Source organism: Hydra vulgaris, chromosome 13, assembly GCF_038396675.1.
Source record: "Hydra vulgaris chromosome 13, alternate assembly HydraT2T_AEP".
Lineage (NCBI taxonomy): Eukaryota > Metazoa > Cnidaria > Hydrozoa > Anthoathecata > Hydridae > Hydra > Hydra vulgaris.
Window position 1 is genome coordinate 46,435,001 of NC_088932.1, and position 67,500 is coordinate 46,502,500.

Genomic DNA, 67,500 nt, shown 5'->3' on the forward strand with positions numbered 1-67,500 from the left:
ATATATATATATGTATATATATATATATATATATATATATATATATATATATATATATATATATATATATATATATATATATATATATATATATATATATATATATATATATATATATATATATATATGTATATATATATATATATATATATATATATATATATATATATATATATATATAATCTTTGAAAGTCATTTTCTTGTTATGCGATAATGTAATATAATACGACTGCGTATAAACTTTTTTGTATAAAAAATGTATTTATTTTTATTTTATTATATATTGTTCGATATATATTAAAATGAAAAATGTTAACACGCAATATAATAATATTAAATATAATTTTATATATATATAAAAGTATATATATATATATATATATATATATATATATATATATATATATATATATATATATATATATATATATATATATATATATATATATATATATATATATATATATATATATATATATATATAGACATGCACACACACAGAGCTGTACCCACAGTTTTTGGCATTAAGTTGTTTCAAGCTGGAGTGGATAGTTTATAAAAAATGAATAAACTCAAAAATAAAAAAATCTAAAGTTAAATTTTATCTTATTTAAAAAATGAGTTTGAAAAATCAACATAAATAAACAGCTTTAAAGACGCCACTTTTTATAGAATTATAAAGAAATGCGTCATAAAAAATAAGTTAAATGTAAACAAAACTAAAGCTTTCCAGCGGAAGTTAATTATTTATTCTGCATTAAGTTAAAGCTTTCAAGCTAAAAAGATAAGTTTGAAATGTTTTATTCATATAAGTTCAGCTCATTATTAACTTTTATATAAAACGATCCTTTTTTACAAAACCCAAAAAATTAAAAAAATTAATTGTTTATGTTTCATTATATAGAGAAAAATTAGGTATTATTGGGGAATCACTTATTGGGGAATTTCACTTATGGGGTAATTTTGCCACCAATTGATGTATCTTTCATAGCTATAACTTTAACTCAAGAATAAGATTTTTTTATGATTTAAATTTCTATTTGAAGAAAAAGAAATTTCAATCTATATCAAAAAATACTTTTTGAAGACTTAATATGAAAATTGACAAAAAAAATTTTTCGGAAGTTTAAAATTCTCCTTAAAATCTAATTATTTCCGTCAAAAAAAATTTTTAAATTTTCTAGGTGTTGTTTTTTCTAATTTTGATCGGTTTCGAAGTTATACCGGAATTACTAAATGGGGTAATTTCGCCATCTATTTGAATTAAATAGAGATGCGCTTTTATTAGATAACTGGTATTATTTCCCCTATCCTCTTGTTTTTGTAATTGATTGTTCAAGTCTTGTTGTTGGTCTTATAATTAATTAAAATTAGTTAAATCGATTATTTATCAAAAACAATGCCTCGAAACTACAAGAAAAAATTGGTACGAAAAATAGCTATGTGAGTCTTATGTATTATAATTTGTATTTAATATTGCTAGATTAAAAAAAAAATTATGTTGTGAATAATTAACGTGGCAAAATTACCTTTTAGATTTTATTGGGGTAATTTCGCCACACTGAGTTTTTCTGTTCCCATTAATATATATATTTTTTTTTAATTTGCATATTTTAAAAGATATTAATAACTAAAAAAAAAATTCTATTTGTATTTTTGGTTTTCAAGTTATTTAAATTTAAAGAATTGGTGGCGAAACTACCCGTGGTTTATACTCTATGAAAATATAATAATTGAAAATGCTTTACATCGAAACTTGCTTTACACTGAAACTTGCTTTACATCGAAACTTGCTTTACATCGAAACTTGCTTTACATCGAAACTTGCTTTACACTGAAACTCGTATTTCAAATTCATTTATTGTAGCTCACTCTAGTTTATGTTTCATAATGAATTATATGTAAATAATTTAAATTAAAATAAGATAGAATCGTGAAGACTTCCAACTTTCAAATTTTCCACAGTTTCCATAGTTTAATGGCCTAATTAAGATTGATGTAATTGATATATATATATATATATATATATATATATATATATATATATATATATTATATATATATATATATATATAGTTAATCAATTTTTTTAACAAAGTCATCATTAGGTATAAAAAATATTATAGTTTGTAGTTATAGTCAACAAAAATTTAAATGATTTTGATTATTTAGAGTTTCACTTCCGGCGTTTTGTCGTACAGTATTGAAAACGGACCGCAATTTAATAGTCTCGATCTGCTTATTGGTTCGTATCATTCTGGTTCCGTAGAAGGTGTTGATTTTGTTCTTAAAAAACCATGTCCGTCTTAGTAATATAAATTCTATTAATAAAATTATATTTATTAATTAAACGCAAAAATCTTCGGACTTATACATATACCTGAATAATATAATAACCGTTGACAATAGATTTTAAAGATTTCTCCGATTAAAAACTGCTATTATTTTTTATATAGTTTAAATATTTATATAAATATATATAAATGTACATATTTTATTTACGTTTTTTTTTATCTTATTAACTATATAATATTTGTGTGAATAAAAGCGATAAGTAACAACGATATTTTGCTAAATTTAAATTTATTGCTTTCTTTACATTCGTATACGCAAACTATTCTAAAATGCCAAATATTTTTTTGTCTCCCTGTAAATCTATATTCTCAAATGTTTTCAAATAGAACATTTGTCAAAATCCAAAAATCTTGTGTGAAAATCTTTGAAAAAATATTTCTGAATAACAAAATATATTTGGTTAGGCTTTTTTTCTTTCATTTTCAGTTGATGAGTGGGTATGTGGTCATTTGTTTTTGAAAAACAAAAGAGCTATGAGGGAGGGCGCATTGATTGTAGTAAAAGCGTATTGTAAATGGAGAACAACCCAATATAGTTATAACAACTTATTAATTACAAAATTAAAGTAGAACAATCAATTTAAAATTAAACATAATCAACATAATATGCTTCAACTTTACAACAAATTAAGCAAAAAACGTACCGTTGCGGTGATTGGGTGGTGATGCGTAGTGAGTGGCGATTACCAGAAAATAATTATTCAAGGTTCAAACAGGTTTTCGTAATTCTCGTATTTAAATGACATGTTTTGATCAATCTTTTATTACATGTTGACAAGTTTTGATAAATATTTTGTTTTTTGATTTACGTTAGAATTGTATTTGATGCACACAAATCAAATATGTGCGTTTAGCTGAAAATTTGATTACTTCAAAAAAATTCATTACATGATATTACTGACTTAAAAAAAGTAATCTATGAAGAGAACGAACTGTTTGGTCTACATCCTAACGAGAAAGTCGATTTTCTGAGAAACGGGCCAAATTTGAACTACTCTACTGAATTTTTTTTAGTATTTTTGGGGAATACTATAACATAATAATTTTTCAAAAAATAGTTTGATGTTTACATATTAACATATAAAGTAAATCCAACAAAGTGCTTTACATACACATAATCTATTATAAAAATAATATATTGCAATAAAAAAAAATTCATATCAACTTATGGAGCTTTTGCAAATTTTGAGATTTTTTAATTATTAGGGGGGGGGGTCTAATGTTCTATAATTTTTGTTTAAACAGTTATTTATAATTTTTTTATAAAAGTTCGAAAACAATTTAATTTTTGCTATTTTTTGTGGTTGACTTTCTTTCATTTTTAACATTTTAAAAATATTAAAAAACTATAAACCTTAGCGGAGTGTTCTTTGCGTTTAAAGTTAGGGTTCCATAAATTACGTCACGCAATTTTCGACCGGTTTTGACCTCTCTCTCCCCTTCCCCTCGTCACAAAATCGTAACACTTAAGAAGCAATTTTTTTATGAGTTGTCAAAAAGGGGCGACTGAATAAGTGCGAATTTCATAACTGCGAATCTGCATAATTGCGACTGGCATAAGTGCGAACTGGCATAAGTGCGAACTGGCACAAGCGCGAACTGGCATAAGTGCGAATCACTTGCAAAAACTGGCATAAGTGCGAACTAGCACAAGCGCGAACTGGCATAAGTGCGCCGAAAGAATTTGAAAACATTGGCATAAAAGCGAACTGGCATAAGTGCGAAACAATTGCAAAAACTGGCATAAGTGCGAACTGGCACAAGCGCGAATTAGCATAAGTGCGCCGAAAGAATTTGCAAACATTGGCATAAGTGCAAATTGGCATAAGTGGCGAATTGGCAAGTTCGCACTTATGCCAATTCGCACTTATGTCAGTTCGCACTTATGCCAATTCGCACTTATGCCAATGTTTGCAAATTCTTTCGGCGCACTTATGCCAGTTCGCGCTTGTGCTAGTTCGCACTTATGCCAGTTTTTGCAAGTGATTCGCACTTATGCCAATTCGCGCTTGTGCCAGTTCGCACTTATGCCAATGTTTTCAAATTCTTTCGGCGCACTTATGCCAGTTCGCGCTTGTGCCAGTTCGCTCTTATGCCAGTTTTTGCAATTGTTTCGCACTTATGCCAGTTCGCACTTATGCCAGTTCGCTTTTATGCCAATGTTTGCAAATTCTTTCGGCGCACTTATGCCAGTTCGCGCTTGTGCCAGTTCGCACTTATGCCAGTCTTTGCAACTGCTTCGCACTTATGCAGATTCGCAGTTATGAAATTCTCACTTATTCAGCCTCCTCGTCAAAAAACCACCAACCCCCCTCCCCTCCCTAATAACGTGACGTAATTTATGGACGATACCTTACGCAACTTTATATCAATTTTGATTGGATAACCTTGAATTGAATAAAAGTTGCGTTTAAAACAAAAATAAGTCTTACTCCATGGTAATTTGCTTTCTCTAGAAAATACTTTGTTATTAATTTTGCAAACTAAATTTAAATACTGATTAAATAAAAAATATTGCAGCAAGAAGTAATAAACTAGTAAATTAATAAATCAAAATTAATGAACTTCTTTAGAAATCTCCCAGCAGTTGACAAATTTTATCATACAAAGTTGTCTTTACTCAGCATTGTTTTTGTACTTGTTTTTAATAAAGTCGACAATAAATTATCTTTTGGAAATTTTCGTTAAATAAGATTGACTGATCAGTAGTCGAAAAATCAGTTCGTATAAACGCATCAAAAAACTTGGATGATTGTATCATTCTTGCAAATATAATTTTCCAAAATTAGCTATGGAAAGCTCATTATTTAGCTATCCTTTAGAAATTATTATGGATTAGGAAAAAGATCATCGATGGAATAGCTGATGTATTACGTTTTTAATTAAATTTACGCAGTTGATAAAATAATTACAAATAACATTGAGCTTAAGAGTTAGCGTGGCACTCATTGCAATCAGCTTCGGAAATTCCAATAATCCCTGTGGTATCCAAACCTTTGTGAAATCAAGATTCAGGTCATTTATAAATGTTTCGGAAATTATGTCTTATTGTTCAAAATATTAAATACAGCTAAAACTTACAGAGTGCGGTAGTGGTGTAGTGGTAAAGCGCTCGCTTAATAAGCGAGAGGTTCCGAGTTCGATCCTCACCACGTCCCTGGTAGTACCGCGCTCAACTTGTTTCTCCGCACAGCGGCCTTGTTCGTCAAGGTTCGTGTTTCGGAGTTATAGAGATGAGAGAGGGTTATAACCACTATTAAGTAGCCTCCTCATCTGTAGTGGCCTTCTCGGCCTTGAGGAGGTGAATAACAAAGAAAAAAGAAAAAAAAACAAGTGACAGGAACAACTGAGACAAAGCGGGTTATCAAAAAGAGAATTGCAAACTTTGCATTAGGCGTCCGAGGGAATCTTAGCTTGTTTAAAACTACAAGGCAGCCCATTTACTTGTGAATTAGATGTTAAAGAATGTATTAAAAAAGAGAAAGATCTGTTAAATGTCGAAAACGAAGAATGGGATGTTTTATTTTAGGGATACAGTAGATTCACTTTGCAAACACAAAAAATGCCGTATTATGCTTACAGAAGAATAAATTACAAATTTAGGTTAACCTAATAAGTTTCTACTTGGAAAGTTCTCACAACAATCCACAATCACCTACATAACTTTTTTTAGTTGTGAAGGTGCTCCAAAAAGAACAAAAGGATCGTGAAAGAGCAATTTATTTAGGAACTTCGCACCTCTCTTCTTACCAACATGGCTTACCTGGTCAGAGTCTACATCGAACCTCAGACCTCTTGTTTTTGAGAAAGAACTCCAATCACTGCACCACGGCTGCTATACTTCATAGCAGTCGTGGTGCAGTGATTGTAGTGTTTTGCATTTTCACTAGTAATAGTAACAAGTTAATGATATGGAGTAATTTCATGAATAATAACTAATTTTTTATTGTATTTATAACTACACATAATGGTTATGTATTGATAAAACAAAGAAAAACTTTTTACCACGGATTCTAATATGGTAATAATAATGATTTCATTTAATTTAACAATTGATTGTTTTGTCAAATTAGCCACTTTTATTGAAAATGAAGTAGAAGGCCAAACATTTATAATGAAATAAAAGTATTTAGCAATTCGAAACCATTAATTAATTAAGAAAAAGTGGTTAAACTACACAAAATTTTAAAAAAGTTTCTTTTGGACTCCCTCATTAAATTAGTAATTTATATGGAAAATCTTCAACAGTGTTATTAACAGAGGTCGAACGTTCCATTTAAGGATCTTATAACCCCTACCAAGGATAAGGTTGAACTATTTGCAAAGAACTTTTCTTCTAACTCGAATCTTGAATCTAATAGCCATGCTCTTCTTGCCATTTCAGTTAAACAGGTTAACTCATTGCTAGACATCAAAATTACTATGGCTTCCGTTGCTAAAGTCATTTTTAATCAAACTCGTTTACGGATTGTGATCCAGACATTATTCCTGTCATAGTCTTTCAAAAGTGTTTTTGAGATATCTCTTCAATTCTCTCTGAACTATTTAATAAGTGCTTGAATGAATCTTGTTTTCCTGCTTGCGGGAAAATCTGTAGTACCAGTTTTGAAAAACTCTGAAGAACATTTTGATCCCTCCAACTATCGCCAGATTAGTCTTTTCTCTATTATTAGCAAGGACTTTGAGTTTTTTTTCGATAATTTTTTACATCACATCTTGAGTTTAATAACTTACTCTCAGGCAATAGATATGACTTTTGATCTTCTCATTCTACGGCTGACTTGCTAACTGCTGAGACTAACAGGTTCTATCATGCATTAAGTAGAGGCGGTGAGACAAGGGCTATTGCTCTTGATATATCTAGAGCTTTCAATAAAGTTTGACATCAGAAGTGGCTCTATTTGCGACGACTCAACTTTATACTCCTGTCATTGCAATAAGTCTTCTCTTTTCGATAGCTTAGAACCGGCTGCTAATTTTGTGATCTTACTTTTGATAAAACTTCTGAATTGGCTGTTGAATTTTAACTCCAATAAAACTCAGTTATTTACTGCAAACAGTTGTCTCAACACTGTTAAAATTCCTATTTTAAAGAATGACAATCCCCTCACTGGGTCCTCTTCTTTACGTCTTCTTCAATTTTCGTTCAATACTGATATTTTATGAAAACGATAAATACAATCGATTGCAAAGTTATCATCTGCTAAGGTTGCTTCTATTTATTGTGCTTGCCATTTTCTTACTCCTGATTCCATTTTCTACCTTTAAAAATCTCTTATTTGTCCCTGTATGGAAAAATGTTGTCATATTTGAGTTGATTCTTCTAATGATTCTCTTTCTCTTTTAGAAAAGGTCCAAAACGCATTTTAAACGTAGTGAGACTTGGTTTTATCTGCCAAGCTTGAGCCACTCTCCCATTGTCGTAAAGTTGCATCTCTTTTTCATTTCTACAAATACTAGCATGGTCACTGCTCAAAGGAGCTATCATCTCTAGTTTCATCAACTAAAAACTAATTCTTGTTTAATTCGTATTAAGCAAAGTTGCATCCTTTTACAGTATCTGTCTCCGTATGCTCTAAAGTTTTTTATTCGTTCAACTTTTTTACCCGCACTTCAATCCTTTAAAACTCTCCCCCACCTTAATGCTCTTCTAACTCAAACAACTTTGCAATAGTAGCTTTATAAACTTCATTAACTTTTATCCCATAGCACTTATTAGCAAGTAAAGGTTGTTGTTAAAGTTTACATTATGTATTAATTTTATGTTGTATTGTTACAATGCTATTTTTCATATTATATTATTTATATTTATTTAAACTTTATTAAAAAATTAGACTTAATGAACATTAAAATATTGTTACTAAATCATGCATTCTATTAAATGAGGAAATAAGGAATTTATTTTTGTACCTACACTTCGAGATTATTTCACTCCTCGTGTTAAATAGGTTTTCTCCTTTATACAGCAAAATTTGAAACATCATAGTCCCAAGTACACTTTTTCTTTGCATTCCGGATTGTTTGAATAAATGGCGCTCTGATAATCAATGTAATTTGAAAGGCAATGGTTGTTTATTGGATATTTGGAATTGTCAATGTCTTTTCATTAATTTTTGCCTCCTTATGTAACGTTTTTTTATTGTGAGAGTTGATATATATATATATATATATATATATATATATATATATATATATATATATATATATATATATATATATATATATATATATTTATTTATTTATATATATATATATATATATATATATATATATATATATATATATATATATATTTATATATATGTATATATATATTTATATATATGTATATATATATTTATATATATATTTATATATATATATATATATATATATATATATATATATATATATATATATATATATATATATATGTATATATATATATATATATATATATATATATATATATATATATATATATATATATATATATATATATATATATATATATATATATATATATATATATATATATATATATATATATATATATATATATATATACACACAGTGTCTCAAAAAATTATCCGACCAAACAATTTTTCTCAAAAAATAAATGTTTACCCTCTAAATTATACTAAAAACAATGTAGTAATACTAATGGTAATTACTTTGTCTGCCATTTTAATTCTTTTGAGAATAGGATGTTTTAAGCGTGCATATTTTTTGAATCATGCTTAATTTGGTTTATTATTTGTCCTAAAAAAACTTAGTATTGAATAGGTTTTTAAAAAATTATCGGACCAAGCGATATTTAAGAAAGTTTAATTAATTTTACGTGAAATTGATTGAAACTTTTTAATACAATAAATGAAATTGCATAACAAAATGCTCAAACCATATTTTTTTCTTAGTAAAATAGCTGAAGGTAAACATATCTGGACTGTTGCTCAGAGAAATTTAGCTGTCGATCCAGTCAGTCACGGTAAAACTTATCACCAGGTGCAGCAAAAGACTAGAATTCCTCATTACACAGTATCCAACGTAATGAAGACGTATAATTTGATCAAAACAACAGTCTGCGGGTTTCAAAAAGAAGACTAAGAGTCTTGATAGAAACTTTCTGCTCGAAAACTGGTTGAGCAAGCTGAATAGGATTATGGAAGCAAAAAATCCCATCAGACAATCAAAAATCGTATACGAGACCAAGGATTTTAAGGAAAACTTGTGCATAATAAATCATATTTGAGTCAGAAACACATGAAAAGGAGATTGGAGTTTGCTAAGAAGTTCGAAAACATGCCTTAAATTTCTGAATTAGATCCTGTGGAGCGACGAATTGAAATTTAACTTATAATTATTTGATGGAGCCCAAAAAGTTTAAAGAAAAGCCGGCGAAGCCTACAAATTAAGCTGCGTGAGAGGTTACCATTACGCTATCGCTACCACGCGTGACAAACTGTCAAGCGTGGTGGCGTTAACGTAATGGTATCTGTTTCAACAGCTTAAAAGGATGTTGAAAATCTCAAATTTATTGATACTACAATGGATCAGATGCAATACATAAACATATTAAAGCATAACTTGAAGTCATCTGCTCAAAAAAGTTGACTAGGATCTGATTTTACATTTCAGTAAGACAATAATCCCAATCATACTGCCACTAAAACTAAGGAGTGGTTTGCTGAAAATAATGTTGCATTCTTGGAATAGCCGCCACAACAACCGGACCTTAATCCCATTGAATATTTGTGGGAAATTTCGGAACGAAAAATTGGAGATCAGGCATCCAAAAAAAAGAACCGTAAAGTAGCAATGGAAGAAGCCTGGGAAAAGATTCAACCAGAAAAAACAAAATATTTAGTCGAATCAATACCTAGACGTCTAGAAGCTGTAATCCAAGCAAAAGGGAGTATAAGTTATATTCATACTTTATTATAATAAAGTATGAAAATAATTGTTTTGTTATTTAATAATTTGTTATGAAACAAAAAATGTATTTGTTCGAATATTTTTTTGACAATAATAAAACGACTTAAAGTTCTTTTATTTTAAGACTGAAAACTTTTTGATATTTTACGCCAAAATAAATAAGATCTATTTAAAAACATATTCTTTTATTATATATATATATATATATATATATATATATATATATATATATATATATATATATATATATATATATATATATATATATATATATCTCAACAACTCTTGTTCTCAGCAAAACAAACAAACAAACAATTGACCTCTAATAGAATGCTGATAATAATTCCAAAAAAATGTTGATAATAACATTATTCGATTTGACAATCGAATTGTGATGTGTAATAACCTCACGTGTATTACAATAAATACTTCATTTTTTGCAATAAAATGCAGTATTGAGAAAATGTAAGGTTTTCGCAAATTTTAACTTTATCTCAAGAAAATAAATGCTATAAAAATAAAGTCATTTTATATATTTTACAATAGGTTTCCTAAAATATTTAAAAAAAAATTATTGAGGGGGAAGGGGGGCCTGGCCATCCCCTCCCCCCCCCTTCCCCGGTGGAAACGGCTCTGCATATCTCTCTCTCTCTCTCTCTCTCTCTCTCTCTCTCTCTCTCTCTCTCTCTCTCTCTCTCTTTCTATATATATATATATATATATATATATATATATAATATATATATATATATATATATATATATATATATATATATATATATATATATATATATATATATATATATATATATATATGATAATTATTTTACAAAAAGATGACCCTAAAAAGATAAATTCTTAAGTAAAATTTATTAAATTTTACACACTAAAAAATTATGCTGTTATATTTAACAAAAATATAACAGCATTGGGACACGATATAACAGCATAAATGGCGTTAGCTTTTATCGTTATGGTGTTATTATGCTGTTATTTTTTTCACTTATACTGTTATGTTTTTATAAATAACAGCAAAAATAACAGCAGAATGCAGTTATTTAAATATAAATAACAGCAACTTGCTGTTATATTGTTATCCAATAGTGTTATATTTGGTGTTATATTCAAAAACCAAGCTAACAGCATAATATGCCGTTATATATTTTTTTACATGTTTTGTTTTTATCCAAGAAAGATCTAAACTAATCATTAATACATTATTTATAAATATATAATTAATAGCAGTTTTTTTTATTTATTCACACTTTGCCGATAAAAAAAATTTACAGTCGTAACTTATAAAAAAATAATTACATGACCGGGGCTAGAAGAAGACAAATTTAGTCTTATCATTAAGCCCCAAAAAATGCGTCATTACTAGACAAAATATAGTTTGACAATAAAATATAGTTTCAATGTATATATCTCTGATATATATTATAAAAGAAAATTTAAATATATTGCATATCGTTTAAAATTTATAGTTTTTCAAAAAATAAGATATAACAATTGCTTTGTAAAATAAAAGAAACAAAATTTATTAAAATATTAAATGACAAAAATAACATTTAAGAATTGGTTTGAAAAATAAGAAGATATGATTTTATATAAAAACATTTTATTGGTAGAGCATTTTATAGTTTAACTTATTTAATTATATTTATAATACTTTTCATTGCCAATTAAGTAAAAGCAAATAAACAGAATAAAATAAAAGTAAAAGATTAATAAATAACGCAAAAATAAAAAATAAATTTCTCAAAAAGAAGATTATCATTTAAAATGATAAAAATATATGTACAATTATTGATTAATTATGTATTAATAATCTAAAGTAATTAATTAATTAACTATTAATTATTGATTTCTAATATAAAGAAGTTTTATTAGAAAAAATTTAATTCATTTTCAGTTAACAAAAGTAATTGCTTAAGTTTTGTTTTGAATTGGTTTAGAGAATAATTAGTTTTCATTTCATTATTTAATATTATGTTCCACAACTTTGGTCCTCGGTTTACAATAGAGAATTTAGTAGCGGAATAATAAGTTTTGGATTGAATGTAGTTGTATTTTGAAAATCTAGTAGGGTATATGTGATTTATTTTTTCAAAAATTGAATAAAACAAGATTGGTAATATATTTTTATCAAGTTTGAACATGAAAATAAGAACTTGATAGAGGTTTAGTTTATATACATTTAGGATATTGAGTTCATTAAATAGTGTTTGTGTGTGTGAGAAGCGATCTACGTTTGAAATTATCCTTATAGCCTGTTTTTGTTTGCTAAGCAATTTTTTTATTTTCGTCGCGTTAGTGCTACACCAAGCAATGTTCGCATAACTTAAGTAGCAATGAATAAAAGAAAAGTAAATGTTTTTTAAACAAGATTGATGCAATAACTGCTTTGCTTTGTACATTATACCTAAATTTTTTGATATTTTATCTTCAACTACACCTATATGTTCCCTCCAGGTTACATTTTCGTCTAGAAACACGCCTAAAAACTTTATTGATTGCTCTCTCTTTATTAATTGATTGTCAATAAAAAGGTCCGGAAGTTCTAAGGGAATATCGGATTTTTTATGTAGGCGATGGAATAAAGTGTATTTTGTTTTAGTAATATTTAAAGATAACTTGTTTGATTTAAACCATTGGGTTAGTTTGTCTAGTTCTTTGTTTAATGTTTGGAATAATATATTGATATCTTTATTGGAATAAAACAAGCTGGTATCATCTGCAAATAAAATTGTATTTAAAATGTTAGAAAATTTATTTAAATCGTTTATATAAACAAGAAATAGAAGTGGCCCTAAAATTGATCCTTGAGGAACACCACATGTAATTGTCTCATAATTAGTTTTTCCTTCATCATAAACTATATACTGCTTCCTATTAGTCAAATAACTCTCGAACCAGGACAAGTTAGTATTTTTTATACCATAACTTTTGAGTTTCGATAGAAGGATTTGATGATTGACTGTATCGAAAGCTTTACTTAAATCGATAAAAAGACCAAGGGTATACTTGCCTTCATCAAACGATTTAAATATGTCCTGAACAAGGTGAATGATTGCATGATCGGTGGAATGGCCAGATTTGAATCCAAATTGTTTATGGTAAAGAATAATATTTACATTTAAAAAAGAATAAAGCCTATTATACATAACTCGCTCTAATATTTTAGAAAAAAAATTAAGAATTGAGATTGGACGATAATTTGCAACTTCAGAAGGATCGCCTGATTTTAAAATTGGAATGATTTTTGCAATTTTTAGGTTTTCTGGAAAAACACCATGTTTTAAAGATAAATTAAAAATATGTAATAATGGAATTGTGATGTATTTTATCGATTTAATAACGACATTACTACTTATAGAATCGAAACCTACACTTTTTTTGGGCTTTAACAAAGAGACTGCGTCTAATAATTCATTTTCCGTAAGTTTAGGATTAGACATAACACTAATGTTGTTTGAGGTTACGTAAGACTTAACGTGTATTTTAGAAGTTGCTATATTTGATGATAAAATAGGACCTATATTTACAAAAAACTGATTAAGTGTTTCGGTCACTAAGGATTTATTTACAATACAATTGTTATTAACTTTAAGATTTTTCGGAAGTAAATTACCGTATAAACGTTTTTTACCGATTACCTCCTTTATAATTTGCCATGTTTTTTTCGAATCATTTTTGTGTTTAAATAATTGTTCCGAATAGTAATGTTTCTTTGAGCGTTTTAAAACTGATTCATATAGCCGTTTATAGGTTTTGTAACTAGTTTCATTTTTAAGAGTTTTTTTTTTAAGAAACTTGTTATATAAACGTTGTTTTTTTTTTGAGGATTTAAGAATGCCTCTCGTGATCCAGGGGTTTAAAAGTGTTTTTGTTTTGATAACTTTAGTAACTTCCGGGAATGCTTTATTATAAAGATTAAGAAATTCAGTTAAAAAGATATCATATGCTTTATCGGCATTTAGATTTAGTTATTTTATCTATTTAACATTATTTAACATTAGTTAACAGTTATTTTATCTATTTAACATTATGAGTTCTTTCAATGCAATTATTACTAGTAAGGCATAAAATATATCTTATAAAATATTTTTAATATATCCAATGACATTTTAATATAATTGTAAAATAAACATTATAAATATACCTTGTAAAAATAATTTTAGATCAATGGTCTACTAATAAATCTGGTTATTTTATGTAACCGCTTAAACCAAGGATTAGGTGTCATATTTTTAATGACGTGTCAATTATCAAAAATTTATGAAATCAGTTTATTATTCTAGTAATTTCAAAAAAAGCTTTATATCCCTTAATTTTTAAGCATAAAAAAAAAAGAAATATAAAATGAAATATTTTATAAAAAAATTTAAGGAATTGAATAATTAAAAAAATTAAGTTAATTGTTTATACATGTAATATAAAAGTAAGTCTTCTTTGATTTTTTTTCGAAACACTCATTTAGTAACATCTCGTGGAAAAGGCCTATCAGTTGTGAAAAAGAAGACGGATAAGAGAGGTCTAACAAGTAGTAAATGTAAACAATAACGCATAAAACCTTTTTAATCGCCCGTATATCTGTGTTGATCATTTCGCATCCTGATCAACTATGAACGCCATATTGTGTTGAGTTATAAAGCACTTGCGGACCATACTTTGCAGGTATATTCAACTCATCGAGCAGATTATCAGACTTAATGAAAGAATTCAAATTTTAATTATAAAAATTTCTACAAATATAATTTAATAGGTATTTTTCAAATAGTTTAAAAGATTTCGTTGTAACAAAATAAAATTTATAAAATCTATTCTTATAAAAACAGATTTCCTTTTAATTTTTTCAGCTACTATTTCATGAATTTTATTCTTTCAGCTTTTAATCTATTTTTGCATTTTAATTAAAGTATTGTATAATTATTATAATTTCTTTTATAATAAGTTTATACTGAAATAAAATAAATATTTATGCAAATATTATTCCCAAATAAATATTTGTAATAAAAAAATAAATTATACATTAAGTAGAATATAAAATACAAAAATAATATAGACATTTTCATAAATTCATTAAATGAAATCATTAAACAGAATTTATAAAATATTTAATTTTACTTACTTCAGATTTCTTAAAAAAGACATCCTTTGCTTTTTTTGAACCTATTTTACATTGTAAATTCAAGATTCAAAGATCCTGCAAATGCTTTATTTACAAAAATTGTACATGCTTCTTAAAACTATATGAGGGTAAAGGCGCTTAAACTCAGCAATTATTAAACATGGAGCCAGTGATAATCGAAGTGGGAGTTTTTCATATATTTTCGTTTGAAAAAGATTTCTATTCAAAATTGCAATAACATTGATAGATGGTTTTGATTTTGTTATTTCATTCTAAAAAATATAAAAATGAAAATACTGTAAATTCGAAAAAAAGCAATGGTGCACATAACCACTTAACCAACCAAAAATTGTTTATCGTAAAATCGTATAAAATAACATGACGCATGGTGCTAATGTGTGTATAACACACTTTATAAAATTACTTGATATATTATACATTAAACAATTTTTTAAAGTATTTTTGATCGTAAAAAAGTATTAAGTAGTAAAAAAAAACTATATAATAATTACTAATTATATAATAGTTACTAATTATATAATAGTTACTAATTATATAATAGTTACTAATTTACTTAAATATTTCAAGTATTGATAATCATATTGCTGTTCAAATTAAGTTAGCATAATATATAAATTAAAAATATAACCTTAACTTCAAGAAGAAACTGATCTTGTGAAAGTACTGGTTCAGCTTTTGATATTGAATCCATAATATATGTAGACTTTTTAGGTTTTGAAACCTGTTGAAATAGTCTAATTCCTTTTCCATTTGAAGTTGGATGACTTTTAGTCCAACAATGTTGCCTAATTATGTTTGATACCTGGATTAGAAGTGAATCCTAAGAAAATTTATTTTTCAAAACTATATTATTCAAGGGTGCATAAATAAATACCTATTCCATACAACAACAACAAAACATGCATGTATCATAAACACACTTAAAAAAATATAGCAGTGCCATGAGATTGTAAATAATTTTTAAAACAATTCTTACCCAGTGTTCCAAGCAGTTTGGAAAATTAAAAGGAAGTGTTGTTTTAAGTTTTGAAAAAAACTCTCTCCGAACCCATGCATCATTGTCTAAAGGAAGAGCAACATGACAATACTGAAGAATGCTATTTTTTAACTCCTTTTTCAAAATTTAATTTGTCGAGACATTGTTTAAAAAGTTTAAAGATGATGTACTAAAAAAAATCCTCAGGTGAGCAACTTCATCTGAATCAAAAGGAACTGTCGAAATCTGAAGAAACATTAACACAGTAAAATGTCTGATATAATAAATATAATAGTAAAATGTGTGATATGTTAGGTAAATTAGTGGGGCGATTGCTTAAATGGTTTTTGAGACTTAGAATTTAAGGTGTTTTATGATGGCATATTAAAAATCAGACCTTACTATAAGCAACATACATTAAATAACATTACATTGTTTACAATAAGGTTTAGATAAATTTTATAATATAAATTTTATATGATTTGTAATCAAATGTCACAAGTATTTATATAGTGTTATGTATGAAAGAACCATGTTAGACAATGTTCGTATCTTTTTAAGAACATTATTAGTGATTTTTATTGCAACACATATTTATTGGTTGTTGTGTCACCTCAAAATTGGTTGGTATTGGTTGTTGTGTCATCTCAAAATTGGTTGGTATTGGTTGTTGTGTCATCTCAAAATGCCAACATTTATGAAAGTATAATAGCCAAAAAATAAAATGCCAGAGTTATACAATAGATTTTGGTATTTTTAACCAAATTTTCTGTACATACGAAAGAGTAAAATATAAATATTAAAATCTGAATTTGCTTTGAATTTTTATTTAAACAATTTTTTCATATTTTAAATGTGTTTCTGCTGAAAAAATTAAAAATATAATAAAATTAACAAATTATTATAATGTACTTTAAAATGTAAACTTATATACATATATTAAAAAAACATTTTGGCACTGCTAAGGGGAAAATATTGATTCTGCCATTCGCAGAACTTGAAGAATTAGAATATTGTATGACGCACCAAGGAAATATCAAAGTATCTGGATAAATAAGAACTTGTTCAGAAGATTCAAAAAATATGCTGAGTGCGCTTGTACTATAAGTTTAGAGCATTTAAAAGCACATTTGTCATTTTCTGATGATATTGAAAGGATTTTGTAGAATATCAACTTTTCTTCATGTAGGCATGAAATAATATCATTAATCTTGTAAATTATGCCATTTACTTTAGCAGATATAATAGAGCCTTTTTTAAACTTCAACTCATCCACTTGTCCATATACATCACCACGTCTTTCCCCAGCTGCATTAAAAAAATTGCTTGTGGTATTAATAACCTTCATTTTACATGCTGAAAAGGGAATGTTCTTGAAACTTAAGTGTCGAAAATTCTTCACAACCTGATGTTTTCTTTCATAAGCCATACACATATGTTCCCGTTGAGCCCCAAACCGTTCAGCTTGAGCAGGGTAGTGAATAAGGAAGTGTAACTTTGGAATGAATTTATCAGGATACAAATATAAAAATAAGCAATGATGATCTTGAATTAATGTTTTTAAATCAGATAAAAAAAGGCGAGTAACAAGAGGAAACAAGCACAGTTGAAGCACCTGAATAATTTTTAACAAACAAATGAAATAGACATCTGTTTGGCCCATGCGCTCTCAGACAAAAAATGATATAACACAAGAAAGAGTCAGCGTTTGGCCACTGCCAAAACTACCATGAATTTTTATTGAGGAATGAATCATATTAGGCTTTTCAATACCATTAGCATAACTAAACCCCTGCAGCCAATCATTTATTTCTCGCAAAAAAAAAAATTGTTCTGAATGGCGAACAACAAAAATAACTCTAACTGAAGTGGAATGAGACCTTCCAACAAATCATGCATAGGATCAAATAAAAGCTGTTTTGTCATATCAAATCCTGGAATGTTTGATAGTATACTTTTTGAAACAATGCCATAGTATTTAGACCATTTTAATTAATTAGCTTTGCTTAAACCAGAGTTTAGTTCATTTAAACGTGTCAATTGTTCAGGAGCATAATGAATACTGCATTCTTCATGGTTAAAAAAATCTTTCATTTGTTGTCTGGTTGAGTTACAACTTCTGCAACAGCGCAATGTCTTTTCACTAAAACCTTCTTTAAAACCTCTAATTGCATTTGCAGAAAGAGAGTCTCCTGAGAAGTATACTACTTCAACTGTAGTTTTTTTGGAAACACCCTTAACTTTAATTACCATTCCATTTTCCAGCTGGCTTATCAAAGAAATAAAATCACTGAAAAGAATACTGTAAAAAATTTTTTCTTTTACCCATTTAGTTAAAGTAAAAATTAATGGAAAGATAGTAGACATTCTACCGTGATACAATGAAGGGATGTTTAAAATTTGAAAGTAAAATACAAAAATTTTTTGCTTTTTACACGCCTTTCCTAAAAGATTTGTTATTCCAAAGTCATCACAATATATTCCAATTTTAATGTGGTTTGTGTCCCCATTCACTGCTGTAAAGTTATTAATTTCTTGAGATTATAATAGGAAAGACAATATTTCAATAAAAGGAATAATGCAACCTTGGTTATTCAGACCAATCACTTTTGCGGTTAGAGTCTGTAAATAATTCTTGTAATACTTTTCCCGTAAATATTGTGTTGAAAGTTTATCACAAGTTGCTTTTAAAGCCTTTATTTCAACATTCAATACAGAAAGCATCTCCTTTAAATTACTGAAAATTATGTTTAAAACATTTTGAACAGATCTGTGCTTTCCTTTTAAATGTAATGCCAAAGCTCCTAAATAATCTTCGTTAATTTTTGTAGTACCAATTTGAACCACAAACTCGTTTTCTACTTCATTTTCAATAGTACAGGTATTGATCTGGTTAATGGAACATTTTTTGGAATGTTTCAGGAAACCTGAAAGACTTTTAAATTTTTCAGATCTGATGAAGATAGTTGTCTCACCGGAGGCTGAACAACATTTACAGTACATTCTTCAGCCATATATTGGTTTTCAGAAATCAGATTTATATTCTTTGATGGTACCACAAAATCTACGTAATCATTTAAAATGGATGAAAATTGGCATAATGGTGATGATTGAGCTGTGTCAGCTTTATTTAAATTAGATAAAAAACTAACTTGTTGAGAGTTAGAAATATTAACAAGTTGTGGAGCTTGAATTGTAAGCTTTAAATTTTGTTCGTTGAGAAGAGCAGCAAAACTACTAGCAGTTACTTTACAGCCGTTCCACTTGATTTCTTCAATCATGGGCAAATTAAAGGTTTCACGAACTAAAACATAAAATAGTGTAAATATAGCTTGATATCATTGAAAATCGTCGTTTACATCTCTACTAATTCAAATTATCATACTAAAAAAAGAGTAACAAATTTTTTGGTGCTATAATTTTATTTTAACAGTTTAAAAAAAGTTAAAAGTATTTTAGATTTTGATTTGAGATGATACTACGACTAGGACATTTGACTTTATAATAACATGTTAACATGTTATTATAAAAGCTAAGTGTCGTAGTGCTACTATAAAATTATTTCGAATCAAAATTTAACATAACATATAAAATAAAATTAGCATGTTATTTAGTTATAATAAGATGCATGAGCATTTTCTAATGATAATTTTCAATTTAAATTAAAAATCGTTAATGATACAATGAATTAAAATGATAAAATTTTCACATAATCTAAATAAAATAAAATATACCTACCAGATGCACAAAATTCTAAAAAATTACTGGTGATGGCAATAACTATCTCAGCATTTTCTTTAAAATTAACTTTAATTGCTTTCATTTTTATTTACTTTTTACTTTTATCAGCTCGTGCTAACGCTTTAGAAACTAATTTGGCAGTTTCAAAACTTCTTATTTAAATATGCCAAAATGTGGCAGCATTGCAGTGATATTTTGCGATATATTTGCTGTCACGTGTGTGACATCAAATATAACAGCAAGTATAAATGCAAAACTATCAGTAAAAATAACAGCAAATATAACAGCAAACATCTTTAAATATAACACCATAACAGCATAATATAACAGCAAATATAACACCATTATAACGTCAAAATTGTATGGATTCCAATTATATAATTGTATCCGTGAATATAACAGCATAAATAACGGCATTAAAGAATCTGCGTACATAAATGCTGTTATAATGCCGTTAGTTTTTTTAGTGTGTACTTAAAAGAAACAATTTTGATATTTCGAATTTATTTTTTTGCCTACCCAATCCATGCTTTTGAATTACATAATCGTACTGGACTGTTGCTACAAAACATGGATTGGGTGAGCAATTTTTTTAATTTTATGTAGGTGCCCCCAGAAATCTTACGGTCTTACCGCAGAGTACTGCGGACGAATTAAGCTTTGTATATGGTCTAAAAAAAGCCCTTTGGAAGTAACATGAAACTTTCTCTGTTAAAACCATACCAAGCATAACTAGAAAAATTTAGCCGAAAATTTTTACAAAAATAGTCATGTTTTTGTGTGTAGCACTTTATATTAAATACTATTTAAGAGTTATTTTTAGATGTTTTTTAAAATATTGTTGATTTTTTTGTGGTTTTTAAAGAATATTAAAATACTATAATTACAAAGTTGAACAACATTTTTTTAATTCTTTCTACTGAAGGTTAATTTTAACCTGAGAAAAGTTCGTTTTAGAAATTTAAGAAGTTTAGAAGTTTGTTTGAACTTTTCCTAAAGTAGAATAATTTTTGAACAACTAGTTGTCAATTTCTTAAATAGAAAGGACACTGCACAAGGTACACCGTGACATTACTCATTTTGGAGTTAATATATAGTTTAAACACTTAGAGAATAAAACCTCCATTTTGGTGGGATAAAAAAAATGAGTCACATTTCAAAATTGAATTGTGTCACAATAAAATTCCTCAGTTTAAATATTTTAATCCGTGTAAAAAAATTAATGAAAATAAAGTTATGAGAAACTGTGTAACCCATATAGTGTGGAGGCATAAATACAAAATAAAAAGAAAGTTAAACTAAGTACAAATTAGATACAAATTCAAAGAGTTTTTTTAATTAAATTTTAAAAATGACGCAGTAATCATTATTTAAAAAATCACCAGCTGCGATGCGATTTAGAGTTTTTTTAACGGTCACTCAAATTCTCCGTTAGTTTAACGGAAAGAAGTGAAACGGCTGCACACCTATTTCTAAATTATAACAGTTTTCTAAAACAAATTAAACATTAAATAGTCACGCTTTTATATCATTTAATAATCCGTAACAGCAGCTTACTTTAGCTTATTTTGCCGTTTAAGAATATTTACAATGTAGAGTGTGCACTAGGGTGTGTCATACCATGGACGTATAAGAGATTATTATACGTATAAGAGATTATCTCTTATACGTCCATGGTCATACTATGGACAAAATTTAAAAATTCATACTTATCAGTGGCGTTTTTAAGAAAAGGGTGAGGTTTAACATATTAAATTCAGAAATAACAAAAAATTAGAATCTAAATGATTTTAAGCTACCAGGGAACTGCCTTGAAAATTGCCAAAAAATGTGAATTTTTTATATTTTCATATTTTCAGGGTTAATTTCAATATTTTAGAGTTATATCTGCTTTACAACAACCTTATCAAAAGAAATTATAGCAGGATAAGCAAAATTCGTTTAATAGTTATATTGTTTCAGAAATTTTGGTTTACAAATTCCTTAAAAATTAGTATTTTTGCAAAGTTTTGTATGTAATTTAACTTACACATTTTATTTGATGAATGGCTACAAACAAAACTTTATTCAAAAGTATTTTGCTTTAATATTTGTTATGCAAGTTATATATATATATATATATATATATATATATATATATATATATATATATATATATATATATATATATATATATATATATATATTTATAATATATATTTATATCTTTCTAATTTTAAAAATTACTAGATAAAAAATAATATTAAAATTAAAAAGGCTACTGGAACAAGATGGAAAAATGGTTCTTGTCTACGTCAATATTTGGGATCTGGAAAAGAGTTGCCAACAGCTGAACTGCCAACAATGAGAGATGTCCTAAGATATGGTATTTTTTAAAGAGAAACAAGCAAACTAAACAGAAGAAACTATAGTAATTCTGAGTTGATTCAAGATATTTATAATAAACTTTCAGAAAAATGGCAAATGGCCAATGTTTTATTTGTGCCTCCCGTAATTTGTTTAAAACATAATTTGGTAACAAGACTTAAAGACGCATGGAACAAAGCTAGTCTAATTTCTCAAAACAAAGCAAGTAAAGTTATAAAACAAAAGTTTAATTTCGTTATTGACAAACTATTTGACTTGGTGTAGTGTAACTGTAAAATAGTTCTTTGTTCTGAGCAATGCTGTCCTCCTGACTGTAAATTTGGTGCCCACATTACCTGCATCTGTCCTAGGGAGAGAAAAATACCAATTATTGAACTGGTTTATATAAAAGGTATGAGTGAATATACAACAATCATTATAAAAGTGTTAGTAAAGCTGAAAATCAAATTTAATAATATTTTACTAATCTCTTTGATTATTTTAAAAAGAAAATTTTATTTTAATTTATCTAGTTGTAAGCAAAATGTTGCTACCTTTTTTTTAGCCCAACGAGAAAAGATTGGATCTTTTACTTCATATCAACTTGGACCTGCTGATTTGATGGAGTCCAAAAAATTCAGAAAAGTACAAAGTTGCAAACAAAGAAGAGAAGAAGGAAAACAAACAAGAGAAAAAAAACACACAACACAAGAAGAAAATAATACTCAAAATGAACAAGATAACGAACATGATAATTATAAAGAGTTTGAATCTGATGAAAATGAGATTTTTTCTATTCAAAAGTCTTGTACAAAATATTTTAAAAAATCTAGAAATTATGAAGATATCTCTAATATTGCATTGGCCAGTATTCGATATGGTGTTTGTTTAAGAGCAACTGCAGTCATAGCTACTGCAGCATGGGTAGATGGTGGACTTGTATCCCAAAGTGACACTAGATTAATAATAGATCACAGTAAAGTTCGGAGAGCAAGGGCTAAAGTAATGAATGAAGTTGCTATTCAGTTTGATGATTATTGCAATAAAGAGATTATTGACTGCATATTTTTTGATGGACGAAAAGATCTTACTAAAGTATTTTTAACTGTAGATGGATCAGACAGACAGTATCCGGCTAAAGTTAAAGAAGAACATTACACTATTTGTTCTGGTGATGGTAAGTATTTATTTCATTTCACTCCAGCTAAAGAAGCAAAAAAAAACCACGCTGAAATTATAATAGATAAGATTATTGAGTATACTGCAATGAGGAACATTAACGTACACTTAAAAGCAATTGGTGGAAGCTCTACCAATGTAAACACTGGTTGTGAAGGAGGAGTAATGCACTTTATGGAGCTGAAATTAGGACGAAAGTTAAATTGGATTGTATGTGCTCTACACACCAATGAATTACCACTCAAACGTCTAATTAAATTGTTAGATGGAGAATCTAAAAACGGTAAAAAATGGAGTGGACCCATTGGAAGCTTACTTGATGAAGCAACCAATCTTGAAATTAACCCTTTTTTTAGTAAAGTTGAAACTTGTGAGCCTCTAATTAACTTAAGTAATGATGTGGTTAAAGACCTTTCTACAGATCAGTATTACGGCTATCAAATAGTTAACGCTATACGCAGTGGTCATGTTCCTCAGCAACTTGGACTTTTTGAAATTGGCCCTGTTAACATGGCCAGATGGCTAACAACAGCCAATAGAATATGTAGAATTTGGGTATCTCATCATGGTCTTCAAGGCGATGCAGCCCAAAAACTTCTTAAACTAGTCGAGTTCATTGTAGGAGTGTACTTTCCTGTCTGGTTAAACATAGTTGGACAGAAGAACCAAAACATGTTCTTTACCAGCTTAAGTTGCTTCAACACCAGTCACTCGATATTCAGAATATTGTCATTCCAACTATTAGGCGATCTGCTTGGTATGCGTTCTCTGAATCTATTCTTCAAACTATGCTTTGTTCTGAAAATAAAGAGGAGAGAAGTTTCAGTGTACTCAAAATTCTAGAAATAAGAGGAGAAGGTGATGAAAATGAACAGCTAGGAGATCTATCTGTTAGGCCAAGAAGGACACCAGATATCAATACTAAGGCAATTTGTCTCAAGGATCTTATTGATTGGAATGAAGCTTTTGAACCACCTTTGACTTGTTGCTTGACAACTAAAGACATCAAAGAGTATTTATTTAAACCAATGATTGTACCAAACTGGTGTTGCCACACTCAAGCTGTCGAAAGATGTGTAAAAAAAGTTACCCAGGCATGCGAAAATGTTTTTACAGAAGAAAGAAGAGATGGTTGGATTAAAGGACTAGAGTTGTCACAGAAGTTGATGTCACGTAATCTATCTAAACAAAACCTTATTGGCTTGACAATGTTTAAGAATTAATCTTTATTGTACTTTATTTTAATAAATGCCAGTAAATGTTGTGTGGATCTATATAAAAGTTTTATTTTTAGTTCCAAAACAACCTAATTTTACAGTTTCAGTGGTAGGCAGTGGGAGGGGGCAAACCCCTCTATTTGTTTTTACAAAAATATATTTTTTTTCCAAAAAGAGATGACGTTTTTTTAGGTTTTGTAAATTTTTTTTTTTTAATACTTCCATTTTTTAAGTTTTTACCTCCCCCCGGGCTTTTAGTGAAATGATCTCACTGACAATAAAAAAAAAAAAAAGTTTTAGCTTGGTAGCTAAAACTTTTTTTTTTTTTAACGGTTCTGAACTTTTAATATTATACCTCACCCTTTTTTAAACTATGCAAAGTAAAATTCAAAAAAAAAAAAGTATGACACACCCTAGTGTGCACACTACAAGTATATAAAAAAAATTACAATATGCAGAAAAGCAAAAAGCATTAATAAGCCTTATCATCAAGACAAATTTGAAATGTAATGTTCAAATACGTAGTATATAAGAAATATACAAAAATGCCAATTGCAGCAAGTTTAAAAATTTAATAGGAATCGAGAATTTTTATATTCTTGATTCCTATTAAATTTGAGAATACAAAATTTTTATATTCTCAAGTTTTAAAGAACTTCATCATTATTTTATTTATTTATTTTTTATTTATGATCATGTAGATTTTATTTTTTAAATAAAATATACATGACCGGGGCTAAAAGAAGACAATATTTGCCTTATCACTAAGTCCTGACGTAACGCCAAGTTTTTAAGAACTGCATCGTAACACCTAATTTTTAAGAACTACATCGTAGCACCTACTTTTCTCAGAAAAAGAATCTAAGTTATTTATATATTTAAGTTAGTGATATATATTTGAAAAATATATACTTTAGCATATGACATTGAGCGAGCGAATACATATGACATTGATCGAGCGAATGACGTGATGTCCTTCGCTCGCTCAATGTCATATATATTGGTGCTCGTAATGCAAGAAAGAAGCCTGAAACTATTTTTATATAATTATTTGTAGTTCAGTCGAAGTTTTGGTTTTTTTAATACTTGATAACTCATTATTTTCTTTGTATTAAAAAAAAAAAAAATCAGTTGTAATATTATAAATTAATTAAACCATAATTATTAATCAATTAAACCACAATCATAATTTTTACTATTTTTTTCCTAAGCGCATTAAAAAAAAACTGGTTAGATTTTTTAGCTTTTATTGCCTTATAATTTATTATTCTACCATGAACTTAATTTTATTTGGCTAAATACTTTTTTCATTAACTTGATATTTTTCTAACAGCTTTGAATATTTAAGGTTTTTTGAATGTTTTTTAAGTATATTTTTGTTATTGGATTATTTATATGTTTTGTTTTTAGATTATTTCTTTTTTTTTAATAAGTTTTATTGTTTAATTAACAATTGTATAATTTTTTTCAAAGCCTTTAGACATCCAATCCTAATCAAAACATTTTTGATGACTCAAATTTCATATCAATTTAAGAACTAACGTAAAAAATGAGTGACGGAGAAAAAAAAAGCCCGGCAGAAGCATGCTATTCCATTTATTAAAGATTACCCTTGGTATTATATCAGACATGACATGAGATATGTCAGAAAAACATTGTCAGACAGATATATCTGATTATATCTAATATGTCAGATTGAAATATCAGATATATCTGAAATTATTCCAGTATATTAACTACTAATATTATTAGATAATAATAAACTAAAATCATCTTTATGGTATGGTTTTAAAACAGTTTAACAAGTGTTAGAAGACAATTAATAAAACTAGCATTTGAGCTAAATCCTTTAAGTTATGATGTGAAAAAGTTGGTTCTTTAAATACTTGAAGAGAGACCTTGTTGAGGCACCTTTAATATTAGAGCTATAATTTACAGCTATCTGAAACAGCGTGTCATACGTGAATCAGCATGTTGTACGTGAAACAGCGTGTTATACGTGAAACAGCGCGTTGCACGTGAAACAGAAGATTAGAGGAAATATTGAGGAGGCTGAATAAGTGCGAATTTCATAAGTGCGAACTGGCATAAGTGCGAAGCAGTTGCAAAGACTGGCATAAGTGCAAACTGGCACAAGCGCGAACTGGCATAAGTGCGCCGAAAGAATTTGCAAACATTGGCATAAGTGCGAACTGGCATAAGTGCGAACTGGCATAAGTGCGAACTGGCATATGTGCGAATCAATTACAAAACTGGCATAAGTGCGAACTGGCACAAGCGCGAACTGGCATAAGTGCGCCGAAAGAATTTGCAAACATTGGCATAAGTGCGAATTGGCATAAGTGCGAACTTGCCTATTCGCCACTTATGCCAATTTGCACTTATGCCAATGTTTGCAAATTCTTTCGGCGCACTTATGCTAATTCGTGCTTGTGCCAGTTCGCACTTATGCCAGTTTTTGCAATTGTTTCGCACTTATGCCAGTTCGCACTTATGCCAATGTTTGCAAATTCTTTCGGCGCACTTATGCCAGTTCGCGCTTGTGCTAGTTCGCACTTATGCCAGTTTTTGCAATTGTTTCGCACTTATGCCAGTTCGCACTTATGCCAGTTCGCACTTATGCCAATGTTTTCAAATTCTTTTGGCGCACTTATGCCAGTTCGCGCTTGTGCTAGTTTGCACTTATGCCAGTTTTTGCAAGTGATTCGCACTTATGCCAGTTCGCGCTTGTGCCAGTTCGCACTTATGCCAGTTCGCACTTAAGCCAGTCGCACTTATGCAGATTCGCAGTTATGAAATTCGCACTTATTAAGTCGCCCCGAAATATTGAATTTTATAAAATAACAAAATAATTTTTGGCTTCGACAAAATGATGTGGTTTAGACAGCTTTATAAATTTTTCATTTGATTGTTTTCCTATTCCAATTGCATTTTATACATTTTTTTTTTTACTTTAATTGTTTTGCTATTACTTGATTATTTCAGGACAAAATAAAAAAAATACTTAATAATTTTATTACTTAAAATGTTCTATAAATAAAAAATACATCTTTTCAAATTTTAATAGAAAATTTATACATGTTTTAAAACTGCGCTGTTCTTAAATTTACTTTTTAAATGTATAAAATAATTTATTTTGTATTACGTAACTCTAGTCGCCTACCATGGCTGCGCGCCAGATTATAAGAATTTAATTTTACACACTATAAATATTAATTACTTTTTGTGATTAATATTTATAGTGTGTAACATTAAATTGAGTGAACTTTCACCATTCTCAGTTAAATATAAAGTTTTAACGCAAAAGTTTAGTTCATCTCTTTAAGTAGCTTCCTATAACGTAAGTTTCTTGAGCTCATGTTTTTTTTTTTTTTTGCGATGAAAAGAAGTTAGCAACACTGAATGAGGATTGTGGCCCTTCCTAACTACAGGCAAAGTAAAAACCTCCCTTGCTTTAGAAGCTAACATTGAAATATTGTTTTCATATTTGTACCAAAATTTTTTAACAAACTTTTGCATTTAAAAGAATAACGTCTTATCACTTGTTTGGAACACGTGCGGCAGTGCGAGCCTAAGGAAAAAAGGAAGTAAGATGATGCTAGAGTAAGTGTTAGTTTATAGCTTTAAAAAAATTTCGGACAGATTTCCAGTATAAAAGAAAGTTTATGTAAGAAAGAAACAGATAAGTTTAACATTGCTTAATTAGAGTAAAGTTCGAGTCATTATTTGCATAAAACAGGCCGTGAAGTCCTACTGGTAAAAGAAAAAAGTTAAAATCAACTTTTCAAATTATTTTGAAAAATTACTTAAACATATAATAGAACAAGAAAACATAGATGTCTCTTTTTTCATTACTTTTAACACACACCAACTGACTATTTAGGAACATATGCAATGAGTATAAATACATTAAAGATTTATTAAAAGAGATAATAAATAATGATATACGGCATTCAATTCTATAATGTAAAATGCCTATTAAATGAAATAGAACTGATTCAAATAAAAATCATCTGCTCTTGTATCTGATTGCTTTTAAGAGAATATAGTTATATAAATATCCTTGCAAACTTAGATGGACCGCAAAATAAAATTTTTTCTATTCAATCAACAATAGATTCTATGGTTTAAAAAATCTCACTAGGAAAACGATTGGCTCGTTTTGCTGCTGTTGATGGATTTTCTATAATGCATTAGCTGAATCGGGTCAAATTCGTGAGCTTTGTGATAAAAGCTTAATTTTACCAAAATCTAAAGCAGATGTTACAAATATCATTCATAAATATTATACGGCAGAAGTTGAAAAAATATTCTCAAAGTAAAAAAAAAAGGTTTTGGGTTCAAATTTTTGAGATTTAAATTTTCACTTCAATGAAGCATTTATTAAGCTTGGATTTGAGAAAATGATAAGATCGCACAATTCAAATTACCTCAAACTACTAATAAAAAAATTAGAAATTTCTAAAAGTCAAATGAATAGAAAGGTATGAATGTAAATTATTTGTATTTTGTCTTTAAAAAATATCAGAGATTTTCGCGCGGATTTAAATACACACAAAATTGTACCACATTATCTCCGCCATATTTTGCCCTACTTTTTATTCTCCATATTTATTTAAATTGCAGAACAAATTTTTTGCATTTTTGAATAATTATTTTTATCCATAATTAATTTTAGCTTAATTTTCAGTCAATAGAGAAGATTATCTTCTTTAAAAAAGAGGTTTTTAAGGTATATAGATCTGATATAAAGTTTTAATTAAATTAACGGTACTCCCGCAAATCAAATTATAGAAATTTGTTACATACAGTTACATTGTTTGTAAAAAGTTATTGACTTAAATAACTTTTTACTACCATAAACTTTTTTTTTTCACTTTGTTTATTTGTTAAAAGTTCTTTTTTGGTTGAAAAGATAATTTTTTTTATTGTGTATTTAAAATGGTGGTAAAGTTGACCTTTAGCCTTTCTAGGGAGCGTTCAGTGTATATTAAAACCTCTTCATTTATAATTGTTTTCAAAAATTCCACCCCACATTTAATCCAAAACATTGTTTAATAAAATTATTGAGAAAATCACCATTATTGACCAAATCACCTCAAATGTTAGAAAGTTCCCACTTTCATTGTTTGTTTCGACCCCCTTTTATTTTGCACCTGAATGTTATGCTCTAAGTTTACGTAGTGGCACACAAGACAACATTTTTGTTACTCTAAACACAATTATGGAAGCACGTATGTGTTTATATCAGTTTTTAAAAATTTAGAGTAAATGGTTTTTTTTCAGCTAGAGTCTTCGACATTTAAACCATTCATTTACTTTGCTTAACCAAGGAAGTATAAGTTGTATCCCTTTCCCACTCCTTCTTAAAAAGCTTAAATACCCTTAAAAAAAAACCCTCCTTAAAAGTTCTTAAATAACCTTAAAAAAAGTCTTTAATTTCTCATAACTTTCTTTTTTTTTATCATCTAGGATGTTTTATTAAAGTGAATGGATTATACTTATTAATAAAGAAGCAAATATATAGTTCTTTGATAATATGCAAATCTATACTTAAAAAATTACTGTGATTGGAGAATGGGAACAGAAAACCCTAAAATCATATCCCCCCTACCCTTAACGTGAGGGCAATGAGTTAAATTATTTATTTTTTTATTAATATAAACTAGTTATGTATTCATCGACATATTTCAAATTTTATGTTTAAAGTGTCCAGTTTTTATGACAATGTAAAAAATACCCCCTTAATTTGTGGGGGCCACAAACTTTACATGGTCTGATAATTTCTGAAATTACCATAAACTGATCATTTCTGCTAAAATCTTAGGATTAGTAAAAAATAAAACTCTTAGGATTAGTTAAACTTTTTCAAGGTAAGAAAGTTATTTTAATTTTTTAAAAATTGATTAAGAAATAAAACTTTATTTTTGGATTTCTTTGAGAAATAGTTTCTGAAAGATTACCAAAATGCTCAACCTGCCAGTAAAATAAGTTGAGCAGCTGTGCGTATGGCATTTTTAATGACGCAAGTAAGATTAGAATGGGATTATTTTAAAGTAAAAAGAAAAAAGTTAATAATGCAGCCGAAAATCCTTCGTATTGACGTCATTAAGCGCTCACTTTGTGTGATTTAATAGATTACTAATAACGATGTTATAAAAATATTTGAGTTAGATTAAATCTATGATTTAAATTTACATTGTTTTAAGTAGCATGTCAAAAGCAGTCGTAAAACAGTATGCGGTGAAACAAATTATGAATTTGAACTAATTAACTACACATCAATTCATCAAGCACGTGAAGTAAATGCAGGTGGAGGCGTTTGTATTTATATCCTCAATTCAATAAACTTTGTCTTACGTAACGATCTCTGCGTCAATGAAACAGATTGTGAGTCTTTGTGCATTGAATTAGTAAATAATGCAGAAAGAAACACAATTATAAATACTACTAATAGACCGCCATCTGAAAACTTAAAAAAAATGTAAAACTCATGTTAAAACATTTCTAAACAAAATTATGAATTAAAAAAAACATATTTATATGGTCGGAGATTTTAACATCAACCTGATTAACTATGCCTCAAATATTAATGCTAAGAATTTTATAAACACTCTTCTACTAAATAACCTTATCCCAACAATAAACAAATCTAAAAGAATAACAAATAGGTCTTCTACTCTTCTTGATAACATCATAACTAACAACTTTCATAATAACCCTCTTTACACAGGTATAATACAGACCGATATTTCGGATCGTTTTCCTACATTCTTAGCTACAAATAACCTTTTAATAAACAATATTTCCACAAAATCTACCTTAACTCGGCGACTGGTCAATAAAAACTCCTTAAAAAAAATGTAAAAACTGTTTACAAAATTGCGTTGATTGGGATCTAGTACTGCAATCAAATGATGCTAATAATGAATTGCATATGAATTGTTTCTTAATCAATTTTGCAAACAATATAAAATAGCGTTTCCAGAAATAAAAAAAATTAAAAATAATAAGTCGCTCCAAATTCCCTGGATGTCTAAAGGTTTACTAAAATCTTCAAAAAAGAAAGAAAAATTATATATAAAATATCTTTAAAAAAAATCTCATAAAAATGAAATAATTTACAAAAAATTATAAAAATATATTTGAAAAAACCAAAAAATACTCAAAAAAACTTTATTATGCTCAGTTATTAGAAAAAACCAAAGGAAGCACTAAAAAAATATGGAATGCAATTAAGGATTTAATTGGAAAAATAATTACAACAAAAGCACGCTGCCAAAAAATCTTTTAATTAATGGAAAGTTAGTTTATGAAAAATCAATTATAGCTAAAGAACTAAACAACTACTTTGTTAATATTGGCCCAAATTTGGCCTCTAAAATTCCTAATAATTCCATTCCATTCGATTTATACTTAAGAGTCATTTTTTGTAAGAATCAGGCAGTCAATGGAAGTGACCTCCTCCAAATTGCTTGAATTTTTTATATATTGATCAGAATATAGAAAAAACCTGTTGGGGAAAAAAAAAATTTTCAAAAATGTTTCGTTCACTCGGAGTCTGGGCTTAAATTTTTGAGATTTTTTTAAAAAATTTTTAGAAATTTAGTTTTTGCCACCTTTGAACCCATTTTTTTGGCAAGGCAAAAAGTTGCACATAGCTTTTGTAGTTAATATCAGACGTAACCCAAAAGCTCTCTCCAAAAAATATAAAAAAGTTGCGTGACACTGTGCGGTTGGCTAATTATCATAGTTCAAAAGTACAAAATCAATCAGTTTTGTCAATTTTTAATCGGAGTTAATTCTAGCGGCGAAGTGTTGCACACAATTTTTCTTTTAGGATTTGAAATTATCAAAGGCATTGAGTCTAAAAATGCAAAGAAAGTTATGTGATACCTAAGGCCTATTAATATATTAAGGCTTGAAATTGGAAAAAAATGTTTTAGTATACTTACAAAATGAACCATTACGGCAGAGGCGCTTAGTTTTGTAAAAATGTAAACATATCCAACTGTCAATACAAAAAAGGTCCTAACATAATAATAAAAAAAATTCGTGTGATCTTTAGATATTAAGTTAAAAATAAAGGTACAAATTGTTAAAAATGATTAAGTACGAAGAGATATTTTTTTGGACACACAGATGAGGTTTTCGCTCACAATAAAATTTCTATCATCCAAAATTAGCATTTAGCATTACACAAAACATTGCACGTAATGTTAAGAAAAAATTTAAGCGTTTCTGACTATGATATAGAAATCATAACAATTGAAATAAATAATAATAAAAAACAATACATGATCAGAAGTGAATTATTTAAATTTACGTCATAACCAAATAACTTGTGGTGATCGAATGGAAGAAGAATCGCTGATATCACGATTGTGGAGAAACAAGTTAGTGGGCGGTTGTTTACTTTACCATAAAAATGTCTTAACTTTATTTTAACGATCTTTAAAATTTGCATAAATAGAGTAGATATTTTATCATTGCTATTGAGAAATAGGTACTGCATAAATATAACTTGTTTTTAGTTGAGTATGAAACAAAACAAATATTTTTATGAAAACTGTTGTTGCTTTTCAAAAGGAAATTGTGGATCATTCAAAAAACATAAAATTATAAACAAAATGTTCTACATTCATCAGCTGGGAGATGTTGATGTTAAGAAACACCTCATCAACTTAAAGGTAATTATGTATTTTAAATTTACGCAGACTGTTATATAATTTTTATAATTACATACTTTATAACTTCTCTGCAATAAGATTTTGAGACAAAGTTCTTTAAACAAAAAAAAATAGTTCTTTTAATTAATTCCTCACTCTTTTAATAAATAATCACTAAATTAATCACACTCTTGCAATATTGTATTTTAATAATAACAACAATGTATTTCAAACTTGTAAACATTTTTCGTGAAGAGTCAGATTATAAACAATGCTTTAAATGACACACTTAATAATTGTTTAAAAAATTGTTTTTAGGTCATGCGATTAAACGATAATAATATTTGGGAAGAAAATGGACTTATTGCAAATAGACTTAAAAGAAATCTTGAAAAGGATGAACAAATATGTGCTTTTCACCGGTACACGTTTGGTATTGCATGGAGTCCTCCAAAAACATGCTTTCATCCTCACCATCTAAATATAAAAGGAAAAAAGTCTCCCGCTTTAAGGGCGTCACCAATACATGTCGTCATATCAATGTCAAAGCGATACAATGAAGTATTTTCAGTTGGTGCAATGCTGTGTTTTACCCATTTACCCAAAGCAAGAAACTGCTTTATCTAGAGTCAACGAAAACACCAATTTATGTACAGAAACACAAACACAACAAGAACAAACGTATATGACACCTGCTACGCCAGATGAAGAATTTGATCCCGGTGAAATTAATGTTTCACAGGAGATTTTGGACGAATCTCTAAGAAGCCGTGAGAGTGTAACTGAGGTTCTTAATGCAAGTCCAATAAAATTTAGATTAAAAAGGAAGTTCGAATATCTGGAAGATACTACTAAAGATAAGTTAAAACGCAAGTATGTTCGCCTAGAAAACTTATTAAAGAAAAAATTTGCGGAAGCTGTTGCTCCTGGACAAAAGGAAATACTTATAGATTTTCTTAACAGTAAAAATGTTGATGAAATAAATAGCCCTCTCCCAATTGAAATTATTCGTGCTCAGAAAGTATATAAGCAAAGTGATTCCATGGGAAAGTTAGTTATCCTCTCATTATTAGACCATACCAAGTATACCAAAAAGTTTATAATGAACACTTTTGAGTGTACCAAACATCGTATAGAAACAGCAAGAAAATGGCATGCATCTCATAAAGGGTTGGCATTTCCAGAGAAGAAAGTATTCGTCCGATCTAGTCTTGATCAAACAAAGTGTGAACATTTCTTAGACTTTATATTTACAAGCGGTATTTTGCATGATGTTGCTTATGGAATAACCAAATTAAAATACGACAGCGGTGAAGAACAAAAGATAGTGCATGCAATACTGACGACAAAATATAGCCACGCTATCATGTTCTATCGAAAAAGTTGTAGTGAAAACAATTATATACCATTATCTGATTCAAGTTTGTGGAAAGTATTGCATGCAATAAAACCTTCAAGTCGAAAAAGCTTAGCTGGATTAGATGATGTTACTGCTTCAGGCATGAATGGTTTTCAAACATTACAAAAATTGGCACAAAGATTTAGCTCTAAATCTCTCGAAGCTGCCCTTGAAAAAGGAAAAAGGTATTTGAAAACAAGTTATCAAACCAATTGTAGTGTCAATGACTCAAACATTTCTTCTCATAGCTCAAAACATGCCTTATCAGATCCATCTGAAAAAAATCTTCAATCCAACACAGAGATATCAGAAGTGGTATGTGCCGATTGCTATGATTTGTGCAAAGCTATCGAGATGATCAAAGAACTAACAATTCAAAATTCTGACGATGCTGATTCTATTTATGATTTGGAAATTGCTGTAAAGGATGTATTCAACTACATAAAACACCAGATGAGAGATTCTCAACAGAAAAAGGCAAAAATCGAAGCTTTTAAGCAATTAAACGATGAAACTGCTTTCTGGCTTAAAGATTTTTGTCAAAAAATTCTTCCGGTTCGATACAGAGAGGGCCAAAGAGAGTATTTTGGCAAGAAAGGAATGAGTTTACATGTGGATATATTCTTCATAAAAATAGCAGGAAAGTTATTCAAACGTGTTTACTTTACTTCAATGTATAGGTGTGATCAGGGAATAGGTGATGTTGTTTCGTTAGCCACTGCAGTTTTAGACCAATTCAGAATTGATCAACCGCATATCAAGAAAATGTTTACCAAATCTGATAATGCTGGCTGCTATCAGGGAAATCTTTCAGCTGAAGCAATCTACAATGTATGCAAAGAGAGAGATATAAAGTTGCTGAGATATGATTATAATGAACCCTGTTGTGGAAAAGATCAATGTGACAGGGAGAGTGCAGTTGTAAAGACAATTTTAAGGAGTTACGTTGACTCTGGTAATAATCTTTTGACTGCTGAAGATATACACAAGACTATGCATTATAGTTTTGGCGCTAGAGATGCAAAAGTAACAGTTGCTCAAATTAGCAATGATAAAACAGTAGTTACTGGACCAAAGATTAAGAACATTAGCAACTATCACTCATTTGAGTTTGGTGAGAAAAGTATGAAGATGTGGCGTTATTTCAATATCGGTGAGGGAATTGAACAAGAGTATGGAAATTCTTAAAATTCAACCCTCGATTAAGTTGTTGTTGCCATATAGCAAAACAGATAATTCAATTAAACGTAACAAGTCACTTAAGGAAAAACAGAAAAGAAGTGACAGGCAATTATATTCATTAAGATTTTGCACTGAAATGAATTGTACTTTATCATTTGAAAGCGATGCTGAGTTAGAAGAACACATGCTATCCGGTCTTCATACAGTTCCGAAATCATTAACATCATTAGATAAAGTTCGCAACTCGTTTGTTCATAAGATGAAAATTACTTCACAACTAAATATGCCAATTTCTTCATCCTCTAACATTGCTTCCGTAAAAGACAAACCACATTGCATGAACATTTTTCTATTGCAAGGTTGGGCATTACCAGTTCGAAGTTCTTTTAGATTTTCAAATCAGCAGAAAGAACTGTTGTATAAATACTTTATTCGTGGAGAAGAATCAGGTAATAAAATGAGCCCTGGGCAGGTTCACATGCAGCTGAGTAGAGAACTTCCGCCTGATCAATATGTAACTAGCCAACAGATAAGATCTTTATTTTCAAGGTAGGCATTGTTGCTATCAAAACTTTTGCAAATTAGATTATGTTTCTGACTGTTAAATAGTTCTTTTACAAATATGAAATTAAAATTTAGATGAAAGTTATAATTTTGTGTGTTTGTTTACATATGTTTAAAAATATGTACAATTGATATTGTTATAGATTTAGTAACCTGAAAAAAAAAGGTAAGCTGGTAGAACCGACAACAGAAAATAATGAAAATAGTCAGGTTAACGATAACAAAGAAGTTTATGGCGAAAATGATGACTTTAATCTGGCAGGAGACAATGAAGATGATAATAAATATGAGGAAGACATCGCCAATCTTGCAAAAGAAATTTGTCTAGTATGGAAAGTGAATGATTGGGTTGCTGTTGCATATGAAAAACAATGGAATATTGGATATATTGTGGAGGTAATATTATTCAAAGTATATATTAGTTTCAAGTTTTTATTTTGTTTTACAAAACAGTGCTCTAAAATAAAAGGAATATAAATAAAATGTAAAAATAATTTCAGAATGACATTATATAAGACTTTACAAGTTTTATTGAATGTAAGCAAAATTAAACAAATCATAAACTCTTTATTATATTATTTTAAATGTTGCGCTAATACTTTTAGGTATTTATAACTGGGATCAGAGTTAATTGTATGATTAACGGGCAAGAGAAGAATACTTTTCGCTGGCTAGTTACTACCGAGGAGATAAATAACCAAACTGATAAAATTATCTGTTTAGTAAATGCTCCTTTTCTAATCAGTGGTTGTGGCGATTATTCATTATCCGAAGAAGACTATAATACAGTCATATCATTATTCTTAGAGAAACTTACTGCAGCAGAGTAGAAATTATGTGTGATGTGGTGGATAATGTGTGTAAATGACTCTATTAATAAATGAAAAACTAATTTTTAAATGGAAAAACATTTAAATGTTTGATTTATGTTTTATTTAATTAGCAATATAGTTATCTTGATGTTAGATTTTTGTTCAGTTTTTAATTCATGTTATATCATGCGTGTGACAAAATTACACGAATTTTTTTTATTATTATGTTAGGACCTTTTTGTATTGACAGTTGGATATGTTTACATTTTTACAAAACTAAGCGCCTCTGCCATAATGGTTCATTTTGTAAGTATACTAAAACATTTTTTTCCAATTTCAAGCCTTAATATATTAATAGGCCTTAGGTATCACATAACTTTCTTTGCATTTTTAGACTCAATGCCTTTGATAATTTCAAATCCTAAAAGAAAAATTGTGTGCAACACTTCGCCGCTAGAATTAACTCCGATTAAAAATTGACAAAACTGATTGATTTTGTACTTTTGAACTATGATAATTAGCCAACCGCACAGTGTCACGCAACTTTTTTATATTTTTTGGAGAGAGCTTTTGGGTTACGTCTGATATTAACTACAAAAGCTATGTGCAACTTTTTGCCTTGCCAAAAAAATGGGTTCAAAGGTGGCAAAAACTAAATTTCTAAAAATTTTTAAAAAATTCTCAAAAATTTAAGCCCAGATTCCGAGTGAACGAAACATTTTTGAAATTTTTTTTTTTCCCCAACAGGTTTTCTCTATATTCTGATCAATATATAAAAAATTCAAGCAATTTGGAGGAGTTCACTTCCACAGTTTCGGGAATTTGCCTGATCCTTAGAAAAAACGGCTCTTAAAAACTTATGATAAATTTAGGAATGAAACTGATTTAAAACTGAGTAAGTTGAGAACTGCTTTTAGCAGTCTCAAAAGTAAAAAAAGTGAAGGTTTATAATAATTAGTATCGATATTGTAAATTCAGTAATTGACGTCATTGAACCTTCTTTATTTCACATTTTCAGTCTCTCATTAAAGTCAGGTATTGTTCCTGATAAGTTAAAAATTGCCCGTATTACACCAATTTTTAAATCTGGAGATAAGTCAAATATTTTAAAGTACAGGCCTATATCAATATTACCATGTTTCTTAAAATTGCTAGAAAGAATAATGTATCACAGACTTTATAATCATCTAACTGAGAATGATATGTTGTTCTGCAAACAATTTGGCTTTAAAAAGAATCATTCTACTGAACACGCAGTAGTTGAAATTTCCAATCAAATATCTAACGCCTTAGATAATGACTGTTTTACATTAGGAGTTTTCATTGATCTGTCAAAAGCTTTTGATTCCGTAAATCACTATATTCTAATAACAAAACTCGAAAACTACGGAGTGAAAAATAAAAACTTACTTTGGTTCAAAGATTTTCTGACAAACAGAAAGCAATTTTTATACTATGATCAAACAAATACAATTCCATACTCCATAACTTGCGAGGTTTCTCAGGGATCTATCTTAGGACCCCTTTTATTCCTGTTGTACATAAACGACTTATACTTATCAACAGATCTTTTAGACCTAATTTTGTTTGCTGATGATTCTAATCTTTTTTTTTCTCACAAAGATGTTAAATCACTTTTTATAATAGTTAACGAACAGTTTTGTAAGTTAGTGAGTGGTTTGAAAGTAATAAACTTTCACTAAATGCGGATAAAAAAAAAAATTTACTTTTTCATAAAGTAAGTAAATCTGAAAATATTACTCTTAAATTACCAGGTCTTAAAATTAATAACACTTTTATTAAAAGAGAATCATTCATAAATTTTTTAGGAGTAAAATTGGATGAAAATTTACAGTGGTATTTACATATAAATAGTATTGAAAAAAAATCTCAAAAAATATTGCAATGATGTTTAGGGCTAAACCTTTTCTAAATATATCATCCCTGAAATATTTGTATTTTGCCTTTATCCATAATTATTTGTCTTATTGTAATATTGTGCGGGGTAGTTCTAACCATACAAAGCTAAAGAAACTCTACAACAAACAAAAACATGCGTGCAGAATAGTATTTGGAGCCGACAGAAGTGTTCATTGCGAACCACTTCTACGTATGCTCGGTGTTTTAAATGTATATAAACTTAACTTACACCAAGTTTTATTATTTATGTTTAAAATAAAAAATGGATTATCTCCAAAAATATTTCAATCTTATTTTAATAAAATTAACCATAAATACTCAACAAAGTTTTCATATAACAATTTTATTGTTCCAAAATATAAATTAAAACTAACTTCCTATTCAATTAAATACCGCGGACCTAATCTGTGGAAAAAGTTTCCAGATATTGTTAACAATAAACAGACTACATTAGAGCAATTTAAGGACGAATCAAAACGATTATTATTATTCATGGATATATCCAACTTTAAATGTTTATTTTAAATTAAAAGCAATCATATAAATAATAGATTTAATTGTATCAGTGATTAATATAAATTAATACAAAATATTTAAAATAAAAAAAAAAATATATAAAATATCACTGATGATGTTAATAATATATCTAGTGATTATATTAATTATGACATTTCATTTCTTGTTGTCTTTTATCCTCAAGAAATTTTATTTTTTTGACTTTTTTATTTTTTATTAATATGTTTGTTAAACATTTTAGCAATTGTTTTCAACACTTCTTAAATAAAAAAAACTATTTTTTATTTCTAATTATATTAGTTATTTTCGGTTTTCATTTCTATTTGTTATTTTATATATATTTTTACGTTACGGTAATGTAGAGTTTATTGCTATTATTTTTTTTTAAAACGGAGCTCGGCGATAAGGCTGAATACGCCTTCTTCTTGCTCCAGCCAATAGTTTATATAAATGTATTTGCAATGTAAACATTTTTAAACGGCAAAATAAACAATCACAAAAAAAAAAAAAAAATTAAAAGTTTTTATGATTTGAAAATGCAATCCCTTTAATTAACAAACCGAATAGAATTACTAAACGAACTGTTTCCTTAACTAATAATTCTTAGTTAAGGAAACAGTTCGTTCATTGGTTTGATAGTATTAATGCTATCAAACCAATGACGTTTTATGAGAAATCTTTAATTATTTCAATTTTGCTTTTTTAAGAAGGGGGAAATTCAGTGTTATAAAAACACATGTTTTTTTAAGAAGGGGGAAATTCAGTGTTATAAAAACACATGTTTTTTTAAGAAGGGGGAAATTCAGTGTTATAAAAACACATGTTTTTGATAAAAATTTCAATTCCTAATGATAAACAAACATCTGTATTATACTTGTACATTTTCAACCTAATGATATATTAAATAATTAAAAACCAAGAAATTATATAAAATGTTAGCTTATGTACTATAAATTATTTTCATATGACTTATCTGATTATAATTTCTTTAATTTTAATTTAATTTGTTGGATCAATAGAACCTCTGAAAAGCGTACGATTTTATCCCGCATGACTTACTAATTGCTAAATTAGATATCTATAGTTTTTCTTAAGAAAGTCATTTTCTATTTATCTCTTATATTTTTGGTTGTGCATAAAGGGTAAGTATAGGGTTTTCTACCTCAAAATGGGTAGATATTTTATCTGGAGTGCCTCAAGGGTTGATCCTTAGACCCATTTCGTTCAATATCTTTATATATGATTTATTTTTATTCATTAAAGATACGGAACTTTGTAAATTTGCGGATAATAACACTATTTATGCTTGTTATTAAAGCTTTAAGAAGGTTATTTTTTGTTTGCAAAAAGAAGCAACGAATACCATCAATTGGTTTCTGTTAAACTCTAAGGTCGCTAATACAGATAAGCTCCAATTTCTTTTAGTTGGTTTAAAAAACACAAAAGATTTATCGTTAAAAATGGGTAATATAAGGGATTTTGCCTCCGATAAAGTAAAACTTCTTGGTATAACAATTGATAAAAATCTAAAGTTTGGGGAACACATTAAACAGTTATGCAGTAAAGTTATGGTAAATGTTTTTCTCTTTCAAGCATAAGAAATATTTTATCCAGTAATAAATCTATTCTGCTGTTTAATGCTTTTAGTTTATCAAACTTTTCTTATTGTTCTCTGATTTGGATGTTTTGTTCAAAAAAAGATGACAAACCAATAAAAAAAAAATCGTAAAAAAGGTTTGATTTGTCACTGGATGAATTATTAAATTTTGATAACAGCCCAAGGATCCACATAAAAAAACTTTTTTTAAGAAAGATTTCTTATGATGGAAACTTTTAAATTTATTAATTGTTTAAATCCAGAATTTATAAAGAATCTTTTCATTATAAAAAATCTTACGTATAAACTTCATTGTAGTAAAAAACTGATTCTTCCTCCAAAAGGCTCCATTTATATTACACATTGTACTTTATATAGAGCCACTTCACTCTGGAACACTCTAAATAACAAGTCCATGTCCGCAAAAAGTCTTGAGGTGTTTAAAAAACATCAAAAATTGGTATGGTAAAAATTCCGTTTGCAAAGTTTGTCGTTTTTAAAATTTTGTTTTATTTTATACTAACTTATATTTTTAGCAAGGATTGTTTTATTATTATTATTTTGAAATATTGTAAATTTTCATGAGAATTTTTTTTATTAAAGCAATTGTAATTTTTTATGACATTTATATGTGTCTACTGTCTATAAAAAAAATGTGTTGATTTAAATTAGTTTTTATGTTAAAACTTGATCTTGTAAAAAACGTCGAAATTGATTCGGGTATAGCCGAAGAGCTGTACAACTTCCTCCAACTTATCTTATCAGCTTGAAATAAAGATTTTAATTCACTTTCAATTATAAAGTAAAAGTCGTTTCAAAAAATTAATTACTTTTACATTAATAAAAATTTATTTTGATTGTTTAAAATTATTTACGTAATTTTCTTTTTCATAAAAACTTAAAGGAGTGAGTCGAAAAAACGTAAGTAAATGAGCCATCCCAAATTAACAAGCACTCTTGATCATACTACCATCAACCTCGACAATCACACCTAGTGTTAATGAACTAGTGTCCACTCAAACTACTACCTCGTTACCATAAATACTCCAAACTTCTTTTGCAGGATTGTTATTACGAGTTCTATTTACCATTTTTTCAACATAATCGCATTTTTTTTGTCGCAAACTAGAGGATTCCGTAATTTTTCCGCATGAAGAAAAGATGTTACGTTTGTTATTGAATTTCACCAAAACCATTATCTCTTGTCCGATATTTTTTTATTTTGAATTCCATTTTGCATCTCTCGATCGCTTGCTCCTTCGGACACATGAACCACCTGCTTACAATTTAGTCTTTACATTTCCCTATAGTAAAGTACGCATAGAACTGGGACCATGTTTGAATTCGCAAAATGTAATCAATGTATGATAATGTTTCTTCCCAGATCTTTTTGCTTTGCGATAAAACTTTGTCAAACACCGTGGACAAAGTTTCATTATGACTGTTGCAACATTAGCAAATACCACACGCGTTAACTATTGTTCACGGAGTATAATAGCTTGATAAGGCCAGAGTTTCTCAATTTTTATTGGTTTTACATCCAATGTGTTGTTTATTGAATAACTCTAATTTGTTCTGTGCTACGTTTTACCATAGGGAGAATAAGTTGAGCTTAAGTTGAGAATCAGTTCTTTTTTTTTCATTCTCAAACATAATTATCTTACAGTTTCCATGCTTAAAACCATTTCGGAAAAGTTGTGCAAAGTATCAACATTTAAAATTGCAATGACCAGTTATACGTCAACGCCAGTTATTCCTGTCGAGAATCTACTTTAGTTTACAAGCAAGAGTCAAAGGGATCAGTTCTATTGCCGAGTATTTTCCACATGCTGCCTACTTTTTGAACGTCTAAGGAGTGAGTGCCGCGGAATCTAATGGAGTTGGTGTCAATTTCTTTGACTTTCTTTAAGAAATCTATAACTTCTTATCTTTATTAACTCATCAATGGAATATCAAATTTCTCTTCTAAAAGAAGAAATTCTTCTTTCAAGAAACTTCTTATAACTACTTTTTGTTTAGGCTCTTCTTGAGCTTAAGGATGATCCTACTCAGAAAACAAAAGCATGAACAGAGAATCTCGAACTTTTGACTAACTTGATACGGCAACTCCAAAATGGACCAACTTGAGAAAGCTATTCTAACCCTGACCCTAACCCTAACCCTAACCCTGACTATCATTTGTAGCAGCAAAATGAATGAATGAAGTAGTTCAATATTTAATAGTAAGTTCAATTTAGTTAAAAGTGATTCAAGGTAAATAAGAAACGTCATTCCGTCAAAATTGATTTCAGTATAGCCGAAGAGCTGTACAACTTCCTCCAACTTAATTTGCAGCAAATTCCCTTCAGTATTGAGCATAAAAAAACATATGTCATTTATTTAGTCAACACTGATAAATATGGTTACAATAAAAGGTGTTCAATAGCAAACAAGAGGCGCCACTTTAAAATTAACAGTACAAAAGATCTGGGCAATTTAGAATGATTGCTGAAATTAAAAAGATCATCAAAACAAACTAACGAGTAAAATAAATAGAATAAAACTTATTCTGGTTTGAGTTTGGTTTTTGGTTTCGGTTTCTTTGTTTGGTTTTCATGTGAATCTCCCCAATACGGGGAGATTCATCCTTAAAATGAGGCATCGCTCCAACAGTGGTGGATATGATAGAAAAAACTGTGCTAAAAGTTTACGGTTCTTGAACGGTATGACACTCCATTCTCCAATTGAATATATTGAAACTATTATAAACCTAAGGAGGTTTAAAAAAAGTAGTTGATTGTTTTTTGAATTGCTTTTCAACACTTTTTATAACGTTTTCAATTCAGTTCAGATACATATACAACATATTAAATAATTATATTAATAAAGAACTTATCGTTAAAAATCATTTTATCAATAATAATCTCAGCTGCTATTGGCTTCCATTGACCCCAGCCAACACAAAACGAACGTTGTAAACGTTCAAGAACGTTTCTATGAACGTTCATAGAACGTGCTCGAACATTCGTAACATTTGTCGAACGTACTTGAACATTTTGTGTTAGCTGGGACATAACAGACATCATCTTTGCTTTTATTAGTTTAAAATACTGACGAAGGTTCTGAAAACCTGTACTAATCACTTTATAACAAAGGCAAATAAAATTTTTAACAACAAACGTGTTTTTGTGTAACAAATAACGGGCGAAGCGTTTTTAAATACGAAAGAAAATACATTTTAAAGTCATAAAAATTAAAATAACTTTGTTGTTTTAAATTGCTGTTAAATTTAAATACCCGGAGACCAACAGGGGTCAGGAGACCGAATATGCCGGGAGGCCAAGAAATATTTGAACAAGCCCTTAAAAATAGTCTTATTAAACATATTTTTTGTTAGTAGTAAAAAAAAGTTGACTCCGTCTAAATGGTTTATTGTTTGTACTGTTAAACGCAACAAAAACTCAAAATGTTCAGGCCTTGTAAAGAACCTCGCCAACCTTATTCTTTCAGTTAAAAAACCTTGGTTTTAAAATTAAAAAACGATGATTTTTATTTTGCTATGTTAAATTATCGTTTCTTAGAAATATTAGGCTCTGTAAATTTTGTATATTTTTAATTCTATATTTAAAAACAATGTTAAAAATAACATTTTATAACATTTGTTTTATTTTTCTGGAAAGTAACTTTAAATCAAACCGATTTTAGTTTTGTTTTTCTAAATTACCAGTATGTAAAAAAATCGCCTTAACCAGAATCCTGAAAATATAAATATAACAATGTATTTGCAAAGTAGGTATTAAATTTAATGTTTTAAAAAAAGAAAACACTGTAACCAATTTTTTTCAATATTTTATTACATTCTTATAACATATGAAAACAATTTTGCCTACAAGTCTTCAGCTTCTCTTAGCAAGGCTAAAACTGATTGTGGAAAACTGTCACTAGATTTTGGCTTTTCTCTCCTTAAAGAAGAGATTAAAGGGTCAGAGCTTATAAGAAGTAGATGTAACATGTCTTCCACATTTTCTTTTCTGGAAAATTTTCTTGCATGAAACTCTCTGTAATTTCGAATGTCTTTATTTCTATGCTCCTGAGCCTCTTCTGACAGTGTACCAATTAGTAAGATGGCTTCTTTTATAAAGAGGCTCCCATGCATCAAAATTTTGTACACTTTGCGGCATGTAGTACCAATATTCTTGAATGTACAAATCAGCAGTTTGCATGGTAAAATTTTCAAAAGCTGGTATATTTATTGCCAACCCTGAGCTAATGGTACGGAGAATTAGGTACCTAATCTTTCTATAAGAGATTTATTTACCCCTGTAGCTTGTGAGGCTAGCTCTGGGTTGTAAAAAAAAGTACGAGCCACATTCCACGTGTTGTTTAAGCCACAGCCTTGTTTTGGTAAATCAACTAAAATATTCAATTCTCATTGGTTCATCAATTAAAATATTCAATTCTCATTGGTTCATCAACTCTCTTCTCAAATATTCTTGTACTACCTTTTTTCATTTTTCTGTTATATCTTTTTGTGTTTTCTCAGTTCTCCATTTTTTAATATCTAAACGGTATGATATATTGAGCAGTGGCGGTTTAAATCCCCCTCAAATTGAGGGGGTTGTAATTTTTATATGGTCATAATTTTTGAACGCTTAGAGATAATACTATGAAACTTAAAAATTATCGATAAATGTAAGTCTAGCTGAGAATAATACAAAAAATATTTTATCAACTTGTTGCTCTCATGTTTGGGGCAGGTGTTGCAAAAATTTTGGGGCTTTTTTGTTCCCAGCCTCCAATCATCGCAATTTTTTGCAAACCCTCATTATTTGATATAAGTATAAACATATAAATGTTTGGAGTTAGCTCCATGTCTGAAAGTTAGCTATCTCAAAGATTAAAAAATGCTGGATCCGCCACTGTTGAGGATACATTCCATGCATTTAATCCAAGCATGTAAGCTTGATAGTCCTAATTGAAGAGCATTTTTATTTATCGGCCTTGCTCGCACTGCTTCTAGATTGTTCATTATTTTTGGTGATGCACCACAAATATGACAATTTTGAGCAGCTGTATTGAAAAGAGTGCTGCCAGTTTTACCATAGATCATCGTTAGTGAAAACGTCGATTGTATTTTAAATTGTACTCATTCCACAATAACCTCACTCGGGATCAGATCCTGTATTTCTTTTTTAACATTATCAACTTGTTGTGTTACAAAATCAGGTGTTTCTTTGTGAAACATTATTTTGATGGGACGACAATATTTTGTTGATGAAGGTACAGGATTATTCCACAGAATCAAATCACATGACCCACTTACCGAAGCAGTCAATATAAGGGGAACCATAGATACAAAATAAATGCTCGAATCGTCGCTATTGTCCGTTTCAAAACCTTGCATATATCGGCTATGACCCGATGTACCATCACAACCCCACTTGAATAAAATATTTAATTTTTGTGATCAAAATTCTGCTGCCTTGCTTTTAAAACATCTCTCTGTGCACTAAAAAGTCTTTGAACTGTGTGGTTCACTAATAATTTTGAAGAAACTTTAGCAGATATTTCCGTTATTTTGATGTCATCGGGATAACATTGTTTCTTCGCCTCCAACAAACGATTGTATGGTGGGTAAATGTCAGCGTTGTGCAATTTAGAGGTTTGTTGAATATCGATGTATTGATTCTTTGTAAATTTATTATCAACAAAGAGAGCTAACGCACGCTCTGCTGTCATTTTTATGGGAGCCTTACTTTCAGTGAAAATACGTTATTTTACTTTGGTAGCTCTTCTTGGTGAACTGGTAGGTGATGAAACCGTATGAACAACTTTTGCAGCATCCCTTTTACCCTCATGCCTTAATTTAATTCGTGTAGCTTGAGAAATCTCATCAGATGTCCCACTTTCAACGAGATATTTTACTCTCCTAGTTTTTGCTAAATGACTGTATTCTCTGAAATGTTTTTTGGACGCCCTGTGTTTTCTGTCTTTTCACCTTCCTTTTAGCACTTAAAAATTACAAAATCACTGTCCAACCAGTCTTTGTTGTGGTGTAAAAATTTGCCAACTGAGCGACACAGTTGTTTTATTTTTTTGGCAAATTCCCCACACAAATTTTTTAATTGTTTTTCAAAACTCACTTCAGGCCCTTCTTTAGTGTCACTACTATTAAAGTTAATTGTTTCTTCAACAAATTTCATCACTGTATTAAAATTTCTTTCTTTCCGCCTTACTTCAAAAATGTATTGTTTTCTCACACGCCATCAAAACTACAAAAATTAAAAAAATATAGAAAGAGCACGTACGAGCACATAAGAGTAACTTTTTCTGAGTGATAAATAAAATAACAATAAAAGAATAGTTTATCAACAATCCCGAACAATCCCAAAAGTTCTACTCTATTAAAATCTTTACAAATTCTCATTTTAGTGCTAATCAATCTATCATCATCTTTACAATCAAATAACTTTTTTATCAACAAAGATACAACTATTGCTTTATAATATTGTAAATATATACCTGTTCGCTCGACTTCCATTTCAAAAAAATATTAAAACAACAGTTTTAGGTACACTTAAATTCACTTTGAAAGGGCGCTGGTAAATTGCCTGTAACTACTGAGTGTAAGCTCGGTAAAGAAGTACAACTTTCGGGTTCAATTGTTCACTTCGAGGTGGGAGTTGAGTTCTAAGAACGATTTATTTTGTTTACCTAGTTATATAGGTATTCAATGAGTGCCATTACAACCGATTATTTGAAGATGAATTTTATAGCTTTTGCACCATAGCTTATGAAAAAGGACCACAGTGCGTTACTTCAGCAAAAATTAGGGGGGGGGGGGGAGAGAAGCATATTGGAGAAAACAAGTTGTCTTCCCTCCTCCCATAACAAAATCATAAAATTGAGCAGCAAAATTCAAATGTAGGGCGTAGAGTTTTTTTTTTCAGGTAATAAAATACAAAAGATTAAAACATTAAAAAATTATAAAAGTTTCATTACAACAATGGGTAACGGTGTTAATGCATTTTGACAAAGACGTTTACAAAATCTGTTTATAAATAAATTATTATTTAACTTTTTTACAATATAAAAAAGTTGCTTAAATATAAAAATTAGGACCTTACCTCATTTAAAAATTTGTAATCATTAAAAATGATATTTTACTTTGTTATTAAATTTGTAATATTTAGCTAATATACACGCGAAGATTTTTATATAGGGGGAAGGGGGGAGAGCTACGGCCCTTAATCCTTTAATACGGAGAGCTATGGCCCTCAGTCCCTCTCTTAATTGGCGCTACTGATCTCCAGTAAACTTAATGTTTAAATGGTTCCAAATAAACCTAGATTCAGATATTAAGTTTACAGCTTATGAATTAGTTATGAACTAGAAAAGTAACAGTGTTCTACCATTAATTATGTAAAAGTCTTACACAACCAATGGTAAAATACTCTTGGTTCATACTTTGTTTGTGAATATTATCAAAAAGAAACTTTTTTTGACTTTATATATTATTTATATAAATAATCAATTTTTAAATCAAGGTTAAAGCGTAGCAACAAAAAATAGGCTCCACCCCCCTCCTCCCTCCGGAAAAAATTTAAATTCGGTTAAAAGTTCTATAACTTTTTTCTCTTCCCCTTACCACTCCTTGAAAAAAAATTATACATGAAAATAAAAACCTTATTCTCAAACACAATTGAAATTTAATAACATAGAAACCAGTACGTTACAGTTAGGGCTGTTGATTGGTCGGCTCTGGATCGGGTATTAACAAACTCTTTCTGGATCCATACCCAATTTACTTTACGGGTCTGGGTCCAGACCCACCTCGTTTATGTCAAAACAAGATCAAAAACAATGCGTAGCGTTACTGGGTATGTGGTATTTAATGCGTGTCATCATCGCCAAAAATAGTTCAAATATAATTAAAGTTGTTTTTCTTGATAATGATAACACTTAAAAACTAAAACAGTTGGCCGTAAAAAATGCATAATAACGAGTGAGTATCTAATAGATTATTATTGTTATCTGGGGTATCGCAAACAATCTATGCCGTCTTATGTGACTTCCTTATAAAATTAAGCTTTTATTTGGTTTTTATAAAAAAGTCGATAAAATTTTTTTTCTTGGTTATTTAAGTGCTTCAAGAAGACCTAAGGGTCTTGTTACAGAACACCGCTGAAGAACACATATCTAGAAATTCCATGCAATTTCCTCAATAATGTCTCAAATATGGTCAGAGCAGGAATTAATTAGTTGAAGCTTTAGTAAGTTTAGTATGTTGAAAATCTGATGAAAGTGTTGTTAAATTTAAGTGAACTGCTGGATTCTGCTTCAATAGCTAATAGGCTTAGCGCAGACAAACAGTCGCCGTTGTTGTCCTTAAATGTTCGGAAAAATCTTTTTGAAGTTGCCACCTAATGGACAATGTCAAATATATATTGTGCTGAGTAACTTTTATCATAATATGTTATTTGGACATCATAAATTCATTATTGGACGATCAGGAATGAAATACGGAAACGCGAAAATTTTCAAAGTGTAAAAATGCGGGAATAAAGTGCAGAAAATGTCACCTAACTTTACTCCAATCACCGTTCTAACCCAAACCACCAGTCGATGCAGCATCACTCCTTTGCTTAAATTGAAACTTGCCGAAATTGAACTTTAACCTTTGCTAACGCTACTGGGTTAAAGTTCTTTTTCAAACTACTAGGACTGTGTTTTTTTTGTGCATATTAAAAAAAGTTGGCGTCGTGTTTGACGTCATGGGTTTATTTTTTACCAAATAATGGTTTTTTTAAAAAAAAATAGAAGTTTCTGATCATCGTTTTTAATAAGACTTTGGTATAAGTTTAGAAATTAAAATGTTAGAAAATGTCTCCTAACTTTACCCCAATCACCGTCCTAACCCAAACCACCAGTCGATGCAGCATCACTCCTTTGCTTAAATTGAAACTTGCCGAAATTGAACTTTAACCTTTGCTAACGCTACTGAGTTAAAGTTCTTTTTCAAAAATTTATAAAATATCAGCAACTAGGACTGTGTTTTTATTGTGCATATTAAAAAAGTTGGCGTCGTGGTTTGACGCCATGGTTGACGCCATTATTGACGCCATGGGTTTATTTTTTACCAAATAATGGTTTTTTTTTTAAAAATAGAAGTTTCTGATCATCGTTTTTAATAAGACTTTGGTATAAGTTTAGAAATTAAAATGTTAGAAAATTTTCTACCATAAAAATCTTTAAAACGAGCCTTAAAATTGAAATATAAAGTTTTATCAATTTAAAATTTAAGAATAAAAGAAAAAACTATTTTCTATTTTATTAAATTTTTAATTTTTAATTAGACATAAATAAAATTTAAGTTTGAGCTTATTTTAAAAAATTGACTAAATCGAAATCTTTTATTTAATAAATTAGGAGACCAGGTAAAACTATTCAACATCAAGAAAATTTTGGTCATGCCAAAAGTTTTTTTTGTTTATGCTATCAAATAATAATTATAATATAACCATAGAAATGTTTGTTATCAAATATGTTTGACCTAAAAAATTAACTCGGCAAATTCACAACTTTACATTGTTGTAGTTTTTTTTTTCCACCGTCGCATCGTGTCTATAGAGCTATAATTTATTCTTTTTAAAGTCGGATAAGATCTACATAATAATATAAATTTATAACACATTTTATCTTTCAATTATTTCTTCTATTTTTTTAAAAATGCATCCATCTATTATGCATGCGTTAATGGGTTTCTTTTAATAATAAAATTACATTTTACGTGACCGTTTACACGAAACTTATTAACACAACAGTTGTGAATCTCAAAGTAATTTATTTGGCGCAACTATATTATAGATACTTAAAAAGACTAGTTATAAAATGCTGAGTAAATTTTTATGGTATGTGAATGTTTATTGACGTATTATAATATTAGTGTATTGCTAGTTTTATTGTAGTATGGTTTAAATGCAAATATGAGAATCTAAAATAAAGTTCTTAAATTAAAAATTTACAATTTAAAACAAAGCACTTTTAAAAACATGCGTTGTGTGTGTGTGTGTGTGTGTGTGTGTGTGTGTGTGTGTGTGTGTGTGTGTGTGTGTGTGTGCGTGTGCGTGTGTGTGTGTTTATAAATACATCATGCATACATCATACATACATGCATACATGCATACATACATACATGCATACATACATACATACATACATACATACATACATACATACATACATACATACATACATACATACATACATACATACATACATACATACATACATGCTTACATACATACGTTCATTCATACATACATACATGCTTACATACATACATACATACATACATTCATTTATACATACATAAATGCTTACATACATACATATATACATACATACAGTGGCGGCGTTAGGGTAGGGCCTGGTTGGGCGATGGCCCAGGGCGCCAAGTAAAAGGGGCGAAACTAATTGGTTATTTTACCCTTTGCCTTTTTTTTGAATGGGGTTAAATTGAGCTAGGGGCGCCGTAGAAATCTTGCCCAGGCGCTGGTAGTGCTAAAACCGGCACTGCATACATACATACATACATACATGCATTCATTCATACATACATACATACATACATACATACATACATACATACATACATACATACATACATACTTATATCCTTTTAATTTAAATAGCAAATAAAAATGAATTTTTAAAGTTGCACATGTCAGCCTACTAATGAACATTCAGCCAGCACTATTTTGTGCACTGACATTAAATTTCATGACTCGAACTTGTGAAAAAAAGTTTTAATCCAGAGAAGTTAACAGAAGTTCAAATTAAATTAATGGTTTGAAAATGAATATTAACTGACATTAATGGCCATCAAAAATAAGACAATAAGATAATATAGTATAAGCATCAGCACAAAAACGATTACCAACTACTTTAAAGCAAATAGTTATCATTTAAAAAATGACACTGGGAGTCATTTGCAATGAACAGTAATGAAAACAAGCTAAATATATTATGCAAATTAACAAAAAGTCTGATCCCAAATTAAAAGTAACAGTAAATATAAATTGTGTTCCAACTGTATTTAGTGCTGGCATTAATTGAACAACTGATCCATATTTAGAAAATATCTTCACTGCAGCAAAAAATGCAATAGTTAGAAGTGATTGTGCACATGCTGCAAAAAAACATGTTTAAATTTAATTTCAATTTAATAATTTTTGGAAATAAATAATTGTGTGGTCTCTAGGTCATCTATTAAAAAAAAACTCAATTCAATCAATTATCCAAATTCTCAATAGACATCTTCACAGTTCCAATAATTTTATATGCACACATTAACATCATTGTTCCTTATGCACAAAATCACATGAAAAAAAGTAAATACACAGATATAATAAGAAAGCATTCTTGAAAGAAACAGTTGATTTTGTAAGATTTTTTTTTTCATAATAAAAACATTAGCTTTGCTTTATATAAGTTTATTATTACCATTTTAAGTCTAAACTTTATACTCTTTATATGCTTTTGTTACATATGTGAATATGAAATAAATAAATTTAAAAACGAAGTGGAGTGTAAATCCTCTTTAAGGGTATAGTGTGTGAAAAATAATATATATATATATATATATATATATATATATATATATATATATATATATATATATATATATATATATATATATATATATATATATATATATATATATAGTGTATGTAATTACTTTTTTTTATGTGTTTCTGCGCATTAGGAACCATGACATACTATTAAATAAGTGCATGCACAAAATTATTGGAATTATGAAGAGGTCTATTGAACTCATAAAAAATTATATTTCCAATTGAGCAAATGTGTCAAATTTCTCATTTGTAACTTTTTCATTTTATTACATACAGTGTGTGTGAGTATGTAAGCAGATATCAGCTGATTAAAATGCAGCTCAATTAAATAAAGATGAGTAGATATCTCTGGGTCTTTTATCTAAAATAAATCTGGTTAATTTTCAGTATTTTTTTGGACTAATAGGCATTTCACCACACAACTTGAAACTTGATTGATTTGCCATGATTGCCATGAAACATGATTGGTGTGCCAATCACGCTTTTAAGTAGCAATGACCTACAAAAACTTTATAGTAGCGTTGACAAAAACTCTAGTATGAAAAAATTATTTTTTGGTTACTTCTACTCTTGGTCATGACAGTTAATAAGATTCAAAAATTGATATTAATAACACAACTTTTCAAAAATTCATACTTTAGGTTATATTTTGGGATTACTTATGAGTTTCTAATTATGTATAGCATCTTAATAATAACATTTAATGTTTTTCAATTACAACTTTTATGCAATTTAAACATTTTAAGTTTTTCAATTATAATATTTATGTTCTCAATTGTATGTATGTATGTATGTATGTATGTATGTATGTATGTATGTATGTATGTATGTATGTATGTATGTATGTATGTATGTATGTATGTATGTATGTATGTATGTATGTATTTATATATGTTTATATGTGTGTATGTAAGTATGTATTTATGTATGAATGTATTTATGTATGTATATGTAATTAAATAAAAGAAAGGAAAAAAAGCGAGAGTATAAATCCACAAATGTTTGAATATGCTTTTAGCTAATTCATAATGAGTACTCATGAACATTCCGATTACATTGTAAGTTCAGATGAAGAAAAAGATTTTTTTGATGAAGGAGGATCACCAGTAAATGATATTTCTTATGAAGGAGTTTTATCAAAATGGACAAACTACTTGCATGGATGGCAGTCTCGTTATTTAGTTTTAAGAGATGGCACTCTTTCCTATTATAAATCTGAGTATGACACTGCTTATGGAAGTAGAGGGTCTGTTAGTGTCAAGAAAGCTGTAGTAGAGGTTAGATTATTATTAAAAAAAAGTTATAAAAAAAGTTTGGATGGTTTTTTATTTATGAAGTAAAAGAATCTCATCTGTCATTTAATATAATTATGTCACTTGGCTATACAACTGATATCACTTGTTACCTGGGCAATTCCATGCAAAAGCATCTTTTTTTTTTTAATAAAATGTAACCCTAAGTCACAGATCTTGCTGATTTTTACACCACTCAATGACTCATCTATTTTAAAAGAGTTTTAAAGATATAACTGTTTAAACTTTGCTATAAACCAACAAAAATCCGGTCATTTAAAAAAATGTTTTAGTCTTTGTCTTTTTGTTCTGTGTGAATTGGAAAGCTGAAAATATGTACACTTACATATTTTGAGGCAAGGAATCCGATAAAACAACTTAAATAGTTTAAAAATAAACATAATTCCTGTAATTTTGACCTTTATGACAATTTTACTGTTGAGTTTAATTATAAAAATGCAGATGTAGCTTGATTTTTATTTTTAGTTGTTGTCCTGAATAGTTTAGTTGGAGTTGTTACAAAGAATTAAAGAGTGGTCCTTTTTTTTTAACAGAAAAAAAAACATTGTCAAATTAACTTAAATTTATTACTTATATAATAGGAATTATGAAAAATCAAAAGAAACAAAAAGGTGGTACTCTTAAGTGCTTAATACAGGAAAATGATGTTAGTAAATTTTCAGAAAATTTTCCCACCCTCACTCAGCTAATTAAGACCCCCTCCCCCACCTATTAAATTTTATTTGTTATTAACAAAAAAAAACAGTATCTTATTTCTAAAAAAAGAAAATTTCATTTAATATTTTCTAATTTTTGAGACCGGTTTAGGTCTTAAAAGTCAGAAAATAGAAACTCACTTATAGAAATTCCTATAACTCCTGTTTTTAAATACTCCTACCCCCCCTTTCCTTACATTCACATCTCCCCTCATTTATTACATCATGTCCCTGGTAGAACTGCACTCCACTTGTTTCTCTGCGCAGCGACCTTGTTTGTCAAATTTGTGTTTCAAAGTTATAGAGTTGAGAGAAGGTTGTAACCAGAATTAAAATAGCCTCCTTGACTGTAGTGATCTTCATGGCTTTGTGGAGGTGAATTTTACCAATAACTCAGCCAATTATTGACCACTGGTCAACAAAAAAACAACTGTTTATATTCATCAAAATTAATTTAGTCAAAACTTGTTTAGTATAGTAAAGTCAAAATTTGTTTAGTATAGTAATCAAAATTTAATAAATTATTTGGAAACATTGAATAAAAAAGTCAGATTATGACTTTAATTTTCCTCTTCAAATTTATCTACTATTGATGTACAGTTAACAATGTTTTTTAAAGGAAAAAGAGTCTTAATAAGCAGGTGAGTTTATATTAAACAGTTTATATTTTCTAATTTTTAATACCTAAACTAGTCTCAAAAATTAGAAAATTTTAAATTAAAATTTTTTTTGTTTTGTTTTGAGATACAGTTTCTTTATTTATAACAAGCAAAATTTCATAAACGGGGGGAGTGGGTTATAATAAACTCAGGATGGGTGGAAAAATTTTCTGAAAATTAATAAACATCAACTTCTGCCTATTAAACACTTTAGTACCACCTTTTATTTTCCTTTGATTTTTTATAATTTCTGTTTTATAAGTAACAAATTTAAGTAAACTTGATCATACTTTTAACTTCTGTTTAAGGAAAGACCACTCCTCAATTCCTTGTAACAACTCTAACTAAATTATTCAGGACTATCTTAAAAAAAAAAGACTATATCAAAGGTCAAAATTAAAGGTGTTATGTTTATTTTAAATTTTTTCAAGTTGTTTTATTGGATTCCTTGCCTCAAAATATGTAAGTGCACATATTTTCAGCTTTCCATTGCACACTAAACAGAAACAAAGACCAAAACCATTTTTTAAAATTGAGGATTTTTGTTGGTTCATGGCAAAGTTTAAATAGTTAAAACTTCAAAACTGCTTGGAATTAGGTAATGAAATTTTGGGGTCATTCATAACTTGTTAAATCAAGTGAGTGGTATAAAAATTAGAAAAATCTGAGACTAAGAGTTGCAACCCTCGGAAATGGGGTTAGTATTCGGCAATACTGACCCAACTGCCGATCTAGAAGTGTTTGAGCTCGACAAAAAATCGCCTGCTATGTTTTATGGTCAAACCTCTGTTTTACATTTTTCTGCTGACCTGATGCTGGCAATATTTTTTTGATCTTATTTTTCTAATTCTGAGGTTGCATGCCCTGGATATTTTACATGGAATCACCCACATGTCTGACTATGTCACTATGAACATTTTTACTCATTTCCCATCCTTTAAGCTTTTTATATCAGTTATGGATTTTTTGATTTTTAACAATAAAAGAAATTTCTAACAAACTTATGTTGTTTAAAGTTTATGTTGTTTAAAGTTTTTTTTTTTTTTTAAATATTTTAAATATTATAGGTTCACGAGTTTGATAGTTGCAGGTTTGATGTAAATGTTGGAGATTGTATTTATTACTTAAGAGCTCCTGATCCTGATGAGAGACAGAAGTGGGTTGATGTACTGGAGGCTTCAAAAGTTAGTTTTTTTTTAATAAAATTTTTATTTTTGTTTTATTTTCACATTTTCACTTTATTTCAACAGAATTATAAATTATTAAAATTTACTTTAAAAATCTTTAGTTTTTTTTTGTACTTCATTATTATTTATAGATCAAGTCTAAAATCTAAAATCTGAACCTTTGAGAAGTTTAGGGGTATATTTTATATTGTTAAAGAATAATTGTTATTTCCTTTTTACAATTGGTTTTGACCCCCAAAAGTAGTTATGAAGTTATATATAAGCATAATAAGAGTTATATATATATAAAAGAAGTTATGTATATAAGCATATTTGTACCAACTGAAGTATGCAGCTACATAAAAAGATGTAAGTATCATAAGCAAATAAGAGGGTGCGTTTGTGTGTTAACACATCTTTAGCATCTCTTTATAATGCTCTTAAGCTCAAAAAAGCAAAATGTGTCAGTTAATGTGTTACTTTCTGATATGTAGAGAAAGTTTGTGTACCTAGGACCAGATATTTCAAGACCCCAGACTTCTCTAAAAATGGCGAAACTGATATGATCATATCTCTATTCTAATTACTTTATATTAATTATCTGTCATGTAGAAGGGTTTAATTAGTGGCCCTAGGTACAATAAGCTTTTTTTAACAAAGATAGACACATAAATTTGATTAAAAATTTATTTAATCTTAGATTGTTTTCAACAAATTAAAATAAATAAATAAAAAAATTAACTAATAGTTCTGATCAAAATTCACAAATAAGTTTATGCGTAAAATGGTAACCCCAAAACAACAGCGAGAAAGAATTCTGAACCAATCAAAATAATTCTGCACCAATCAAAATTCAACAATCTACCTTGTTATCAAACATTCTTTATGCACATATGACCCTAGGTACAAGTAGACTATATGACCCTGAGTAGACTATATGATTGATAACCTCATGGAAAATATCATTTGTTAACAAATCTAGATTGAGAAGAAACTTATTGAACATTGCATTTAGTACTTAAGTAAGATAATCTAAGAAACCAGCAGCAAATATTTATTTTAGACTATCAAAAAGCGTTTTCCGATTATAACTTGCCATAGCAACACTTTCTGAGAATCAAAATAGGAATAAAAAATAAAAAATATTATAACCAATCACCTGACTGAGGAGCATAACTTTAAACTTTATAATTTCAAATAAAGTGGGGTGACCCTAGGTAAAAGGAGACCCTAGGTACAGGAACTTCCTCTATATATTTATAAGTAAAATACATGAGTGTTTTTTAAAATTCTATTTAAATTTAATTTTGTTGAACTAGCAGGTAGAATCAGGCTATGGATCTGAATCACATCTTCCTAAAGCTGTTTCTACATTATCTCTTGTTTCACAACCAAGCCTTCACTCAACATCATCTTGTGTGGTAATTTTTTAATAGTATTTGTCTATTTTTTCATAAATGTTCATATAGTTTGTAAAAAAAGTCAATTTTTTTGATAGTTAAATAATTTAAATACATTTTAATTTAGTTTGGTAATTGCTATAATTTCATAAAGAACTTGAGACAATGAATTAAAAGTTATTTAAAGTTATTTAACAGAATTATATATCAAAATCTGGGAAAAACTAACCTATTATTAGAATAATATAAATTTTTATCTTGTGGGGCAAAAAATATTGAATTAGAGAAAAGTTGAAATAACTTAAAACTTGTATTTTAATATTTTTTTATTATATAAAAGATTAATGTTGTCAACATTTATTTAACTCATAGAAAACCATAGGTCTGCGAGAAAAACTTCTTGAATTAGAAACATATCGCGATATATTGTCACGACAAACTGATACTTTACAAGAATATTTTGACAGTTGTGCTGAAAAAAATGCTGACCATATACACTATCCACATCTTGACATGAAAGAAGACGAAGAAGGTAAACATTTTAAAATAATGATGTTATAATATAATAATTGTTATTTAAATAACTATACAATTATTATATTGTGACAAATACATGAATGTGTGTTATAACTTTGCAGCTATGATTAAAAAACTTGTTGCATTTTTTTTGAAACTCTAAATTTTTATCAAATTCATTCTTGAAACAATATCATCTTTTAAATTAAGTATTTTAAACTCAGTTTATTTATAGTATTATTTTAAAGGTTATTATTATAGTATATTTTAAATACTAGTTGAGATGTTATTTTCGTTGCATTAATTTTTATATATTGCAGATTTTTATTGATATTTTTTGTAATTATGATTGATAGCGTTTTTATATACAGTTTTATGTTTTAGTATGTCATCCAAAATAATTTGTTTAAAAGGATTTTTCTTGCCAAAAAAAAAAAAAAAATTCAATATCTTCTTTAGTTTTAATTTTCTGGTAGTTTAAATATGCTTTAAGCAACAAAATTTTAATGGGTCTATTTTTTTTTGAAAGCACTGTATATATGCCAGACTTTCACAGGAGACACATGCAGTCACACACATTGGTTGACTACGCATCTAATATTTTGTACTTGGCCTAGGCCCTTTGCATGTTTTGATAATTTGCCTGTTTTAAAAATGCATTGAAAAAACTAAGCTAAGAAGAAAATTAAAAAAAAAGCATAGTAAACAGAAAATAAATAAAAGATAAACCTAAAAAAAGACCGTAAAAATAATATATATCTTCTCCTTATTGTTTTCCACAGTGGAAATATTATTTGAAAGCAAAAAAAGTTCAAATATTATAATTTTTTCTACCCTCGATATGTTATAGCTCTTAATAAATAACCAACTTCCGTGTTTGAGGGATGACTGTCAGCTCATCTTTTGAGTGTGGGTTTCACTTTACATTGAACCTTTTTATTTTGTGATGTTTTAATAGCATTAGAAAATATCAAAGTTTACAATTAATTAGGTTTCAAAGTAATTAAGTTTGGATTAAATAACTTTGAAACTTTGATCTTTTTTAAAGTCTATCAAAAGAAATGCTTTTAAATTAAAAATTTGTATGTTATTTTTTCAAGTTTATCATTTATTTGTTCATTTGTTAAGATTTCTTTTTACAGTTTATGGTTGCTTTTTTTATCTTTTTTATTTTTCTATGTGTGTGTGTGTGTGTGTGTGTGTGTGTGTGTGTGTGTGTGTGTGTGTGTGTGTGTGTGTATCAGAGGCTATTCTAGACTATTTTCAACAACGTTGGCTCTATTTGAGCATCGCCCAAATTAAAATATGAGAACCTTTTTTTTTACGTTTTTTATAGCAAATATTGTTTGTTTTTTTTTCACAAAAAAAATTGTTGATTTACCTTAAAATTTCAACAGGGGGCTACCACCGCCCAAGTTTATTCCTAGAATAGGAAGTATATATATATATACATATATATATATGTATATATGTATATATATATATATATATATTATTTAGACAGTTCATCTGAATTAGCAAATACATACAACTGCGATAATCCCATATCTGGTATTGATTTTCGAGGTGAAGCTATTACATTTAAGGCCACTACAGCTGGAGTAATTCAAGTTCTCTCGCATTGTATTGAAACTATAACAAAAAGAGAGGAATACTGGAAACGAAAACTTGAACGAGTAATTCTTATTTTACTAGTTATTTTTAATTTTTTTTTCTGTTGTTTTTAAATAACATTTTAATAACAAAAAAAAAAATTTAATATGATGCTAAAAAAAAATTTAGCATGATGTTTTTTCTAAAATCTACTGCGGTTCCTATATATCGAGTAATTTGTGTGCAGGAGCAAGAGAAATGCCATAAGTTGATTGAACAGCTTCAAGAATATCAAGAAGAAAAGAAGCGTCTAGCAAATAAACAGTTTATTGGAGGACCGGATTATATGGTAAAATTTGAATTTAATAATTTTTTTTTTTAATTTGTAGTTTTATGTTACAAAGAATGACTGACTAATTTTTACAACTTGTACAGTTTTTTAGCTATGAAACATTTTGAAAGCAAGCAGTTACAATGTTTAATTTTAAGTAGCTGACTTTTCATTTTGAAAACAAATAGTTACAATGTTTGATTAATATTTCTTAACAGTTGTAATGTTTGCTTTTCATTTTTCTTAAATATTTAAAAGTTATATTTATTACATAAGTTTTTATCTCTTTTTCATAATATTTATTGATGTAAAAAGAAAAACATTCTAACTTCGATTTAAAATTAAAAATAAACTTTTAAAGTTTTGCATTTTTACACTTTAAAACAATGCTTTTAAATGATGTTTATCTTGTAACTCAATAAAATGTAGATTTAAAAAAATGTTTTTGCCATAAATCCTTTAAGTTAATATGAATTTTGTATTGTGAATTTTAATGCATATAATGTTTTAAATTCTCTTTTTAATTTTTTCATATTATATTTTGCTATACAATATTCTAATATCTGAAGATATTTTGGCTCAGCATAAGAACAGCCTCAAAGAAGCGACTTTTATTGACCAACATTTTTGCAAGTACTACTTATGTGCTGAAATAATGATGGTCATAATAGAACTAATATTGCACAACAGTCCAAGTTTTACATTTAAAAAAATTTACAAAATATTATAGTAAATGTGCTATTGAAAATTAAGAATAGTGGAAGGTCATCTTGTTGAGTGTTATGCATGATTGAGAATAGTGGAAGGTCATCCTGTTGAGTGTCATGATTGATTATCATCGTCATGATTATATGAAGCTTCCATTTTAAATTTCATTTAAATTCACAAGAAGTTTGCCTTAAGAAATTTTTAGGTTTAGGTTATTTTAAAATTTCAAGTTATCTTCATTAATTAACAAAATTTTTTGATTAATAGTTCAAGTTCAGGAATTATTAAGTCTTACAGTGTGGGGAACAAAGTTCCAGACTAGTTCAGACTGATTCTAAAAACTCAAATAAAAAAAGGTAGGGGTGTCCAATTACACTGCATTGGGTATAAATTTCTCATTATGAGTCCCTTCTGCTTGAATCACAAACTTGATTTGGGACTTATACCAGTGGAAAATAGTTTTGATGCTATCGGCATACATCCTAGCATCTCAGGCATTGTGGATGGACATCTTCAGGGCATAGATGCTATTGTGGGGATGTTCACAGACCTTGTGCTGGACATATACCCATAGTACTGTAGTAGTCCAATAAGTTAAGGTCTGAAGAACTGGGAGGCCATATATCTTTAGACCCGATAAGATTTTTACAAAATTGATTTTTACAAAAATGAGTTTTTTTGCTCAATGACATGGTGAATGACCATCCTGACCATCAATGACCATCCTGACCATCATTCACCATCCTGTTGAAAAAGTACTTTTTCATCAGAAATGTAGTTTGAAGCAATGAAAAAAAAGCTTCAAACTGTCATTCATAATGTACACTTTTGTTTTGATTTTGATACCAGAATCAATTATTACGTGGCGTTTTTTTTTTAATGTTTGAAAACACAAGGTCAAAATCCATTACTGAGGCCGGATGGTCAGTCTGTAACTTAAACCAGATGTCTTCCAAGACATTTTCTGGTGTCTTGCTGAAATGTACCAGTCAGTTAGAGTATTTGAGATTGAATCCACCATAAAAATCTTCTCATCTGAAAAAAGTAAATATGGCGCACCTTCAAAATACTAAATATTTTCTTGGATTTTTCAAGTCTTTTTGATTTCAGGCTCTCAGTAAGCAGGTGTCTTTTGTCCTGGCCCTGCACTTTGCCTTAAGACCCTTTTTCACAAAAGCCTGTATTGTGAAGTCATTTGCACTAAGTTCTCAAACAATTATTCTCATTGACCAAATCTAATTTCTTCCTCCAAATCTAATTTCTTATGGCCCGGATCAGCTTTTTATTTCTGACTGGCTTTTTTTTTAGGATACTGGTGTTCAACTGCTCTAAGTTTCAAAAACTGTTTTATTGTATTCTAAACAACTGGATTTGCAGCTCCCAACTGTTTAATTATGTCTGAGGGTGGAACCCTATTCACATTGAGATTGATTGTTGCAAAATTCCAATCAGACATCATATAAATTGTTACAAATTTTTGTTTGTTTTGATGATTGAGGCATAGATGTCTGATTTTAATTATATCATTTGAGTCATTAATGTTTAAATAGTTCATAATTATGGTGCCAAAGAAAGTCTGGAAATTGGTCACGAATGTTGTATAATAAAATATAATAAAAAGTTAGAAAAATAAGCGGTCTACTTATCTGTAGTACCCTTCTCTGAACTTGGGTGAGGACAAAAACACTATGCAAGTTTTTGTTGTTGGGTGTATCATATTGCCGAAAAGCCAAAATTTTATTGTTTTTTTTTCTTCACAGGGCTCGAAATTAGTGAGTAGTAGCCTAAACAAAAATTGCCCTAAACAAAAATTGATTTTAATGTTTTATACAATGTGCAAATAGTTTAAGTATAATTTTTTATTGGTTGATTTAAAATACAGCGGAAGTTTTTTTGACCTTTAGTAATTAAAATATTTTTCTTATAGCTTTTTTTTTTTTTTTTGTTTATAATCCTTAAATTGCCTGGTGTTTAAACAAACAATGCTTTAAAATATCTAGTGTTATTATTTTTGAAGTAGTAAATTTATTGATTTGTTTTTTTCATTTATTTTTGCAGTATGATAAATTGACTGTTTCATGAAAACAGTGTTCATGGTTTTTGATAAAAGGAGAAATTGATGAACAGAAATATTTCTAGATATCGCTACTCGCAATCACTTAATTTGAGCCTTCAATAAAAATATTTATTGATGAAGATTCCAGCATACAAAACGCACACATTTAAGAATGTTTTTATTTCAACATGCAAACATAAACATGCTTAGAAAACCCAGCGAGCAAAAAATATTTGCAAAAAAAAAAAAAATTATTTGATGTTATAAAAACATTTTCAAACATTCTAAAAATTAATGAAATATGTATAAATTCAAAACTTAGTAACAGGTTTTCAACAAATTCTTGTTTTGAATTTTAATTGAAAAATATCTTGCAATTTTTAAAATTAATCCTAAATCCTATTTTAAATTATTAGAATTTTTTTTGTTATGTTGTGCATAATGTAGTAATCTATTATTTATGTATAGTTTGTGTTGATGTATGTTGATGGTGGTTATTAATTTTTTAGGAAGGTCCTCACAGTAAACTCAATGAAGAGCAATTTTTTGATGCTGTTGATAGTGCTTTAGATGCTGAAGATTTAAATGATGATTTAGATGCAGTATGTTTTATATTAAAAATGAAAGCTAATAATAACTTTAACATTAGCTTTCACTGTATATTGTTATTATAAACTTTTTTTTATATTTATCACCTAATATTATATTAGAACAACATAGTAACAGCCTTATTTTTAATTTAAAATTTTATTTTTCCTATTTAAAAACATTTTAAAGTTTGCGCTTGCTGAATTATTGTTTATATTGTTACTTTACATAAGTACAACATACATTGACTGGTTTTATTAGATTTTACAGGAGTATTATGTACATTGACTAAAAGACACTGGTCTTAATGGATTCGCATTACATTACATAGTAATGGCTAAAAGTTTTCTGCAACATAAAATAACATAATCACAGTTTCTAGCACTGCCACTGACTTTATTTACATAAAGTCATAAATTTACATAAAGGTATGAGAATGATGTTCATTTTTATTTTAAAAATAAAGTAGAATCAGATTTATTTATTGTCTCTTATTCATAGACAATAAATTTTCTAGATCCCTCAATAACAAATAACAAATTTGGAAAATACATCTTAAATATCTATTACAAAGATGCTGTAACAAATGTACAAATAAAACCGCATTCTTTCCACGATTACTAAAAGGGTTTATAAATGGAGCTTTTTCATTATACAGTCAAGAACATATGAGTCATGAAGTAGAACTTATTATAGATGTTTTCCTTGGATGGTTACTTATTTAAAAAAATGCAAGATGTTCATCAAGAATTAATAACTCAAAAAAACAAGCCTGAACTAACAACTTTTATCCTGGAGCGTGCTTTTTTGAATGTTCATGTGGAAAGTTATATGTTAGGGAAACTAAACTAAAGGTTTTAAAGTATGTCACCAAGTTCCGATGATATGCATTTAAGGTAGAGTGGAAAAAATCTAAACATTCATAAAAAACTGCCATAGTAACAACTTTAAAGTTAAAGATTGTTTTTCAGAAGAAAAGTGAAATGATTACAAGAGATTCTCTTTTCTACTGAAAAATAAATATTGTCTAGTGTTTCTGAATGTTGGTGGTTTAGATAAAAATGATGATTACATCATTGTTCTCAAAACCTTACTTTTCTTTTTTGCATAAACATGTTGTATTAAAAGTTTATTTTTTAACAATTTTTTATTTACTTATAGCTTGAATAACAATTAAATATAACACCTAAAAAAAAATTTAAAAAGGGAGAACATTTAAGCCATAATATGTTTTATGTATAGATGTTTTATCTATATTAATAAAATTCTTTTTTTCCTGATACCTTTTATTCCAGTACATTTTTTCTTGTACATTCTTTCTAATACAATTTTTCTAGTACATTTTTTCTTGTACATATTTTTATTACCTTTTTTTTGCTAGTAAACTGAAAACAAAAATTTAATTTTAAATATAAATATTTTTTTTTGAGAATGATATTGAAAAAGAGAATATTCCTCCACCAAAACCAACATCTGAAATAATGAACATGCCAAAGCACAGATTATCAAAAGAGGTTTGAACCACATTTTAATAGTCGTAACATTGAAATACTTTTTTAAAAATTTATGCATTGAACTTGATGGAACCTGAACAAATAAACCTTTTAGAAGAATTTTTTTATATACATCAAAACATTTTACAGGTGGATAGTAAGCTGAAAGAATTTTTAACACTGCTTAAAGAAAATGTTGAAGCGCCTAACTCTGGTTGGGATTTAGTTTTTGAAGATGGAGAAATGCGGGTATTTGTTTTTTTACATTTTACATTGTTATTTTATGTTTCCTGTATTTTGTTATTGCTGTAGTTGTCATTAATAATATTTTGATCTTTATTTTCACAACAAATAATAAAAAGTATGATATAATTTGTTATATTATATACACTGTGCAACAATTACATGAATAAAATTCAGGTTTTGTAACATTACTGCATTTAATGTTATTTAAATAATTTATTTAGTTTTATCATTGGTTTTTTTTAAACAACTATTTGTAATACTCATTAAATTAATAAAATTTGATTAACATTTTGTATATGCTAGGGATAAATAATTTCAGATTAAGGTTTAGATTAATAGGGGAAAGAGTGGGCTAGTACTAATGAGCAAAGTTTTGAAACCCACTGGTTTTAGTGAACATCATTGTATGCTAAGGATATTTTAGTTTTTAATTTATATAGTTGTTTTACTTCATTACTAACAACACAAAAGGAACCCCAACACCCTTTACTCCAGCGCTCTTTACTCCAACAACCTTTACTTTAACACCCTTTACTCCAACACTCTTTACTCTGGGGCCTCTTAAGACTTTAATCAGAGTTTGTATAACAATTTTCTTTGCTTTAATACCTTTTTAAACAATCATTTCCAGCAAGTATTATTTAAAGTATTATTTAAAGTATTATTTAAAGTATTATTTAAAGTATTATTTAGTTTTATAAAGTATTCAGAATTTTGTTTTTAAACAGCTTAAAATATTGTAATTCACTGTAAAGTAGGTGATAATTTTTATAGAATGTATTCTTAATAATTTTTATAAATATATTTATAATAGTTTTAAAATTAGGTTTATCGAAAAGATTATGAAGTTGATACAATTGTATGTGATCCTATGAAAGCTTCTCATGTTATCCCTGTAAGATAAATTTTGATGTTTGTGTCTTTAAATTTATTGCAGATAATAGTGATTTTTGTATTATATCTTTTTTTAACTAATATATAATTATGCCAGGGTGTTACAGGGCGCGAAGCCTGTCATTACTTCTTTGATAAAGATGTCAGACTTGATTGGGAAAGTAAGATAAAGTTTTCAATTTTTGCATGTTTTGCATGTTTCTGCAGTATGCAAAGTAGTATTACTATATAGCTGCTTATATATTGGTATATTATATATTTTTGATATATTATATATTTACATTATTATTACTATTATTATTTACTATTATCATTACTACTAATATCATAAGTTATACTACTGATTTTTAATTTTTATTTTTATAATGGACCTGTGTCACCTACTAATTACCTGTTTACGTGTTCGGCACTACATAAATACATTCAAGGCTGTTACTAATATGACTAATAAACACATGTGCTTGGATACTGCAATGATTGCCACAATACTGTCATCTAACTACACTGACATGCTTATCAATATAACCCACTTATAGTAATATACATATATTAATGTGCAAGGTGATCTGGATAACAGATCATAAATTGTTTTTTTGCATTAACTTTAATGCTTAAAAATAGTTTTTGCTTTTTATAATAAAACACTAAACGTGACAAAATAACTTTTTTTGTTGTTGTTATTTCATTAC

The 67,500-nt window shown here is 28.4% G+C and overlaps 5 protein-coding genes across 8 annotated transcripts in view; 4 read left to right on the forward strand and 1 right to left on the reverse strand.

Annotated features, from left to right (window-relative positions):
• The window catches only part of LOC101239291 (growth factor receptor-bound protein 14), a 24,370-nt gene extending 21,873 nt beyond the window's left edge, over nt 1–2,497 (forward strand). For all 4 annotated transcript variants that reach the window (XM_065816257.1, XM_065816259.1, XM_065816258.1 and 1 more), the window contains one exon: nt 2,173–2,497. In XM_065816257.1, the coding sequence (XP_065672329.1) occupies nt 2,173–2,310 (138 nt within the window). In that variant the 3' untranslated portion in view covers nt 2,311–2,497. The remainder of the gene's footprint in view (nt 1–2,172) is intronic.
• An 11,654-nt stretch (nt 2,498–14,151) lies between these two features.
• On the reverse strand, nt 14,152–20,445 carry LOC136090152 (uncharacterized). The gene is made up of 5 exons (XM_065816263.1): nt 20,135–20,445; nt 16,397–19,700; nt 16,049–16,240; nt 15,400–15,671; nt 14,152–14,976 (listed from the first exon to the last, which is right to left on the reverse strand). The coding sequence occupies exons 1-2, from the start codon at nt 20,217–20,219 to the stop codon at nt 19,315–19,317; spliced, it is 471 nt and encodes a 156-aa protein (XP_065672335.1). The 5' UTR covers nt 20,220–20,445; the 3' UTR covers nt 14,152–14,976; nt 15,400–15,671; nt 16,049–16,240; nt 16,397–19,314.
• Nucleotides 20,446–22,370: 1,925 nt separating this feature from the next.
• Nucleotides 22,371–24,996, forward strand: LOC136090153 (uncharacterized). Its single transcript, XM_065816268.1, has 2 exons — nt 22,371–22,895; nt 23,049–24,996. The coding sequence occupies exon 2, from the start codon at nt 23,105–23,107 to the stop codon at nt 24,503–24,505; it is 1,401 nt and encodes a 466-aa protein (XP_065672340.1). The 5' UTR covers nt 22,371–22,895; nt 23,049–23,104; the 3' UTR covers nt 24,506–24,996.
• Nucleotides 24,997–36,079: 11,083 nt separating this feature from the next.
• On the forward strand, nt 36,080–38,094 carry LOC136089444 (uncharacterized). The gene is made up of 3 exons (XM_065815447.1): nt 36,080–36,678; nt 36,837–37,089; nt 37,299–38,094. Exons 1-3 carry the CDS (start codon nt 36,122–36,124, stop codon nt 37,521–37,523), a joined length of 1,035 nt encoding a protein of 344 aa, XP_065671519.1. The 5' UTR covers nt 36,080–36,121; the 3' UTR covers nt 37,524–38,094.
• Nucleotides 38,095–51,294: 13,200 nt separating this feature from the next.
• The window catches only part of LOC100205419 (ceramide transfer protein), a 29,197-nt gene continuing 12,991 nt past the window's right edge, over nt 51,295–67,500 (forward strand). Inside the window, exons 1-12 of the mRNA XM_065816280.1 lie at nt 51,295–51,428; nt 54,172–54,430; nt 56,888–57,004; nt 58,306–58,407; nt 58,759–58,918; nt 60,403–60,578; nt 60,743–60,844; nt 64,100–64,192; nt 65,609–65,692; nt 65,822–65,920; nt 66,744–66,812; nt 66,909–66,972. Coding sequence (XP_065672352.1) covers nt 54,182–54,430; nt 56,888–57,004; nt 58,306–58,407; nt 58,759–58,918; nt 60,403–60,578; nt 60,743–60,844; nt 64,100–64,192; nt 65,609–65,692; nt 65,822–65,920; nt 66,744–66,812; nt 66,909–66,972 — 1,315 coding nt within the window. The 5' untranslated portion in view covers nt 51,295–51,428; nt 54,172–54,181. The remainder of the gene's footprint in view (nt 51,429–54,171; nt 54,431–56,887; nt 57,005–58,305; nt 58,408–58,758; nt 58,919–60,402; nt 60,579–60,742; nt 60,845–64,099; nt 64,193–65,608; nt 65,693–65,821; nt 65,921–66,743; nt 66,813–66,908; nt 66,973–67,500) is intronic.

Coding starts and splice junctions, on each gene's coding strand:
- LOC136089444 (XM_065815447.1), top strand. CDS start 36,122: ATGGAAATTCTTAAAATTCAACCCTCGATTAAGTTGTTGTTGCCATAT. Junction 36,679..36,836: donor ATAAGATCTTTATTTTCAAG/GTAGGCATTGTT, acceptor ATATTGTTATAG/ATTTAGTAACCTGAAAAAAA. Junction 37,090..37,298: donor ATATTGGATATATTGTGGAG/GTAATATTATTC, acceptor TAATACTTTTAG/GTATTTATAACTGGGATCAG.
- LOC136090152 (XM_065816263.1), bottom strand. CDS start 20,219: ATGAAAGCAATTAAAGTTAATTTTAAAGAAAATGCTGAGATAGTTATT. Junction 19,701..20,134: donor TTTAGAATTTTGTGCATCTG/GTAGGTATATTT, acceptor TTTATGTTTTAG/TTCGTGAAACCTTTAATTTG.
- LOC136090153 (XM_065816268.1), top strand. CDS start 23,105: ATGGAGTCCAAAAAATTCAGAAAAGTACAAAGTTGCAAACAAAGAAGA.